The sequence below is a fragment of the Chiloscyllium punctatum genome, chromosome 4 (assembly GCF_047496795.1).
Source record: "Chiloscyllium punctatum isolate Juve2018m chromosome 4, sChiPun1.3, whole genome shotgun sequence".
Classification (NCBI taxonomy): Eukaryota; Metazoa; Chordata; class Chondrichthyes; order Orectolobiformes; family Hemiscylliidae; genus Chiloscyllium; species Chiloscyllium punctatum.
In genome coordinates, this window is record NC_092742.1 from 118,613,759 (window position 1) to 118,685,847 (window position 72,089).

A 72,089-nucleotide genomic window follows, 5' to 3' on the forward strand; every position below is an offset into this window, starting at 1 on the left:
ATGGAATTTGAAGACCATGGCGGCCTATCCTTGTTGTGGTAGGAAGGGTGTGCTTCAAGTACAGAGGCTTGGGAGGTTGAGGAGGATCGGTGGAGCTCCTTTCTGCAAGCTCTCCATCTTTTCGATGCTTCCTGACCCTCTTCATATCTTTGTTTTGTCTGTACATCAGGCTGAGGGTGGCACGGTGGCTTAGTGGTTAGTACAGTGCCTGCGACCCAGGTTCTATTCCCACTTCGGGTGACTGCCAGTTCGGAATTTGCACCTTCTCTCCATATCAGCATGGGTTCCCTGTGGGTGTTCTGGTTTCCTGCTGCAGCCCAAACATGTGCAGATTAGGTGAAATGGGTATGTTAAATTGCCCAGATATTACGTTATTAGTCAGCAGAAAATGGGTCTGCTTGGATTACTCTTTGGAGGGTTGATGTAGGACTTATTTTGCCAAAAGGCCTGTTTCCACACTCTAGTGATTCTAATACTAAAAATTAGCCAAAGTGCCCTCTGTTCCTTCATCTAGATCGTTAGCTGTATAATGTGAAATTTGGTGCTCGCAACACTGAGCCTTGTAGAACAATGCTTGTCACTGACTGCCATCATGAGATGGCACATTTTACCCTTACTCTCTGCTGGCTTTTATCGATGCTAGCACATTGCCTCTGACACCATGGGTCCCCTTTCTCAATAACCTCAAGTGTAGCAATTTGTCAAAGGACGTCTTGAGGTGCACGTAGATAATATCCATTGGCTCTCCTAATCTGCTCAGTACTTCCTGAAAACATTCTAGTATGTTTATCGGGCATGACCGCCCCTTGATGAAACCAGGCTAACTCTGCCCTATTTTACCATCTACACCCAAGTATTCAGAAATAACATCCTTCATGATGGATTACAGAATCTTACCCACAGCTGAGGTTAGGTTAATCAGTCTGTAATTTTCTGTCTTCTGCCTTACTCCCTTGTTAAACGGGGTGTCACGTTAGGGATTTTCCAGTCCACTTTGCCCTTTCCTGATTCTAGTCATTCCTGAAAGATCACAACTAATGCTTGCACTACACCTTCAGCTATCTCCCTTACAAGGCTTGGGTGTAGTCCATCTGGTTCAGATGATTTATCTGCATTCTGGTTATTCAGTTTTCTATCCCGTTCTCTTTGGTGATGACCACCATACTCTGTTCTTCCCCTCACTCTGTTGATTTGTTTGGGAAAGTAATCGTGTCTTTCACTGTGAAGACTGACGCAAAGTTCTTCAGCCAGTCCTTTGTTCCCCACCACGACCTCTCTGGCATCATTTCCAATATCTACTTTTGCCTCTCTTTTGCACTTTATATATCTAAGTGGCTAGCTTCCCTCCTTAGTAAATTTTCTCCCTCCTGGAACATTTTTGTTGCCCTCTGTTGGTCTTCATAAGCTTCCAAATACTTTGGTTTCACACTATCCCTGACTTCCCTCGTCAGCCATGGTTGCCTCATCCTCCCTGTACCATACCACTTTGTCCTTGCAATGTATCTCTGCTGTGTCTCCTAAATTACTCTTAGAGCCTCCTGCCATTGCTGTTCTACTGTCTTTTCTGCAAGGCTACTCTCCCAGTCAATTCTACCCAAGTTCTCCCTTCTGCCTCTGCAGTTGCCTTTATTCAGCTGAAGTACTGTTGCCTCTGATTCTATATTCTGCCTCTCAAATTGCAGTATAAATTCAACCATGTTATGATCGCTGCTTCCGACGGCTTGCTTCAATTTAAGATCCCTTATCTAGTCTGCCTCTTCGCACAACACTAAATCCATTATTGCCTGTTCCCTCGTGGATTGCACCACAAGCTACTAAAAAGAAATCTTGTAGACATTTCATGAATTTCTTTTCTTACAATCCACTACCAATCTGATTTTCCCATTCCCCCTGAATATTGACATCGCCCATGATCACTGTAACCTTGCTTTTCCTACACATCTTTTCTATCTCCTGATATATCTGATGGCCCACCGCCTCACTACTGTTTGGAGGCCTGTATAAGACACCAACTGTCGTTGCTTCCTCAATTTTACATATGCAGATGCTACACCATCTGACCCTATGTCATTTCTTGCTATTGATTTATTTTCATTTCTTACTGATAAGGCAACCCCACCTCGTCAGCCCACCAGCGTATCTTTTGGATAGGGTGCATATCCTTGAATATTTAGCTCCCAATCCTGATCCCCTTGCAGCCATGTCTCCGTGATGCCCATCACGTCAAGCCTGCCAATTTCGATCTGGATCACGAATTCATTTACCCTATTCCTCATACTGCCTGCATTCAGATATAACACTGTCAATCCTGTATTAACCATCCCTCCTCTCATTGTCATTCGTATTCCAGTGTGCCAGAACTTTGTTTGTTAATCATTTCTAGATATTCTATCCTATTTATGTCTATGATGGAGATTTTAATAATCTATCCTGAATTCTGCACTTTCACCTCCTCTTTTAATTCAGGTTTCTAATTACCCCTATAACTGATTCCCGTTCCCCCACTCCTATTCCATTTACATCTCTGTCTATCGCCCTAGTTCAGCGATTCATTCGGACTCTGGTCCCAACATGGATCTGATACAGGCTGTCCCATCAGAACAGGTCCTTTCTTCCCCAGAAATGATATGCGTTTATTCAACATAAAATACAGCGACAAAATGATTTTCTCGACAAACCAAAATATGAAATGTACAAAGAGATAAGATTGTTAAAATACCCTCATGATACCGAGCTATATGAAGTGAAATGTGGATTACTAAACCATGGAAGTGGGGTGCAAACCTTTTCAGTCATTACTTGACCCACAGCTGAGATGCTGATTTCCCCTCTGACAGTGATTCCCCTCACTGAGGTTCTCTGGCTCAGTCACTCACACAGTGTCTCAGGGGATTATAGGTCCTGCTATTATTGGCACAGTCTATTTAAATTAATCCACCTTCTCTCTGGAGCCAGTCAATTGATCTATTGGATTCTGTTTAGCTGTCAGTCACTCAACTCTGTGATATTATAGGAGATAAATGATCTGGGATCACAACCAGTATCCCCATGGTGCTCACAGGGGATGGCTCCCAAACAAAGAGCTTTTGGTACAGGAGAAATGTTTAAATAGAACTTCCATCTTCTGTCTATTTCTCCTCATGCTGTCTCCTGATCTATCTAATTTCATCCCCATTTCACACCCCTTCATTTCTCACTCACTCTGTTACTCCGTTTTCTCTCCTCTCTGTTTATCTCCCTTCACATTCTTTCTTTCTATTTCATTCTCTCTCTCTCTCTCTCTGTCTGTCTCCAATAACTCTCTCTGCTTTCTGATTGCGTAGTTGGAGAGCTCGTGGATGTACGAAGCATTGAATGGCTTCCGTCTGTGCTCTATTAATTCTGTGGTTCTCTGATCCACAATAAAAATGTTAGGTGCTTGTAGAGACAAACTGATTCAGCTTGTGACACAGGTCACAATCATCCATCATCTCTTTCTGTTCTCTGGTATACAGCTACTTCGAAATATCTGTTCAAATAAAATAGTTTCCCAACTCTACATATTCTATGATTCTAATTTTAACAGTGAACAAATCACTAACAAACTGAACATTCTCTCTGTAACTAATTACGTTTTCCGGAAAAAAAACACAAGATTTTCCTGATATGCGGTTTCACTAACGCGGATTCCACTCATAAATCCATTATTACTAAGAGTAAAATTAAAACTTAGTTTCTCAAAGTTCATCCAGAATAGAATCTCTTGAAATTTCTGTATCTTATTCCCTCGTCTTTCTCTGTCTGAAATGCCTTCTTAGTTGTTTTCTGGTTTCAAGAATATTTGCTCAGCGTGTTGTGTACCTTTATTGATGGATAGGGCTTTTTAGGCAGAGCATAGAGATTTTTTGTGAGACCCCAATATTTCTTTCACAGATGACACTTCCCTGTCATCGTTTTTTCAGCTAGCAGTGGACTCTCCCCCTCTGTCCAATTGCCTCTCTGCCATATATCTCTCCTTGACACAAGAAATTCTAAGTATATGATTGGTTTCATATTGTTAACGCTAAAATGGATCCTTAATCTCCAAGCGTCGTTGTAAGTTAATTGGCAGCATTTGAACTGTTGCCTGTATAAAAATGCAGCTTGGACCTGTTAACTGAACGGGTTTCATCCATTCTGTCAATTGGGAACCTGCAAACTGCTTACCCACAGACATTTGTTCTTCTGTTTAATCACCGAAAAGCACCTTACCTTTTCAAAGGTCATCATGGTATTGCCCAAAATTTGGCAAGTTCGCCGTTTTTACTCACCAATAGATTGATATGCACACTGATACCTCCACCTCTATAATAATAGTCCGATCAAAAAATCCTGATGAAGATTTTTTAAAAACTCTTATTTCAAAACCAGGCAGCTGTCGATTCTCTCCATATTCCTGTCTTCGTTTCTTATTCTTGGGGATTCTGCTTCCCAGGTCTTTGGTTGATAAAGGTCCCTGTCAGAGAGCAGATCTTTCTGCTGTCAGGTTGGACTTGTTAGCGGCTTGCTGCTCTTTGCCGCTCTGACCGACTGTTCAAAATGATTGATATTTATACCCCAAAAGATTGGATTGTTTCATTGGTTTTAATATCGTAAAAACACTAAATACAAACTTGATTAGCATTTGGCATCTTCGCACATTATTTAAACTGCTTGGCTGAAATTGAATTTGAATTTATCTCATAGCAACCCAGATCCTGTTTGACCAAATATTACATTTTTAATTTTTCCAGTACTCTGGCCAGCCTTTCAACTCTCTTGAAGGTATAGTACACTTAAAAATTCATAACACTGTCCACCCTATCTAACCCTCTGATTATCTAATGTAGATCAACTCAGACAGCTCTCATCCTTCTTCTCTCGAATGAAAACAGCGACAACTACCTCAGACCTTCCTTATAAGACGTTCGGTCAACATCAGGCAACATCCTTGTAAATCTCTTTTGAACCCTTTCCAAACGTTCCACGTACTTCCTGTAATGTAGCAAGCAGAAATATACAGTACTCCAAGTGTGGCCACATCGGAGTTTTGTGCACCTGCAGTATGATCATGTGGCTCCAAAATTCTATCCCTCTTCCAATAAAAGCTAACATACTCTACGCCTTCTTAACAAGCCTATTAAACAGATTGGCAACATTGATTGATCTACGTACCTTGACACCGAGATCTCTCTACTCGTGGACACTGCCAAGAATATTACCATTGGACCAGTACTCTTTATTCATTTTGCTACTTCCAAAATGAATCACCTCACACTCTTGCACATTAAACTGAAGTTGCCACCTCTCAGCCCAGCTCTGTAGCTTATCTATGTCCCTCTGTAACCTGCAACATCCTTCACCGCTATCCACACTTCACCAACCTTAGTATCATCATTAAATTTACTAACACATCATTTTATGCCCTCATCTAGGTAATTTATTAAAATGACAAACAGCAGTAATCCCAACAAGGTCCTCTGTAGGAACTACAGTTTTTAGTGTAGTCTGTGAAGACAGAAAACATTGCTTTTGTGCCTTTGCCATTTTGAGTTTTTCATCGTTATCTTGTCAGTTTCATCCTGCAAAGAGCCATCACTTAGTTTCACTCTGCGATTCTTTTTTATGTACTAGTGAAAGCTACTGGTATCAGTATTTATGTTTCCGTTCATTTCTTGTCATAGCTTCTTTTAATGTTATGTGTTAACCCTGTGCTGTTTTTTTTTTGTTTGTTTTCATCAATTCACAGGAAGTGGGCATTGCTGCATCGGCCAGCATTTATTGCCCATCCTTGATTTCCCAGAGGGCAGTTAGGAGTTATCCACATTCATGTGGGTCTGGAGTCACATATCGGTCAGACCAGGTAAAGATGGCAGTTTCCTTCCACATAGGACATTAGTGAAACTGCTGAGCTTCTCCTGACAATCTATTCATGTTCAACATCAGTTTCTTAATCCCAAATTTGAATTCAAATTCCACCATCTGCCATGGCAGGATTCGAACCCAGCTCCCCAGAACATTATCTGGGTCTCTCGATGAGCAGTTTAGCTGTATTGCACTAGGCCCCCGCCTTACCCAATCCCCGGAGCACGACTAACTTGTGCAGTATGATTTGCCCTAGTTTTTGCCCTCATGCTGTCATTGAGTTCCTTACCTAGACATGGATAAATTTTCTCTGTCATGCAATTCCTCTTCTCTCACAAATATACTTTAATTGAGAGGTATTTAGTATCCCCTTAAGTATTTGCCAAATTTCTTCATCTGTCCTGCCTTTGACTGTTCCCCCACCCCCCACCAACACCTTCCTTAGGACACTGTAAGTATCTTTCCCCAACACTAAGGCTCTCGCATATGACTCTGTTCTCACTCTTTCATTCTAAATTTGAAACTACAGTATGTTGTGGTCATTCTTTTCAAGAGGATCCTATCCTGCAAGATCGTTTTTCATTCCATGCTTATATCAAATCTAAAGTCGCCTGCTCTCTGGTTGGCTCAATGACATGTGTTCTTAGAAACAATCCTTCATGTACTCTACGATTTGTACTTGGAGCCTACTCTTTGCCAAGTTGATTAATTGATTCAGTATGCACGTTCATCCCACCGTTGTTACCTTGTCACGAACCCTCATCATTTCCGACCTCAGAAGTACTTTGGGGAGACGGTGGCTGAAAATTACTCTTCCAAAGAGGTTTCTTCAGTTGCTTTTTATTTGCTCCTGGACTGATTTTAATTTTGTTCCCTCATGCCAATATCATTTCTTAACATAGCCTTGATATCATCCTTAACCAATACACCAATTTCACCTCCTTTCCCTTCATGTCTATCCTTTCGGAATACCAAGTACCCATGGACAGTTCCCTGTCCAGTCCCGATCATCCTGTAACCATGTTACAATCATCCTTACCAGGCCATACCCATTTATCTCAGTACCTACTGCCAGCTCATCAATTTTATTCCAAATACTGTGTGCTTTTAGGCCTCAGAATTTTAAATAAGCTTTTTTCGATTTATTTTTCCCCTTTAATAGTTTCTTGAGTACGAGCTTCCTGATCTCACACACCTCACTCCTTCACGAACCCCATACATTCCATCTTCATTTGTTAATCGCTGACATACATCTCTATCATTTATTCCAATCTCCAACTCACATTTTGGACTGATTTGATTCCTTCTCGCAGCATGAGACTGGAAAAGAACTGAAGCTCGCACATTTAGTGAGAAATTAAACTGATCGATTATGTATAAATATGTAAGAACGCAATTTCTACATGACTGTTCAATCGTTTTCTCACTCGAAAAATACAATCATTCAGAAGCCAACGACTTTCCAAATGTTGGAGCAACATACTGACAATGAGTATGTAATTGCAGCGAGTTTTGAGAAGATTTGTAGCTCAGGTTGCAGTTTTGGATGTAGGCTTCTTCGCTGAGCTGGGAGGTTCATTTCGAGATGTTTTACCATCTTCATCTTCAGTGGGCCTCAGGGGAACCAACGCTGAAACTCCCTGCTTTCTATTGAAATGTTTGAGTTTCTTTGGGTTGGTGATGTCATTTCCTGTGGTGATGTTATTTCCTGTGGTGAAGTCACGTCCTGCTCCTTTTCTCAGGGGTGATAGTTGAGGTCTAACTCGGTGTTTTTGTTGACAGAGTTCAGGTTGAAATGCAATGTTTCTAGGAATTCTCGTGCGTGCCTCTATTTGGGTTGTCCTAGGATGGATGTGTTGTCTCAGTTGAAGTGGTGTCCTTCCTCATCCGTATGTGAGAATTCTCGAGAGAGGATGATGTATTTTTTGTGGTTACTTGATGTTCACGTATGCAAAAGCATGTAATTGTGGTCAGCACTATAGTCAGATAACATATTCTTTGTTCGGTATTAAATAAAACATACAATCTTTATTTTTGTATCATAAAATGTTGGCAGGAAAGTATATTTTAGTTCCATAAATATAACATCAACCTAATTGTTTTCAGAGGTGATGCAATTATTGTTTGGTTGAATAATGATATTTCACACTTCTGTGAATCACAATTCACGAACATAGCAAATATGATTTTTTCAGATCAGATTGCAATCATAACCTACATTGAAAAAAGACTTTAAAAGATTTGAATTCAGTCACAGCTGCCTGTGATACTGGGTAAGACCTTTGTCTGCTCTTAAATGAATCCAGAGAGCTTCCACCTGGGTCACGGCAGTCATTTGAACATTATTTCACAACAAATTATTTTGACTCCATCTTCGGTCTGAGCCTTGACTGGGGGCAGATGAATGGACATGGAGTGTCAGAATCACATCGCACAAGTTAATTATGGTGATGATATCTGGCCTGCCTCCCAGACTCCAAGCATCTGCTATCTGGACCAGACACTGGGTAAAGATGTTAACAAGGTGGCTGTATTCTGCAGCACATTGTGTATCTCAAAGAAAGCTCCAAAACCGTGTCCAATAAATGTCACCTTCACATTCACCAGTATACAAATAAAATTGTACATCTCTGTTGATGGACAAAAATTAATACATGGGTCAACCAACAAAATCTATCTGAAGAACACAGCAGCAAATGACAAGTCCAGAATCACCTTAATAACAGAACTTGACGGATTCTGTCTGGTGTAGGTCATCACACACATATTGTACTGGTACTCAGGTGACTGTAAGAATGCACCCCAGAAGTGGACGTCTTGGCCCAAGGCCCCTACAGAGCTTCCTGATCTCACACACATCACTCCCTCACACATTCAACAATTGAAAAGAATCCACATGCTGAGTGAAACATAGAACAGTACAGTGCAGTGCAGACCCTTTGGCCTTGACGTCCTGCCGACCAGTACATTCCAACCATCCACCATTCTCTGTGAAAGGAACCTACCTCTGACATCTCCATTCAACCTTCCTCCACTTACCTTTAGGTTTTTCTCCCTCATGATAGATATTTGCACCATGGGAAAAAGTATCTGGCTATTCACTCTATATTTGCCTCTCGTCATCTTATACACCTCTATCAAGTCATCTCTCATCCTCCTTTGAATTCATCAAATGCAACTTTCCAGAACTAAGTAATGGAGAAAGTGAGAACTGCAGATCCTGATGAACTGCTGATGCCCAAAGCTTTGACTCTCCTGTTCCTCAGATGCTGCCCTAATGGCTGTGCTTTGCCAGCACCACACATTTTGACTCTGATCCCCAGTACCTGCAGTTCTCACTTTCTCCATTACTTAGAGCTCTCTCTCCCCTCTGCACACTGCACAGGGAATTAATCAGCAGAAACCCATTGCATGTGAAGCTGACTGTTTAGTTCTGGAAAGCTGCATTTGATGAATACAGTTATTAAAAGAGAAATTACAATTCAACAAATATTCATTCATTCCCTGAGTTACAGTTTTGGTTCATGAATTGGGCAGCTTCAGAACAAACAATGAATGACGAAATAACTCCCCGTTATAGAGTATTCCAGGTGTTATATTCCAGGCTGGATGTCATTTACCTTAATGCTGGGAATATTATCGGATAAACAGATGTGATAACGGAATGAGGTGAAATGGGGAAGTGTGACATTTTTGCCATCACAGAGATGTGTTTGAGGGAGGTCAGGGCTGACAACTCAATATCCTGTGGTACAAGATCTATAGGCACGACAGGAGAGGTGGTAAAAGAGGAAGTGGGGTTGCATTATTAATTATGGAGTCAGTTACTGCAGTAAGAAGGATCTAATGAGGCTTGGTGGTTAGAGCTCAGGATCAAAACCATGAAGACACACCGCTGGGGATATATTATAGACTCCCAAACAAAAGAAAGTACAGGAGCTGATACAGAACCAATTACTGAGGTGTGCTAATGCAACAATAGGATCATTATATTCAGGCATTTCAATTCCAAACATTCATTCGGGCAGTGATAACATTTTTAAGAGGGGACAGATGCCTTGAAATTTATTCCTGGGAGCTTGTTATATCAATGTGTAGCAGATACAACAATGGGCGGGGCTGTGCTGGGCCTCACTGTGGGGAACGAAGCCAGTCAGATGTTGCAGGCAGGATTGGGGTGAGCATGAAAGGACCAGTGACCGTGACTCCTATGTCTTGAGTTTGCTAAGGAAAAGACCCAGAAATGTTTGAAAAATAAAAGCTTCTTGGATTTGGGAGACCGATTTTATGAAAAAATATGACAGGATCTGGCCAAAGTGCAGATGCTTCTGGGTGCAACTGTAGCAGAACAGCGTGGGGCGCGAGTTAGGGGGTCACTTGAGCAAAATATAATTGATGACAGTGTCGGCCCAGCATGTTACACCGAAGATGAATTTTAGGAATACAAGCCCAGAGAACCTCGGGTATTGACACATTTCCGAACAGAATTAAAAAGGAAAAAGAAGCTGAAAGCAGTCACAAAGTGAGCAGGTCAACGGAGGTCCGAAAAGAATATAGAAAGTGTCGGGCTAAACTTAAAAAGTCAGTAGAAAAGCAGAAGTGGTGGCGTGGAGTTAAAACATTCGAGGGTAGAGATTAGCAAGAATTCAAAGACATTCTTTGGGGTTATTAAGGGGAAGAGGATAACGCGGGAGAGAATGGGGAGTTTTAGGGACCAAGGGGGAAGCCTCTGCACGGAGCCAGAGAATATGTTAAACCCTGACTTTTTTTCGGTCTTCAGTTTGAAGAAGGAGTTCCTGGATTCAATGAGAGTGACCATGTGATCCTTGAGTGAATTGATACAGAAGTTGACAAAGAATTGTAAGTTTTTGCGGGATAGAGAGTAGGCAACTGCACAGACCAGGATGAGCTGTATCTTAGGCTGACATGAGGAGATTACAGTCTCTTAACTTTTCATTTTTGTTTTGCCTCTGGCCACAGAGAACGTGTGATAGGACAGGATAATATCTAATATTGATACAACTTTCAAACATAGTGCTAGAAATACCGCATGGGGTTAAAGACCACCAAGTCTCACATCAGTGAGAGGGAAATCATTTTCGAAAATTCTTCGGGCTTTTGAGGCTGGCTCATTAAATATCTTTAAGATGGAGGCAGACTGATTTTCATACAAGGTTTATGGGGAAAATATAGACAAGTGGAATGGGGGATTATCAAAATCGATCTCACCTAATTGAGTGGAAAAGCAGACTCAGTGAGCGAATCGACATACTGCTGTCCCTATGTCGAATTGTACCATTTTTACAATAGCCTTGTATTCACTGGAACATTAACCTCTCTCGCTGTGGAGTGAGACACAGTTTGGGATGCAGTCGATGGATTCAAGGAATTAATAAATGCAGTACTCTTAGACAGAAAGGACCAAGGGACTGTGACAACGCAGATTGGCTGTCGGGGTGAAGATTAGCAGCAGTGCAGTTAGCATTACCAGAAGGAAAATCTCAGTAAGACATCTTCCAAGGCCAATCAGTGATCTTGGATGGAGAGCAGGTCGTCAGTGGATAGGTGTCAAGGAGTGCTTAATGCCCAAGTGCTACATCACTGCAGTGTCTCCCTCCTTCCCCAACCAAAACTCAACGTGAAGGGGTAGAGAGACATGCGGTTGGTAGCAGAGTCAGTAGTAATGTTTGGCTCAAGAGGTTTTGGACAGCAGCAGCTCAGCGAAAACTACAGGCAAGCTCAAATAAAGTCCTTTCAACTTTAGTCTTGCAGCAATGGAGATGGCAGTTAGGACTGTTGAACGTTCCTCCTACGGGAGGTGAGAGCTCAGGGAAATTCCCACAGTCCCTGGTAACTATACGTGTGGAAAATGCACCCAGCTGCAACTCCTGGGAGACCGTGTTCGGGAGCTGGAGCTGGATGCCCTCAGGATCATCTGAGATATTGAGAACTTCATAGATAAGAGCTTTCGTGTTGTGGTCACACCCAAGACTCACCCCAATCATGTTTCTGTAATGAGTATAATATCCCAGTCCCGCGTTAAGATCCATGCTATGAGTACATCAGGCTTACCTATCTGTCCTGTTGCATTTAAATTAGGGCAATTTAATCCAACAGGAGTCCTTGCTCCCTGATGTGTTCAAGACAGAGAGGAAGTTGGCGACCACCTGGAATGGCGAACGGAGTAGGCAGAGAATGCAGGAATCCCCTGTGGCAATTCCCCGCGAAAACAAGTACACCGCTTTGGACATTGTTCAGGGGAAATACATTCCAGGGGAAAGCAGCAGTAGCCAGGTTGGTGGCACTACCATTGACTCTGGGTCACAGTGGGAAAGGGTAACAGTTAACAGGACCTTAGAGATAGGAGAGTCGATTGTTAGAGGGACAAATCGGAGATTCTCTGGCCTCAAATGGGAATCCAGAATGTTGAGTTACTGCCCAGGTGCCAGGGTCCAGGATGTCTCCGAGCGGCTGCAGAACATTCTCAAGGGGGAGGGGGAGCAGCCAGAAATCATTATGCACGTTGGCACAAATGACACGGGTAGATGTAGGAATGAGGTCGTACAGAGTGATTAGTGAGAGCTGGGAGAAAAGTTAAAAACCAGGACCTTGATGGTGTAATCTCCTGATTACTTCCATTGTAATGAGCTAATGAAAGTAAGAACAGGAGGATATGGCAGATAAATAAGTAACTAAAGAATTGGTGCGGGGGTGGGGGGCAGAGAGATTCAGATTTTTACATTGTTGTCTTTTCAGTGACAGAGTTGACCTGATCAGGAGGGACAGGTGGCGCATGCACTGGGAAGGGGACCAGTATCTTGTTGGCGAATTTTGTTCATGCTACAAGGGAGGATTTAAACTATATTGGTGAGGAGCAATACCCTCATGATCAGGGAGGCAAGAACGAGGCTGGTAGGAGATACAGTAATCAGAAACAATAAAGTGAAGAGACAGGTCAGGCTGGAACATGATAAGGAGTAAGGAATGCCTGTTGGATGAAACTACATTTATTTCGGTGCAAGAGGGTTGGCAGGTAAGACCAATAAACTAATGGCGTGGATAGGAACATGGGATTGGGATAATATAGCCTTTATAGAAACATGGCTCAGCGAGGGTCAGGACTGGCAGCTTCACGCATCAGGGTACAGGTGCTTTAGGCGGGACAGGGATGGTGGAAGGAGGGGAGGAGGAGTTGAATTTCTGATTAAGGGGATTATCACAGCAGTAATCAGAGATTAAATAACTGACCAATCATCCAGTGAGGCTTCGCGGGTGGAGCTAAGAAGTAGGAAGTGGATGATGATGTCACCATGGTTGTACTATAGGCCTTCAAATAGTCAACGTGAATTTGAGTAACAAATATACAGGGAGAAGGGAGACATGCAGGAGCAATATGGTTGTCATAAGAGTGGATTTTAATTTTTGTAACAGACTGAGACTGCCAGAGCGTGAAGGGATTTGATGGAGTGGAATCCGATAAGTGAATTCAGGAAAGATTCCTCCAGCAATACGTAGAGGGTCCTACTTGGGAAGGGGCAAAACTCGAACAACTCTTGGGAAACAGAGCAGGACAGGTGACTGAGGTGACAATGGGGGAGCACTTTTGGACCAGTGACCATCGTCCTATTAATTTTCAAATAGCTATGGAGAGGGACAAATCTGGTCCACAGGCTCAAGTTCTAAATTGGGACAAGGGGAATGTTGATGGGATTGGACAGGATCTTGCAGGGGTCGACTGGAGTAATTTGTTTTCAGGTAAATGGCCCGCTGGCTAGTGGGAAGCCTTTAAACGTGAGACAGCTAGAGTTCAAGGTCTATATGTTTCTGTGACGGTGAAGGGCAAGGTTGGCAGGAATGGGGAACCCAGGATGACAAGAGATATTTAGGCATTGACTGGAAAAAGAGGGATGCGTGGCTCAGGCACAGGCAACTGGGATCAAGGGAGTACCTGGCGCACAATGAGGGATATAGGAGTTTACCTTTGATGGAAATCAGGAGGGCGACAACGTGGATATGAAAGAACCATGGCTGAGAAGATTAGGATGAATCCAAAGAGGCACTTTAAGAATATGTGAGAAGTCTGGTTGAATTTATAACACAGATGGCAAGCTGGAAGATTAAGTCCAATCCCAAGATCCTGTGCTTAAACAAAGTAGACTACAACAGGATGAGGCAGTAATTTTTCAAAGTGCACGGCAAAATTATATATATCAGTGAAAAGGAAGGACTGTAGGAAAAGGAGGAATCTGCCATTTGTGTCTAAGGAAATAAGGGAGTCTATCAAATTGAAATAGAAGGCATACAAATTGGCAAAGACCAAGGAGAAACTAGGAGAATAGAAAAACTTTAAAGATCAACAAAAAGCTTGATGTGATTTTGACTGGGTATACAAATGAGTAGCTATCCCCAGGGCAAGAATAGCAGTTTACACTGCTCGAGGAAACCTATTGCGTGGGGAACATATGGCCTATTTAATTGTTGAAGTACTTATCTGAAGAAGTCTGTCAGCATAGAGATGAACCTGATAAAGTTAAAAATTACATTGTGCTTGGAAAGCTAGTGCTTCCAAATAAACCTGTTGGAGTATAACCTAATGTTGTGTGATTTTTAACTTTGTCCACCCCATTCCAACACCGGTTCCTCCACATGAGAATCCTGACAGACAAACCCACCGAAACTGAAGCACCTGTCAAGTACTTGACTGAGCCACGGAGGTGTTGGGGAGGGGTGTGTTGTTTAAACACAAAGTGCTGAATTGAACTAGACTTTTTAAACTGCCGTTTCCACGGAGATAATCCTGATAACCAGCCTCCATTCAAAGCCACAAAGCACTCTAACATGGACTTCACTTTCTCAGTACTTTTCCCAGTCACACTGACATTTGAAATATTCGCCCACGGACAGAATGCACACCTTTCCCTCCAGATGAAAAGGCCAATGATATTCAGATCGGCACGGATCAAGTAACTATCAGATCTGAACATGAAGTTCAATTTAAATTTCTCATCTGCAAATCCACACTTTCTGTACCCTACAACAGAAAAAAAAAACAAGTCACCATTGTTAATACAGGATGGAACTTTATAAGACAATGATAGTATTAAATTGTAGTTTCCTTGTTCCCCCAAAGCTTTAAATCTCAGTCTCACAATTTCTCTCTCTTGTTAACTGAAATCCAAACCAATCTCATTCCTCCTTTCCTCCACACCCAGTTCTCACAATCTCTCTCCTCGCCTTGAATTCAGTTTCCGAGCTGCTGTCTGCAGACTAAGAACCAAATCAATGAGTTTGACTTGGAGCCTCCAGGGTGTTGGTGAATCCTCCCCCCATCTCCCAGAACCCCCATTCTCTGATGAGAACCATTCTGCACACACTGGCCAAATCATATCTGGTTGAACTAAAATTAACCAAATTAGAACTCTAATTAAAGATCCATTCTTGTCATTTTCCATAACAATCCTGACTATTCATAAGAATTCTGACAACTTGCTGCAAAATGCTCCGCCATCGATACTTTGACCACTCGTCAGGACACCAGGCAAAGAGCTATTCCCCTGGGTCGTGTCCTCAGAGGAAAGGAGGAAGGGAGCTGCTAATGACAGATTAATCCCACACAACCACAGCCTCCCTCCCTGGCACTGAACCACCCTGCACATACGCCAACAACTGGCCAGCACTGCGCCCGTGCACTGATCTCCCTTCCTACGGAACATGCTCTAGATCACACAGGATCCTGGAGGATTGATATCAGCTGCTGCCCAATAGAGTGGAGGGGGCTGGGCGGGAGGACTGGAAATAATGGGATTATAAACAATGAATGAATGTGGAGGACACTGGGGGATGGACAGGTCAGTGAGGGACAGGATCAGTGCAGTAGCAGGAGGGAATACTGGACAAACTGAGTAATGGGAGAGTCTGACAGGAGAGAAACTACAGGAAGGTTCTCAGGAGACTCAGGCAGGGACAGCTGGGAGACAGTATGGCCTGGTGGCTTGGGCATGTTTTCTAATCATCCTCTTCAAAGCCGCTGTTACCAAACTCTGAACCCGAACCTCTTGGTCCAGAGGAAAGGACACTACCACCATTTCATAGTGGGGTGGTCGAAAGAAAGTAAGATTTGCTCAACCTCACTCACATGGAAACTCCATGAGCTCCTCGTACTTACTGTCTACGGTGGGGATGGAGGAGACAGAGCAGGTGGGAGGGGGTAGGGATATAGGGACTGCCTTTCAAAAGGAACTCACCTGTGTTGGTGTTATTAACAAGACTCAATACGCAGTCACTAACACAAAGCTGTTGTACGTGAACGTTATCCAGAATATTAACTCCTATAACTGGGCAACGCAGACCCCAATGTACAGAGTTAAGTCCTGAATATCAATAACAGCCTTGTGCGTGGGAAATCATGTCTCATGAACTGGACTGAGTTTACTGAAGAAGTAACAAAGCGGATTGATGAGGGCAGAGCAGTGAACATGATCTTCATGGACTTCAGTAAGGCGTTCGACAAGGTTCCTCATGGGAGATTGGTTCGCAAGGTTAGATCTCATGGAATACTGGGAGAACAAGCCATTTGAATATAGAACTGGTTCAAAGGTCGAAGACAGAGAGTGGTGGTGGAGTGATGCTTTTCAGGCTGGAGGCCTGTGACCAATGGAATGTCACAAAGATCGGTGCTGAATCCACTACTGTTTGCCATTTAGATCAATGTGAACATAAGAGGTTTTGTTAGCATGTTTGCAGATGACACCAAAATTGGCAGTATAGTGGACAGTGAAAAAGATTACCTCAGAGTACAATGGGATCTCGATCAATGGGCGAATGGGCTGAGGCATTCAATTTACAAAAATGTGAGATGCTGCATTTTAGGAAAGCAAACCTTAGCAGGACTTTTGCAGTTAATAGTAAGTTCCTGGGGAGTGTTGCGAAACAGAGACCTTGGAGTGCAGGTTCATAGTTCCTTGAAAGTCGAGTCACAGGTGGATAGGATAGTGAAGAAGGCAGTTGGTTTGCTTTCTTTTATTGGTCAGAGAATGTAGTATAGGTATTGGGATGTCATATTGTGGCTGTACAGGACATTGATTAGGCAACTTTTGAAATATTCCAGAAATTCTGGTCTCCTTCTTATCGGAAGGATGTTCTCAAACTTGAAAGGGATCAGAAAAGAATTACAAGGATGTTGCCACCGTTGGATAGGGTGTTTTCCCTGCAGCGTCGGAGGCTGAGGGGTGAACTCATAGAGATTTATAAAATCAGCCGGTCATGGGTAGGGCAAATAGACAAGATCCTTTCCCTGTAGTTGGGGTATACAGAACTAGGTGAGAGGGAGGGGAGAGTAAGCAGAGAGTGTGGGGGGAAAGCGGGAATGTGGGGATTGAGAGTGGTCGCACAGGTGAGGACAGAGATGGGGGCAGGGGAGGACAGGCAGAGGCAGGGGAGAATCAGAGAACGGGGAGTGGAACAGAGAGGGAGGAAAACAGAGAGGGGGGAACAGAGAGTAATTTTATGGATCTACAACTCAACCCTGTTCCTGTTTTCTCCTCCTCACTTTCAATTCCTCTGAAGAGCTCAGAACTGCATAGTTCCTGGAAAGTCGAGTTTCAGGGAGACTGGGTGCTGAAGACTGCATTTGGCATGCTGACCTTTATTGGTCTGTGCACTCATCAATAAAGGGACCTGGGTTCGATTCCACTCTTGTGTCATGTTTGCACATTCTCCCTCTGTGTGTTTGCACGGGCATCCTCTGGGCGCTCTGGTTTCCCCAAAAAATCCAAAGACGTGCAGGTTAGGTGGATTAACTGTGGGTAATGCTGGGTCACATGGTTCAGGTGGGATGGTATTCCGATGGTTGGTAAGGTCTCATGGGCTGAATGGGCTGCTTCCACACTGTATGGATTCTGTCACTGAGTATAAGAGTTAGGAGGTCACGTTGTGGCTGTACAGGGCATTGGTGAGGCCGGTTTTCGAATACTACATTCAATTCTAGTCTCTCTGATTTCAGGAAGATAGGAAACAGCGCCATAATAACAAGTTCCTGGGAAGTGTTGACGAACAAATACACTGTGCAGAGTGGTTTGATAGTGCCTTGAAAATGGGGCTGAAGGTAGACAGGTCGGTGAAAGTGGTGTTTGCTATGCTAGCTGTTATTGGGCAGTGCATTGAGTTTAGGAGTTGGGAGATCATGGTTTGGTTGTACAGTTTATTGGCTCAGCCACTTTTGGAATGCCCAGACTGCTTTACATTCTAGTCTCCCTGCTATAGGAAAGATGTTGGGAAACCTGAAAAAGTCCAGAAAAGATTTATAAGGGTGCTGCCATTATTGAAACATGTGACCCATAAGGATGGGCTGAGGACATTTTGCCTGGAGTAGTGGACGTTGTGGGATGGCATTATACAACGTCTTCAAAACTGCAATGTTTCCTGCAACTGTCACCGTTTCAGATGCTGCCAGACCTGCTGAGGATCTCCAGCAATTTTTTTTGTTTGTTTTTATTTCAGATTTCCACGATTTTGCTGAGGCACTTCGAGTCAGAGACATTTAAAAGGCTTCATATTTTGTTGACTCTCACCCCTGGGATGGCAGGACTGATGGATGAAGAGGACTCAATCCTCGTTTAATTCTCCTTTCCTTTGTCTTTCTGAGCTGTTGCCTGCATCACGAATACTCTATCTCCTATCCCCTGACCTGAATCTGGCCCATCTAAGCCACTCTTTAGCTCCCAACCCCCTGCCAGACTATTTACAATCTCACCAATGGAACTAGCAATCACCCCACCAAGAGATTTCTCCCAGCCCTGCCCAGGGGTAACCAGTCAAGCTGGTCCAAGTCTCACCTAGCCCAGAAACGGTCGCAGTGCCTGGAAAATGTAAACCCTTCTCTTGTACACCATTTCTCCAGCCACACATCCAGCTGATCTATCCTCTTGTTCCTCGTCTCACGAGCACATGTCACTGGGTGTAAGCCTGACATTATTACTTTTCATTTTAATACATCTCTGATTTTCCTTTATACATATTTCAGACCCTCATCCCTTTGTTTCACGATGTCGTTGGTATCTGTGTGTTCCACAACCATTGGTTATTTACCCTCCAGCTACAGAACTCACTGTAGCCACTCCATGCTATTAGAGATCATAGCACCAGGGAGGTAACATAACATCCTTGATTCATGTCTGTGGCCACAGAAGTACCTGCCCTTACTCTGACCATTGATCCCATGTCACTATAGCCCTGTAACTGTCTTTCCTCCTGTTCTGTGCAGCAGAGCGATCTGTGGTGTCATGACCTTGGCTGTTGCTGATTTCCCCGAGAGGCCACCCCACCCATTCACCCTCAACAGAATTCCAACTGGTATACAGTATCTGTTTGAGAAGAGGATGATCACTGGGGACTCCTGCACTCCCTTGCTGAGCCTTTAACTTGATGTGATGGTCACCCATTCCCTTAGTGCCTGTGTAACCCTCACCTGCAGTGTGACGAACTCACTAAACGTGCTATCCATAATATTCTCAGTGTCAAAGATGGTCCACAGTGAGTCCACTCACATCTCCAGGTCTGAAAAGCAGTTTCCCAGTAGCGCAGATGGACACACTTCCTACACACATAGCCGTCAGGGACACTAGAAGTGTCCATTATTTCCCACATTGTACAAGAGGAGCCCACCACGGGTCTGAGGGTTCTTGTCTCAATGTCTCTCTAGATTCAGCTAGTTACTCCCATGAAGAGAATTTACAAGTGCTTTCAACCTTCCTTCACTTCAAACATGGCCATTATAATCAATATCCCCAATCTTTACTTCAGCTGATATATTATACTTTAAAAACTGTTTACAAATACTCCGCAGTATCGCTTACAAATTGACTGTTCCCATTGGGACCATGCGAAATTCTGAATGGCCTGAACTAAAACTGAGGTTCAGCTTCACCTTCTCCCTGTCTCATCTCCCTCTGTTTTCACCCAACTCCAAAACATTCTCATTGAGCCAAGCAGCACTCAGCGTCAACATCGCCTTCAGCAATTTCTGGATGAGCAGATAATTGTCAGAATCTGTAAAATTCCACCTGAAAAGTTACTGGAATTTGAGTCCATAAGAAATTTCAATGGGAAATTTACAGGGAAATGAAAATAAGGAGTTCACAGGTTAAAGTCATGAAGTGGTTTACAGGGTCTAAACATGACAGTTCCTGCAGAGAGTCGAGGTATAGTTTGGATAAATCTATGTTCCCTCTCAGACCAATATCTCCTTCCCGGGCTGCACGGCCCAGAACAGAGCACATACCCCAAGGGTGATCCAACCATGAATTTGTACATCTTTCTGCTATTTGCTTGACAAAAATATGAGAGTCTGGAATAGGGTGCTTCTGGAAAAGCACAGCAGTTCAGGCAGCATCTGAGGAGCAGTAAAATCGACGTTTCGGGCAAAAGCCCTTCATCAGGAATAGAGACAGGGTGCCTGCAGGGTGGAGAGATAAATGAGAGGAGGGTGGGGGTGGGGAGAACGTAGGAAAGAGTACAACAGGTGAGTGGAGTGATGATGAAGGTGATGGGTCAGAGACGAGGGTGGAGTGGATAGGTGGAAAGGAAGATAGGCAGGTAGGACAAGTCATGGGGACAGTGATGAGCTGGAAGTTTGGAACTGGGGTGAGGTGGGGGAAGCGGAAATGAGGAAACTGGTGAAGTCTACATTGATGCCCTGGGGTTGAAGTGTTCAAAGACAGAAGATGAGGCGTTCTTCCTCCAGGCGTCGGGTGGTGAGGGAGCGGCGGTGAAGGAGGCCAAGGACCTCCATGTCCTTGCTGAGTGGGAGGGGAGTTGAAATGTTGGGCCACAGGACATTGTTTTTACCTAAAAATATGAGCTACTTTTCGACAGACAGAACAGACAAACCTTTCTCGTTCCACAGTTAACTGCCATTGATATTCAGATCCTGATGACTCCGCTGACTGTAGAAACATGCTTTTGAGATCCCGGTCTCAATTATTCTCAATTAATATCTGATAAAAAAAATTCACAAGACAAAGCTCACAGTCAGTGCAAGATGAATATTAAAGACAATTATTTCCCTGGTGTGTGTCTGATGTGTAAATGTTCCTCTTCAAATCGCCCCGCCCCTACCCAGGAAGAGGACATGTCCATGCGCCTCATTGTACCTTGCCCCCAATAAAGATGGTGGCTAGAACGCAGGACCCATCATTGCCTGAGGGCCACAGACATTTTCCCATATGCTGCAAACGTGGGAGCAGGAGTTTCTAATGCAGAATTAGCGACCTGTACAGAGTGTAATTAAACCCCTTCCAGTCTAAACTGATACATTTCATTCGGTTTCCGAAAACTTCCCCTTTCCTGTTTCGACCTCCTTCACACACCAAGGGTCATTCTGGTACCTATGACCCTTCCTTAGATCCGATTGTAGGAATTCTAAATTTTCCCAGCGACCGTGTGGAAACAGGGCCCTCGGCCCAACAAGCTCACACCCACCCTCCGATGATTATCCCACCCAAACCCATTCCCCGACCCTATTACTCTACATTTCCCCTGACTAATGCACCTAATCTATGCATCCCAGAACACTACGGGAAATGTAGCTTGGCCAATTTACTGAACCTGCATATCTTTGGACTGCAGGAGATAGGGGATAAAGAGTAAATAATAGGTTGAGATGGAGCGCAAAGAGAGACAGGAACATTTGGAAAGACAAAGGAGTGTATTACGATCTGGCTGGGAGGGTGCATAGCTGTTAATGGAGGGGACAGGAACCTGTGTCTGGCAGCATCTCAGTGGCGGTAGTGGAAATGGTGGCTGATGATCTACGTTCTGCTGAAAAAAGGACCCTGAGCTTCCAGTTGCCTGCCACTTTAACACACGAGCCTGTTCCCTGGCCAACATCTCTGTCTCAAGCTTACTGCAGTGTTCCAGTGAAACTTGATGAAAACTGGCATAACACTCCAGAACATGCCAAATTGCCTCCTCTTTCAAGGATTCACAATTTCCCCTCCCATGTGGTCAACCATGCCCTCCAGTGTATCTCCTCCACTTCCTGCACCTATACTCTTGAACCCCACACCTCCAACGCAACAAGGATAGAACCTCCCAGTCCTCACCTTCCACCCAGATACAACACATCATCCTCTGCCAGTTCCACCCCTTCGATCAGACCGCACCATCAGAGATATATTTCCCTTCCCACCCCTTTCAGCATTCCACAAAGACCATTTCCTCTGCGACTCCCTCATTAGATCCATGCTCCCAACCAACCCACCCTCCACTCCCAGCACCTTTGCTTGCCAGTTCAAGAGGTGTAAAACCTGTGCCCACACCTTCACTTCACGTCAATCCACGGCACCAAAGGATCCTCCCACATCCAGCAGAGATTTCCCTGCACGTCCAGATACCTCACCTATTTTATCCTTTGCTCACGATGTGGTCTCCTCTACATTGGGGAGTCAGGACGCCAACTTGATTCAGAAGAACATTTCTGGAACACATGCACCAACTCCACCACCGTGTGGCCGACCACTTCAACGCCCTCTCCCACTCCACCAAGGACATGCAGGTTCTGGGCTGCCTCCATCGCCAAATCCCAGCCACCCGACGTCTGGAGGAATAACACCTTATCTTCCACCTTGGGACCCTTCAACCACACGGCATCAAGGTTTGCTCATCTCCCCTCCCCCCCTCCCCCCCCCACCCACCTTATCTCAGATTCAACCCTCCAACTCGACACTGGCCGCTTGAACTGTCCCACCTGTCATCTTCCTTCCCAATTATCCACTCCAACCTCTCCCCATTACCTCCCATCTACATCTACCTATTGCCTTCCGAGTTCCCATCCCACAAACCCCACACACCCCTCTTATTTACCTCTCAGCCCTCTTACCTTTGGAGAGCTGATGAGTTAACCAGCCTCCTTTCAGCATTAACAATTCTGTGAACATTTTATTCTGAGCCCTCTAAGGGAATATCAGGGCAGGGTTTGTAAAGAGGTCAGATTGAATGAGGGTCTCAGTGAACAAAAGTGAACAGAGAGGTTTTGGGATGGATTGAATCAAATGTTATCAATTTGCACGGCTGCCAACATTACAGCAGTTACAAATGGGAGTGATCAAGAGAGTGGAATTAGAGCAGCAAATAGATCTTAAACATTTATGCAGCTAAAGGGCATGCTGGGTAAAGATACCACAGTTAGTGCTTATTTCATTCCAGACACACCAGCCAGGGCACACACCCTTGCTGTGTCTACCATATTGATCTCTAAGATTTTTGTTCATTTGAAGTGTTCCATGTTTAGATAGTCCAAAGACAGCTTCATTCTCCTCAATCTCTTCTGCCAAGGCAATGCTGCTGTTAGAATTCATGTCACTATGGCGTGTTACTGGCTGCTTCAAGGACTGGAACCGGCAATTGAGACTGAAAGGTTACTGTATAAAATATCTTCACTTGTATTGCCAGATTGCCAGACACATGAGGGGCTTTAAGAAAAAGTACTTAAATGATGGGCACTGAGTGTCAGAGTGCCTACTGTTGTGGGGACATTCTGTTTAGATACAATCTATTGGTAATTGTTAAAATTGACTTATCCTGGCTCCAGAGAAGTGTGCAGAGCATTATAACGGTCATCGAAGATGGTAACAAACTTCCCAGAGGTTACAAATCGTAAATGACAGAGTCGGCATGAGTTCTGCTGGTAAAGTGTATAAATTTATTCAAAATGGCTCCAATTTACTTTCAGAAACAAGTGAGAGAAAAGCACATTCCTGAGGTCTTTGCCTTAGTCCAAATTTAGACATTCAGGAGAGCTGAATGGAGAGTTGGTGTTGGCAGTTGTCGTAATGATAGGCAAAACTTGTTTCACAGAGAGAGAGAGTTCACAGATGGAAAACTCAGCTTTGACATCACATCAACTGCAGGTCCTGATCCTTATCAGTAATATAAAAGGGGAAAGCAGCATTCCTAGCTCAGAGAAATCATTCCCATGTTAGGCATCTGGTCGAATATTTAACCGGTCATGTGATCTGGGAAGACACCAATGTAACGGGACCAGGGCGAAGCTGTGTAAATGTGAAGAAATTTACTTACCCCTCTCAGTGGGACACTCACTGACACATTCACACTGGGGAGAGGCTGTTCACCTGCCTCACGTATGGGAAGGGATTTACTCGATCTTACAATCTGCTGAGGCACCAGAGGGGTCACAATGGATTTAGATCCTTCACCTGCTCCATGTGTGGGAAAGGATTCACTCAGTCCTCTGATCTGATGAAACACCAGCGAGCTCACTCTGGAGAATGACCATTCACTTGCACCCAATGTGGGGAGAGATTCACTCAAATGCACCACCTGCTGAGACCCCAGTGAGCCCACACAGGGGAGAGGCCAATCAGATGGTCAGGGTGGGAGAGGGGATTCAGTGATTCATCCTGACCCCCCGAGACCCCAGTGAGCCCACACAGGGGAGAGGCCATTCAGATGGTCAGTGTGGGAGAGGGGATTCAGTGATTCATCCTGACCCCCCGAGACCCCAGTGAGCCCACACAGGGGAGAGGACATTCAGATGGTCAGTGTGGGAGAGGGGATTCAGTGATTCATCCTGACTCCCTGAGACCCCAGTGAGCCCACACAGGGGAGAGGCCAATCAGATGGTCAGTGTGGGAGAGGGGATTCAGTGAGTCATCCTGCCCCCCCCTGAGACACCAGCGGGTTCACACTGGGTAGGAGCTGTTTCCCTCTCTGTGTGGCAAGGGATTTGCTGAGACTCAACACGACTGAGAGCCCAGTGAGTGCACACAGGGAAGTGGTCATCCCCCTGCTCTGTGTGGTGTAGAGTTCTCACATCACTGCAGGACTCTGATTCTGCAGTTACTGTCCATCAGAGTCAGGAGTGGACCTTGTACATGATGACACTGTTGGAGTATTGATGTTGCTGTTGTTAACCACATTAACTGGGCTGGAGTTGACTGAATTTATATTGCCACTTTCTGAACCTCAGGATGCCTCTCTGGGCAGTAGGTCACCACAAACAGCAATGTGACAAGGAACAGGGTTCATCTGTATTGATTTAAATTGTGATCATAGCACTGCTGTCTCACAGCACCAGGTAAAAGGTTAGAGTCCAGCCTTGGTCAACGGCCTATTTGGGGTATCCACATTCTGCCCATAATAGTGGGGGTCCCCTCCATGTGAGCTGGCTTTCTCCCACAATTCAAAGATATGCAGGTTAGGTGGATCGGTCGTCATAAATTGTCCACAGTGTTCAGAATTTACAGACTAAGTGAATCAGCCATGGGAAATGCAGTGTTACAGGAATGGAGTGCTCTGGGCGGGATGTTCTTCAGATGGTTGGTGGGATTTGATGGACCAATGCTCTCCTTCCACACTGTAGGGATTATATTCTATGATTGAGGATAAAGAATATTCTCAGGGTCGTCTTGGAGGAGGAGTATGTGGTGTGTATCAATGCTCTCTATGCCATTAGATAGAGGTGGGCACCGCAGGGGATACAGTACTTTATCTCCACCGCCACCACCACCCCCTCAACCCCAACTCTACTTTGATTTAGCCCCTTCCCACCCTGTCACTTGTAATGGTTTGCATTGCCCATAATGGGCTTTGTTTGTAAATATTCAACTGACGACACTGGTGTGCTACTGCTGGCGATTATACGTTAACAAAAAGCAAAATAATGGAATAATGATGTTGATGGTGGGAAGGTTGCTCAGCTGTGTGAGATAACACTTCTGGGTAGGAGAAATGGGAGAAAAATGCTTCACAGCTCACAGAACAAGAACTGAAAGTAGTTAAATCAAACCAAAAGGTTCAAAGAGGGAAGGAATATTTCCCTGGAGTTTGAGTAACTGAAAAGTGATGGGGTCCGGGAGTAGACAGGATTTTTTTTAAAGGGCATTTGAAATTTTAAAAACTGTCATATGCAGATAGTTTCGATTCTTTAAGTTTTATTTATTGTGGAATAAACTTGTACTTTTCAAAAAAAATAACAAATTCACAAATCTTGCGTTAAAGACAAATGTTAAATAAAATCCATCAAACCATCCCTCACTGAAAACTGAGGTAGAAGTGCAATCTCCTGCAGAATCCCTGCCCTGACTACTTCTTCCTACCCAGGCTCCATGGCTATATACATACCTGGGAGATAGCAGCAGGAGAAGGCCATTCGACCTTTGAATCTGGCTCCACCATTCAATGGGAAACAGCTGACCATCCAGCTCAATCTCCTGTTCCTGCTCTGTTCCAATCCGCTCTCATGACTTCACCTTGAAGAAATATATTCCGGTCCTCCTTGGGCTTCACTGCCTTTTATACCAGTGATGTTGCTGTGTTATTGCTGGGTGTAGGCAGGGGTAATATGATGGTTCTCTTCCTGGAGGACACACTCAGCGTCCCTCATCATCCTGCAGTAACATCAACTGGGTTTCAGCAACGAGAGATAGAACCCATTTCCAGGGTATGGTCATCACGGTCTCAGCCAGCATTTATTCCCCATCACTAGGTACCATTGAGAAGATGGTCGTGAGCTGCTGTCTTGTACCATTCACAGCCCATTTGGCGCAGATAGACCGACAGTGCTGGGAGGGAGAGTGTTGCAGGATTTTGGCCGAGTGATTCTCCATCTTTGGTTCTTCAAATGCTGGTTAACATAATCACAATCTGCACATGATTTTGAGATTTCAGTCTGCAAATCTTCATCATCTAGCACCCTGTGTAAAGGAATATGTACAGATTAGAAATTCAGAACAGACAATTCTAGTTTCTCTGGAATATCGTTTACCCTTTTCTTCCCCCAAAGCTGTAACCCTCCAGCCCACTTACTCTCTCCCACCATTCTGACTCTACTGCCCCCTAATGTACACCCTCCCCATTCTCATGGAGTTACTGATAAACAGCTCCATGCCATCACTTCCCATCCTGGTTAGACTCTGCACCCTTTCTGGGTTTACTTGCTTTCCCTTCAGTTGCTGCAAGTCAATAATGTAAGAGCAGAATGAAACAGACGGAAACAGAAAGGGAGGTGGCAGATCCTAGACAGAAGAGGAACCTTCAGTCTGGGAAAATGGGTCAGATTCTTCCTTGTTTCCCATTAGTTTATTCCCAGCATTACAATGAACTGGGGATGGAGAGTGGTCCCATGAGGGTGTAGTGACACTTTGACCCCCCCAACTGATCAATACTACAAGCAGATACGTTCCTCCTCTAGCCAATCACAGTGTGAAATACTTTCCCCTAATTATCCCAAAACATGTGCTCCAAAACCCGCCCACATTCTGTACATATACAGTGCCGGGTTTCCCAATACACCTATGGTCCCTGCCTCAAGAATTATGGGAGTTGCAGTCCCCATGAAGTCACTGGAGCCCTGTCTCTAAAAAGTGAATGAAACGTGTGGGGTGGAGGGTGTTGTGTATAGGATCCCCATTCAGACAGGCAGGACATATGGTTTGTCACTGGGTTTTACTGAGACATCTAGTTAGACATCCCAATTTCTAACGTACGGAATATAGATTCAGTCAATTGCGGGGTGGAGGGGTCAATAAGGGGAAGCAGTTTTAGGCAGAGGTGGCTCAGTGGTTAGCACCTCTGCCTCACATCTTCAGAGACCCTGGTTTGATTCAAGCCTTAGGTGACTGTGGAGTTTACACGTTCTCCCAGTGGCTGCATGGTTTTGTTCGGTGTTCCAGTTTCTTCCCAAAGTCCAAAGATATGTAGGTTAGGTGGATTCGCCATGCTAAACCACAGTGTCCATGCATGTGCAGGTTTAGCTGTTAACCATGGGAAATACTGGGAATGGGTGAGTCTGAATTATAGGATTGGTGTGGACTCAATGGATGAATACCCTGCTTCTGCACTGTAGGGATTCTATTCTATTCTCATGAAGAAGAATGTACCAATCTCAATGTGTTATGAATCTGTGGAATTCCCTATTCAAAACACAGTGGATGCCAAGACAATGAACAAATTTAATGGACAGATACAGATTTTTAATTTGCAATGAGCTGAAGGGTGAGAGAGAGAGAGAGAGAGAGAGAGAGAGAGAGAGAGAGAGAAGGCGGGAAAATCCAGCTGAGACCGAGGTGAGCTCAATCATCATGGTATTAAATGGTGGAGTTGATTCGAAGGGCTGCATTGCCTCTCCTGTGCCCAGGGCTTATCTTCTTACAGTAATACCTGGAAAGCGGAATCCAAAACTCACCACCTTCACCAAAGGAGATTTTTGGAAAATGCAGGATAGTCAACTGGAATAGCATTCAAAACTGAGATAGTGAGGAAGTGTGTAGAAGATAATGATTTTGCAATTTTAAACTGAGGGGTAACAGTGATTTATGGTTATAGATTGTGTCGTACATTCACACTGTCCAGAATACTCTGTTGTGAATATCTATTCTGTAATTTATTACAAAGCCAAGGTTACCGATAATGAAAACCAAAACACCCAGGAAACATCGTCTCACCTCGTAATCTGACAAAAGCCGCGTGATAAATCTGGTTGAATTTAGAACACAGATGGAAAGCGGGGAGATTAAATCCAGTCCCAAGATCCTGTGCTAAAACAAAGAAGACTACAATAGGATGAGACAGGAGTTGGTAATGTAGACTGGGAGCAAAGACTTTACGGTGGGACAGTTGACAGACAGTGGAGGAATATCAAAGCAATTTTTCAAAGTGCTCAGCAAAAATATATATCAGTGAAAATGAAGGACTGTCAGAAAAGGAGTAATCTGCCGTGGGTGTCTAAGGAAATAAGGGAGTCTATCAAATTGAAATAGAAGGCATACAAATTGGCAATGACCAAGGAGAAAGTAGGAGATTAGAAAAACTTCAAAGGTCAACTGAAAGCTTGATGGGATTGGGTATAAATAGTGATGAGTAGCAATGCCCAGGGCCAGAATAGCAGTTTACACTGTTAGAGGGAAACCTATTGTGTGGGGAACATGTGGCCTCTGTAATTGTTGAAGCATTTAACAGTTACCAGAGAGATAATCCTGATCAAGTTAAAAATCACAGCACACTCCAAAAGCTTGTACTTCCAAATAAACCTGTTGGACTATAACCTGGTGTTGTGTGGTTTTTAAACTTTGTCCACCCCACCCCAACTCCGGCTCCTCCACATCAGAATCCTGATAGAGAGCCCCACGGAAACTGAAGTGCCTGTCAGGTACTTGAGGGAGCCACGGGGGTGTGGGGGAGGGGTGTGTGGTTGAACCACAGAGTTGAACTGAACTAGACATTTTAACTGTTGTTGCCAGGGAGATAATCCTGAGAGACAGTCTCTATGCAAAGTCACAAATTACAAAGGTAGAAGAATGGGAGCCGTACATCGGACCTGATGCTGCCTAAAGGCATTTTGCACATAAAATACCCAGGTAACTACCATGTCTCATCAATAAATACTCAAAGAAGACCTCTCGGAGTTCTGTGCCTTGTAATTCCTATCCAGCAGGGTTCAGGAAGATGAGGACACAGCAGTCAGTCTTCACAGTGGAGAACACGAAGAACATGCCAGTAATTGATAAGGAGACTGAGGAAGGTGAGGATCTAGAAACGACCATTATCATGAAAGAGTTAGAGCTGGGCAAGCTAATGGCACTAAAGGTAGACAAGTCTCCTTCCCCTGATGGAATACATCCCAGGATACCAACAGAGTTCGTGGGAGAAATAGCAAATGCACTTAGTTACCGCATCCTACAGCAGAGACAGGCCCTTTGGCCCAAAATGGCCCATGCCGATCAGAATGTCCATCCACGCTGACCCTATTTCCCTGCACTCGGCTCATCTTTCTCTGACCCTTTCCGATCCATGTATTTGTCCAAATGCCTTTTACATGTTGATCGCGTACCCGCCTCAACCACTTCCACTGGCAGCTCATTCCATATACATACCACCCTCGGTGTAAAACAGTTGCCCCTCAGCTTCCCTTTTATTCTTTCTCCTCTAATTATAAACTGATGTCCTCCAGTCCTTGATTACCTGGGAAAAAGACTGAGTGCATTCACCTTACCCATGCCTCTCATGATCTTATACACTTCTATAAAATATTCCCCCTCAGTTTCCTCTGCTCTAAACAAAAAAGCCCTCACTTGTCCAACCTCTCCCTGTAACTCAGATCCCTGAGCCCTGGCATCATCCTTGTAAATTTCTTCGGCACCTTTTCCAGTTTAATAACTGAAACCTACACTGCATTCATCACATTTCCAGTGTTTCCCCACGGCGTTGGAACAGGCATGACAACGCCAATGGATTACAATCAATGATCGATAATTTACCCCGTAACAACAATCCCATTTTCATAGCTTTTTCCATGATGCAGGAATCCTTTTGTCTTTCTGGTTTCATGGTTAATTGTCCTCATACAAAACCAGTGGCTTAACTGTTCCTGGGAAATGTGTCATGATTTCTTAGACTTTCAAAACCCAATGAAATCTCTCTCCACAGTCCCCACACTAACATGGACTTCACTGTCTCAGTACTTTGTCCCCAGTCACACTAACATTTGAAATATTCGTCCACGGGCAGAATGCACACCTTTCCATCCAGATAAGGTCAATGATATTCAGATCTGCACGGATCAAGTAACTATCAAAACTGAACATGAAGTTCAATTTGAAATTCTCAACTGCAAATCCCCCCTTTCAGTACTGCACAACAGAGAAAACAGAAAGTGCTGGAAATCCTTAGCAGGTCGGGCAGCGTCTGAAACGCTGACAGATGCAGGAAACATTGCAGCCTTGAAGAAGTGGTTAGATTATCATACCAGGCACGTGCGCTTGATGGCCAGTATGTAGAAGATGGGGGCATTGTGTTCAACAGTTTTATACCAGAGACTCTGACCTCATTTGATTCCATGTTTCTCTGTGATTCCCTCTTTTCGGAAGCAGGCAGGAGTGGGAAGCAGTGGAGAATGTAAATGATGGGTGATCTTCCTAGTGCGAGGATTCGTGTACAGGAGCAGGAATCCCTTTCTGGAAGGGCCTTGGTGAGACCACACCTGAAATACTGTGTATATCTTTGTTCCCCTTTCCGAAGGAGAGCTACCCTGGTTATTGAGGGAGTAAAGGAGGGTCACCAGCCTGAGTCCTGGGATGTGGAGACAGTTATGGGCTGCAGCTACTAGAAATCAGAGTTTATACAATGTAAATCTGGGGAAGTGCAGCAGGTCAGGCTGCATCACAGGAGCAGGAAGGTTGATGTTTTGGGTCAGAACCCTTTGTCAGCCCTGATGAATAGTCCTGACCCGAAATGTCACCTTTCCAGCCCCATCGTATTCATGCTGGTCATCAAGCACCTATTAATTCTAGTCCCACTTTCTGGCACTCAGCATGTAACCGATATTGTAGTACCTGGTGTGATCATCTCAACACTTCTTCAAGGCTGCAATGTTTCCTGCATCTGTCAGCATTTCGGATGCTGCCCGAACTGCTGAGGATCTCCAGCACTTTTTGTTTTTATTGTGGATTTCCCCCATTTTGCTCAAGCACTTAGAGTCAGAGAGCTGTACAGCTCCATATTTTGCTGACTATAATTCCTGGGATGGCAGGACTGATGGATGAAGAGGGACTCAATCCTCATTTCATCCTCCTTTCCTTTGGCTTTCTGAGCCGCTAACTACATCACTAATATTCTACCTCCCATTCCCTGTCCTGAATCTGACCCATCTAAGCCTACACTTTAGTTCCCATCCCCCTATTAGACTAGTTAAAACCGCACCAATGGGACTGGCAAAAGCCTTCACCAGGAGATTTCTCCCAGCTCTGCCCAGGGGTAACCAGTCAGGCTGGTACAGGACCCACCCAGAAACGGTCCCAGTGCCTGAAGAATCTAAACCCTTCTCTGGTTCACCATTTCGCCAGTCACACGTCCAGCTGATCTATCCTCTTATTCCTGCTCTCACTAGCACATGGCACTGTGAGTAAGTCTGACATTATTTTATTTCAGGAGCTACATTTTACTGTATCCCAGATCTCCCTATATCCAGCTTTCAGGACCTCATCCCTTTGTTTAGTGATGTCATTGGTATCGGTGTGTTCCACAACCACTGGCTTTCCCCTCCAGCTCCAGAATGTCCTGTAGCTGCTCCATGATAATCGCGGATCCTGGCACGAGGGAGGTAACATACCATCCTGGATTCATGTCTGTGGCCACAGAAGTGCCTGCCTATACCCCTGATTATTGAATCCCCTGTCACTATAGCCCTGCCACTGTCTTTCCTCCGGTTCTGTGCAGCAGAGCTATCTGTGGTATCATGAACCTGGTTGTTGCTGATTTCCCGAGAAGCAACTCCACGCATTCACCCCCAACAGAATCCCAAGCAGGATTCAGTATCTTTTTGAGAAGTGGATGATCACTGGGGATTCCTGCACTGCCTTCCTGAGCCTTTTATTTGGTTTGATGGTCACCCATTCCCTTTTCTGCCTGTGTAACCCTCACCTTGCAGTGTGACGAACTCACTAAATGTTCTGTCCAATACATTCTCAGATGCTCCACAGTGAGTCCACTCATAACTCCAGGTCTGAAAAGCAGTTTCCCAGCAGCTGCAGGTGGGCCCACTTCCTGCACACAGAGCCGTCAGGGACACTGAAAGTATCCCTTATTTCCCACATTGTACAAGAGGAGCACACCACGGGTCTGAGGGCTCCTGTCACAACGTCTCTCTAAATTCAGCTAATTACTCCCATTAAGAGAATTTAAAAGAGCTTTCAACCTTCCTTCACTTCAAACATTTCCATTATATATCAAAAGCCCCAATCTTTACTTAAGCTGATACATTATATTTTAAAAACTTAACAAATACTCTGCAGGTATCACTTACAAATTGGCTGTTCCCATTGGGACCATGTGAATTTCTCAATGGCCTGAACTAAACCAGAGTTTCACCTTCAACTTCTTCCTGTCTCATCTCCCTCTGTTTTCACCCAACTCCAAAACACACTCATTGAGTCAAACAACAATCAGTGCAGCCCTGTCATTTTCATTGTCTGCTCACACCTACACTGCCCTCAGCCTCCTGTCCTGTTCCAATGCATCTCAATGGGAGCTCAGGAACTGCATCTCATCTTTCAGCTCAGCCCTTTGTAACCCCAGAGTCAACATGGACCTCAGCAGTTTCTGGATGAACAGACAGTTGTCAGAACCTGGAACATTCCACCTGAAAATGTGCTGGAATTTGAGTTCACAAAGAATTTTAATGAGAATTTTGCAGGGTGTTCAAAATTAGGAGTTTACAGGTTAACATTATGAAGTGAGTGACTGGGACTAAATCTGACAGTTCCTGCAAAGAGACTAGGTATAATCTGGATAGATCTGTTTCCACTCAGGCCAAATCGCCCATGGGGGATTCAACCACAAATGTGAACATCTTACTGCATTTTGCTTTACAAAAGTATTGAAGATATTTTCCCAGAGACAGAACAGACAACCCTTTCTCCTTCCACAGTAAAATGCTAATGATATTCAGATCCTGATAACTCCGCTGTTTGCAGAAATCTGCTTTTTTGAGATCCCGTCCTCAATTATTCTCATTTAATATCCCATAAAGAGAATTCACAAAACAAATCTCAGCCAGTGCAGGATGAATTGGAAAGACAAATATTTATCTGGTATGTGTCTGATGTGTAAATGCTCCTCTTTCAAATCACCCCTCCCCCACCCAGGAAGAGGACATGTCCATGCACCTTGCTGTACCGTGCACCCAATAAAAATGGCGGCCATAACCCAGGACCTATCACTGACTGAGGCCCACAGCCGTTTTCCCATTTGCTGTAAACATGGGACCAAGAGTTTCTAATTCAGGACTAACACCATGTACAGACGTGTAAATAAAACCTCCCAGTCTAAACTAAATCATTTTCTCCCGGTTTCCGCTGCCGCTCCCCCTTCCCAGTTTCCGGCTCCTGCACACACCAAGGACCATTCCGGCTCCAGTGACCCTTCCTCAGAACCGATGGCAGCTGGGAAAATTAGACTCCCTAGTGTGGAAACAGGCCATTCGGTCCAACAAATCCACACTGACCCTCCGAAGAGTATCCCACCCAGACCCATTCCGCTACTCTATTATTCTAAATTTCTCCTGAACAACGCACCTCACCTACACATCCCTGAACACGACGGGAAATATAGCTTGGCTAATTCACCTAACCTACACATCTTTGGACTGCAGGAGATAGGGTAAAAGAGTAAATAATAGGTGGGATGGAGCGATCCTTCAACAACACGGCAACATTTACTCATCTCCTCTCCCCTGACCTTATCTCAGATCCAACCCTCCAACTCAGCACCGCCCTCAAACTGTCCCATCTGTCCATCTTCCTTCCCAATTATTCACTCCACCCTCTCACCATTACCCCCACCTGCATTTTCCTATCGCCTTCCCAACTACCTTCCCACCAGCCCTACACACCCATCCTATTATCTGTCCTCTTCCCCACCCTCACATTCCTGAAGAAGTGCTTAGGCCCAATATGTCAATTCGCCTGCTCCTTGCATACTGCCTGATCTGCTGTGCACATCCACTGCCACACTTTAACACAAGCTGGAAGAACACCACCTCATCTTGTACCTGGGGTCCCTTCAGCACTCTGGTCTCAACATTGGATTCCATAATTTTAAGTCCTAAGTCTCCTACGTACTAGTATCCTAGCCCCCATCCCATAGACCAGGCCCTGTTATCACATCGCCTGCAATTACACACTACCTATGGTTAGTCACTAACAATCTCCATAAACAGCTATTTCACCCTCCCCCAGCCAGATCGTTATCCACTCCTTTGTCCAACTGCTCCCATCGCATTCTTTGGAATCTATCCCCACCTATCATTTACACCTTAACCCCTACCTTCTGCATATAAACCGACATTGTTTCTCAGGAACATCAGTTCTGACGGAGGGTCATTGGATCAGAAATGTTAACTTTGACTTCTCTTCACAGATGTTGCCAGACCTGCTGCGCATTTTCAGGATGTTCTGGTTGTTGGTTCTGATTTACAGCATCCGCAATTCCTTTGGTTTTCATTTACTGGGAGTTGGTAATTCAGGTCCAGCAGCCTACATCGTGTGTTTATCAACCCACCCAGTCCACAAACTCAATTTCTCTCCCAGTCTCTGCTGTCTCTCCCACTCCCTTCACACTCACTGGGTCCCCCCTCACAGTGACATTGCACCTGCACAGCTCATGGTCACGTGTTGGCCTGCTGGCCACACCCCTCATTCACTCCCATTGGCGGGAGGATTACACCAACTCCCCTATTGGTCTGAAGCTGCCATCAATCAGCCAGGTCCCATTGTGACTTCAGTGGTAGGAGGCTGAGGGGTGACCTCAGAGGTTTATAAAATCGTGAGGGGCGTGGATGGGATACAGTGACAAGGCCTTTTCCCTGGGGTTAGGAAGTCCAGAACAAGGGGGCATAGGTTTAAGGTGAGAGGAGAATGATATAAAAGAGACCCAAGGGGCAACTATTTTCATGTGCGTGTATGGAATCTACTGTCAGGGAAGTTGTGTAACTATACAAGCTGTCACCATTTGAAAGGCAGCTGGATGGGTATATGAATAGGAAGGGCGTAGAGTGATATGGGCCAACTGCTGCCATATAGGACTAGATTAGGTTGGGACATCTGGTCGGTGTGGACGAGTTTGACTAAGGGGTCTGTTTCCTTGCTGTACATGACTGTGGCTCTGCCCTGGGATGAGCTTCATCATTCTTTGAGTGGGGCAGTATCACAGAGCACAGAGGCTGGCGGCTATTCAGCCCATTGGGGCTGTACTCTCTCCATCTGGAGATGCTGCCAATCTGCCCTTACTCCACTCCTATTTACCAGTAGCCCTCCACATTTATCCTCAAATAGTTAAATTGCAAACCTGTTTTGACAATAACAAAAGCTGCATCCAGCTGTGATTCAAACTGTTCCAGATGCTCAGAACCTACTGAGTAAAATAACCTTCACATTTTTAACCTGCATTATTTGCCAATTACCTGAAAGTAGTTACTAAAATTTGTGACAATAATTTCTCTCCGTGTTTCAGTAAATTAAATATCCTGGAAACAAATCTGTTTCTGGTTGAAGTCACTGCTTAACCTTCTCAGCTCCAAGAAGAATTGTCAGGCCTTTTGCTAACTCTCCATAAAAGAGAAATCTATCTTAATTTGAATTTAATTTGAATTTATTAGTGTCATAGAGAAGCACAGCACAGAAACAGACACTTCGGTCCAACTCGTCAATGCCGCCCAGATATCCTAAGTTAATCTTGTCCCATTTGCCAACACTTTGCCCATATCCTTCTAAGTTTCCTAAACACATACCCAATCAGATGCCTTTTAAATGTAAATTGTACCAGCCTCCACACTTCCTCTGGCAGCTCATTCCATACACGTACCATATTCAGCTTGAAAACATTGCTCTTTAGATCGCATTTAAATCTTTTCCCTCACACCTCACGTCTGTGCTCTCTGGTTTTGGACTCCCCTAACCTGGGAATAAGACCCTGGCTGTTCACCCTAACCATGACCTTCACGATTTATCAACCTCGAAGGTCACCTCTCAGCATCTGATGCTCCAGTGAAAACAGCCCGAGCCTATTCAGCCTCTCTCTGTATGGGTCAAACCCTCAACCCTGGAAACATCTTTGCACACCTTTTCTGAATCCTTTCATGTTTTATAATATCATTCCGATAGCAGGGAGTCCAGGACCGAAAGCAGAATTCCAGAAATGGCTGAATCAATGTCCTGTACAGCTGCAAAATAATGTCGCAACTCCTATACTCAATGCATAGGCCAATAAAGGCAAGTATACCAAACGCTTTCTTCATCACCCTGCCTATTCCACTTTCAAAGAACTATGAACCTGCACCTCAACGTCTCTTTGTTCAGCAACACTCCCCAGGCCCTTCCCATTAAATGTATAAGTCCTGCCCTGATTTGTTTTTCCAAAATGCAGCACCTCACATTTATCTGAATTCCACTCCATCTGCCACTCCTCAGCCCAGTTGATTGAAGTCTCATTGTACTCGGAGGTAACTTTCTTCCCTGTCCACTGCATCTCCAATTTTGGTGTCTATGTAAAGTCACTAATCATAGCTCCTATATTCACATAGAAATCATTTATATAAATGATGAAAAGCAGTGGACCCAACACCAATCCTTACACCATATTGCTCATCACAGGCCTCCAGTCCGAAAAGCAATCCTTCACCACTATCCTCTGTCTCCAATCTTCCAGCCAATTTTGTATAATTTGTTAACCAGTCTGTTATGTTGAACCTGTTGAACATCTTTCTGAAGACCAGGTTAGTGATTTCCATGCACAAAGCCATGCTGACTATCCCTAATTATTTCTTGCCTTTCCAATTCCATCCAAATCTTGTCCCTGAGAAGCCCTTCCAACGACTTGCCTGACTTCAGGCTCACCGGTGTATTGTTCCCTGGACTTTCTTCACCACCTTTCTCAAATAATGGCGCCCGTCTTACAGCACCTCACCTGTGGCTATTGGTGATACAAATATCTCAGCGAGGGGCCTGGCAATCACTTCGCTAACTTCCCACAAAGTTCGGGGACACACCTGATCAGGTCCCAGGGATTTATTCAGCTTTATGTATTATCAGATATCCAGTACCTCATTCTCTGTAATATGGACACTTGTCAAGTTATCACTATTTATTTTTCCAAACTGTCTCACATCCACATCCTCTTTAAGTAAAAGCTGACATAAAATCCTCCCACCTCCGATGGTTCCACAGACAGCCTTGCTGATCTTGGAGGGTCCCTAATCTCTGCCTGGTTACTCTTTTGTCCGAGGTGTATTTGTCGAATCTCTTTGGGTTCTCCCTTAAACCTATTTCCCAAAGCTATCTCATGTCCCCTTTTAGCCCTCATGGTTTCCCCCGACTGTACTCCTACTGCCCTTTTACTCCTGGAGGGATTCACGCAAACCCAGCTGTCTGTACCTGCCATATCCCTCCTCCATTTTCTTGACCAGGCCCTCAATTTCTCTCGACAGGCAGCATTCCCTACAACTCCCAGCCTTGGCCTTAACAGGAACATACTGTCTGTGTACTCTCATTGTCGCAGGCCTATGGATGCAATGGCAGATGAGGACAGAGAAGCAATCATTCTCAGTAAAGAGGTGGTGTTGGGAAAGATAACAGCCTAAAGGTAGATGGGTCGTCTGGCTGTGATGGAGTGCATCCCAGGGGACTACAACAGAAGGCAGAGGCTAAATAGCAAACGCACTCGTGATAATTCACTAAAATGTGCTGGACTCTGGGACGGTTCTGTCAGATTAGATAGCTGCAAATGTGATGCCAATATTTTAAAATGGACCTGTTAGCATAACTTCTGTAGTGGGGGAAATGCTCGATCTCTCAAGGAAGAAATAGTGAGCTATCTGGATAGAAATTGTCTCAGAGCAGACACAGCATCGATTCATGAAAGGTAGACAACACTAAGCTGAGTGGTAGAGCAATGTGTGTAGAGGCCAATGTAAGTCTGCAGAGGGATACGGATAGGTCAAGTGAGTGGGTAAGGGTCGAACAGATGGAGGACAATGTTGGGAAATGTGAGGTCATCCATTTTGGTCGGACTAACAGCTAACTGATGAAATGGTGAAAACTTGCAGCACGCTGCTGTACAGAGGGAGCTGGGTTTCCTTGTGCATGAATCACAGGAAGTTGGTTTGCAGGTGCAGCAGGTAAATAAGACAGTGAAGGGAATATTGTCCTTCATTGCTAGAGGAATGGTTATGCTGCAGCTGTACAGGGTGCTGGAGAGGCCACACCTGGAGTACTGTGTACAGGTTTGGTCTCCATACTTCAGGAAGGATGTACTGGCACTGGAGAGGGTGCAGTGGAGGATCACTAGTTTGAGTCAGGATTTCAGAGGGTTGACGTATGCGGAGAGATTGAGAAAACTAGTTCTATACTCATTGGAATTTCGAAGTGTGGGGGGTTGGATAGGAAAAAAGTTGAAATTATGAAGGGATGTGAATTCCACTGGGGACGGAGCAAACTAGGGAGCAGAGAGTCAAAATAATGGGATATCAGATTTAGGACTGAGTTCAGGATGGACTTCTTCAGATAAATCTGTGAATCTGTGGAATTTGCTGCTGAGTGCAGCAGTTGACGTTATCAACTTGACTATCGTTAGGTCAAAAGGTAGATTTGTGAACAGGAAAGGAATTAAGGGTTATGGTGAGAGAACAGGAAAGTGGAGCTGAGGCCATGAAAAGATCAGCCCTGATCTTATTGAAAGGCAGAGCAGGCTTGAGGGGCCAGGAAGCCTACTTCTGCTCCTCTTCCTTATGTTCTTATGTTCCCACTTTCCAGCTGTCCCTTTACCTGGGAATAGCAAAGAAATATTGAAAGTTCTCGCCTTGTACCGTCAAAATTCGCCTTTGTCCAATTTAGAACACCGTTTAGATCTGGTTTAGTATTTTCTGTAACTATTTTAAAACTCGTAGAATTATCAGATAATCCTGAGAGTGCGGAAGCAGGCCATTCGGCCCAACACATCCACACTGACCCTCAAAGCCTCCTACCTTAAACCTGTAACGCTGCATTTCCCATGGCTAATCCACCTCGCCTGCACATCCCTGAACAATATGGGCAATTCAGCCTGGAATATCCACCCAACCTGCATATCTTTAGATAGTGGGAGGAAACCACAGCAAACAGACGAAACCCACGCAGGTAATAACAACAAGGTGATCATCCCTTTCTTATTTCCCAGGTCAACCTAAATAACTTTGCTGGACGTAATCTCAGAATATCCTCCCTCAGCACAACTGTAATGCTACCCCTAATCAAAAAGGACACTCCACCTCCTCTCATGTCCCCCTTTCTATCCTTCCTCTTGCATCGATACCCTGGAACATTACGCTGCCAGTCCTACCCATCTCTGAGCAACGTTTCAGTAATACCCATGATATCCCAGTGCCACATTCAAAACCATACCCTGAGCCCATCTGCCTTCCCTGTCAGGCCTCTTGCATTGAAGTAAATGCAGTGTAACTTGTCAGTTCTACATGGTTCTGTGCCTTGCCCTTGACTGTCTGACTTCTGAACTGTACCAGCCTCAGACTTACCTCTTTTCTCACTATCTCTTTGAGTTTACCCACACTCCCTCACTGGTTTAATGACTCCTGAGTATCACGAGCAAATCTCCCTGCCTGGATATCAGACACCTTCCAATTCAGGTACAATCCATCCTTCTCATGCACATCAACTCTACTCAAGAGGAGATTACAATGATCAAAAGATGTGAATCCTTCTGCCCTACACCAGCTCCTTAGCCAATCATTCATCTCCTCCATCCTGCTATTCCTAGTCTCACGAGCATGGAGCACCTGGAGTAATCCACATATTATGACCGAGGACCTGCTTTATTATATTCCAGGCTAATTTGCTATATTCTCTCATCAGGACTTTATCTTTTCCCCTTCTTATGTCATTGGTACCAATGTACAATGACCTCCCACTGGTCATTCTTTCCTTTGATAATATTCTGCTACCTGTCTGAAACATCCTTGACCCTGGCACCAGGGAGGTTCCACCCCAATCTGATGTCTGACTATCAGCTGCAGAAACAGCAGTCTGTGCCCAACTAGAAAGTCCCTTATCATCCTTGAGCGTTTGGAATCTGATATACCTCTCATTATAGTGGAGTCAATCTCAGTACCAGTAACTTGGCTGTCAGTGCAACATTCCCTGAAAGTCTATGACCACTTACATTATCCAAAACAGTAAACTTGTTTGAGATGGGGATATCCACAGGAGACTCATGGCTGAAAAGTTGTGTTGCTGGAAAAGCGCAGCAGGTCAGGCAGCATGAAAGGAGCAGGACGTTTCGGGCATAAGCCCTTTTCTAGCAAAACATTTTTCAGCTCTGATCTCCAGAATCTGCAGTCCTCACTTTCTCCACAGGAGACTCCTGCTCTACCTTCCTCCCTCTCCTACCTTTCCGATAGGTAACCCATCTACCTGACTGTATCGGCAGTTTTTCGGCCTGAAACTGCTACCTATCACACATCCCGACTCTTGTAAATTCATCATTACCATTAAGCACCGCTCCATCTGATCCATGTAATCCAAGAGGATTTGCATCACTTCCTGCAGGCTATCATCAGGATCATTCAAACTCCCCCTACTCTCCTCCAGGAAGTGCACATCACTGTACGAATGGCCATCTCTGCACCTTAATCTGTAGACCCAGAAAAAGGGCAGAGTCTTACAGCTTTACAGAAGACTACTCTCGAATACATTAGAACCTGTATTTTATATTTAAAACATTCAACCAAAAGATCATAACAGAGGCACTTAAACTAGTAAACACTCACCCTACTGAATGTTGCGGATTTTAAAAAGTAAAGCAGAGTAAGATTTACCTTTTAAGAGACTGAAACCCACTGAGCTGATCCCCGGCTGCGAGTCACAGACATACAGCACGGAAACAGACACTTCAGTCAAACTCGTCCATACCGACCAGATATCCGAACCTAATCTCGTCCCATTTGCCAGCACTTGGTCGATATCCCTCTAAACCCTTCCTATTCATATACCCATCCAGATGCCTATAAAAATGTTGCAATTGTACCAGCCTTCATAACTCCCTCTGGCAGCTCATTCCATAAACGCAACACCGTCGCATGAAAAAGTTGCCCCTTAGGTCCCTTTTATATCTTTCCCCTCTCACGCTAAATCTATACCCTCTAGTTCTAGATTCCCCCACTCCAGTGAAAATACCTTGTCTATCTATCTGATCCATGCTCATGATTTTAGAAACCTCTGAGATCACTCCTTAGCCTCTGACGCTCCAGGGAAAACAGCCCCAGCCTATACAGCCTCTCCCTATATCTCAAACCCTCCAACCCTGGCAAAATCCTGATAAATCTTTCGTGAACCTTTCAAGTTACACAACATCCGTGTGATAGGTGGAGAACAGAATTGTGCACAATATTGTAAGAGTGGCCAAACCAATGTCCTGAACAGCTGCAACATGACCTCCCAACTCTCTTCCTCAATACTCTGACCAATAAAGGAAATCATACCATATACCTTCACTATCCTATCTAACTGCGCCTCTACTTTCAAGGAGCTGTGAACCTGCACAACAAGGTCTCTTTGTTCAGCAACACTCCCCAGGACCTGACCATGATGTGTATCAGTCCTGCTAAGCTTTGCTTTTCCAAAATGCAGCACCTCGCACTTATCTGAATTGAACTCCATCTGCCACTCCTCAGCCCATTTGCCCATCTGATCAAAATCCCATTGAAATCTGAGGTAACCTTCTTCACTGTCCACTACACCTCCAATTTTGGTGCCACCTACAAACTTACTAACTATACCTCCCGTGTTCACATCCAATTCATTTATATAAATGATGAGAAGTAGTGGACCCAGCACCAATCCTTGTGGCATTCCACTCGTCACAGGCCTCCAGTCTGAAAAATAATCATCCATCACCACCACCCTCTGTCTTCTGCCTTTGAGCCAGTTCTATATCCAAATGGCTACTTCCGTGAGATCGAACCTTGCTAACCAGTCTCCCATGGGGAACCTTGTCGAACGCCTTACTGAAGTCCATATAGATCACATCTACTGCTCTGCCCTCCTCAATCCTCTTTGTTACTTCTTAAAAACCAGATCGAGTCTGTGACACATGATTTCCCATGCAGAACGTTATGTTGACTATCCCTAATCAGTCTGTGCTTTTCCAAATTCACGCAAATCCTGTCGCTTCGGGCTCCCTCCAACACCTCGTCTAGCACAGCATCTGTAGTTCCCAGGTTTGTCCAAACCGCCCTATTCACCAAAGCCATGTCCTGTCCCCTTTTTGCCTTACTGATTTTATTCTGAAGTATGCTCCTGTTGCCTTTATACTCGAAGGATGTTTGTGATTTTTGGACTGGAATAAATGCAAAATATTACATCTTGGTGAAACTAACGAGGGCAGGAATTACACTGATTAAAAGTTTGGCCTCGGATAGTGATTTGAAACAAAGAGACCGAGGGGTTCAGATCTTTGAACTATGTGTCACATGCAGACAGGGTGGTTCAGAAGGGCTTTAGCACATTTGCCTTCATTGCTCAGATCTTTGAATATAGGAGTTAGGACGTTATGATGAGGTTGTACAAGATGTTGGGGAGGCCTCTTCTGGAATACTGTGCCCAGTTCTGGTTGTGCTGTTATAGGAAGGATATTATTAAATCGGAGCAGGTTCAGAAGAGATTTACCAGGATGGTAATGGGAACGGAGGGATTGAATTATAAGCAGTCTGGATAGGCTGGGTCCTTTTTCACAAAAGCACAGGAGGCTGAGGGGTGACCTTATTAGAGGTTTATAAAATCCTGAAGAGTTTTGGTAATGTCAACAGCAGGTGCCCTTTCCAGGAGGGGGCGCGATTCAAGATTGGGGACATACTTTTTAAAGTGAGAAAAGGAAGGTTTTAAAAAGAAGTTCTGGATTTTATTTTTTGTTTCTGGACAGAGAGTGGTTTACACGTGGAATAAACTTGCAGAGGACATGGTAGCTGTGAATACAATTACAATTTCAGGGTGGCACAGTGGCTCAACGGTTAGCACTGCTACCTCTCAGCGCCAGGGACACAGGCTCAATTCCTGTATTGGGTGACTGTCCATGTGGAGTTTGCATATTCTTCCCCATGACAGCGTGGGTTCCTCCAGGTGCTGCCGTTTCCTCCCACAATCCACAGATGTACAGGGGAGGTGAACTGGCCGTGCTCAATTGCCCATAGTGTTCAGGAATGATTGGGTTGAGTGAATTAGTCAGGGGTAATTGTAGAGCAAAAGGGTAGGGGAATGGGATTCTAATAGGAAAAAAACATTTGGACCTGTATATTTGGAGCCATAGAGAATGCTCGGATGGACTTAGACCAAGTGGAGGCAGATGAGATTAGTTCAGTTCAAATTTATGGTCGACACGGACTGGTTGGACCACAGGGTCTGTGTCGATGCTGTGTAACTTTATGACTCGTTATCTCTGTAAATTCCTCTATGTTTGGAACTCTCCCTATCAGTGCCACCTCATCCAGCCTTACAAATCTTCCTCATCTCTATAATTCCTCTCCAGCCTCAAAATCCAAAAATCTCTATCACAAATATCTCTATCTCTGTAACATCCTCCATCCTCACAATCCTTTCCAACTTGCATCTCCTCCAGCTTCATTATCCTCCCCATGTCTAATCCCCTCCAGTCTCTCAAAGCTCTGCTATATGTGCCTTTCGTTATTTCCAGCTTTCAGGATGCCCAATGTTTATTTCTCACTTGATAATAGCCCTTTACAATTCCTGCGCTGAGCTTCTGAATTTCCTCTTAAACCTTTGCGTCTCACTTTCCTCCCAAGAAAATCGACCAATCACATGTCATCTATTCTAGAATCACCTTTTCTGACCTGATGTCCAATGGAGCCTGTCATATTCTTATAATAAACATCTCAGCGGTCTACAGAACAGGAAAACGCTCTGGTGGTCCATCGAGTCTGTGAGAAAGAAAACTACCACCGAACTATCCTCATCTATTTTCCAGTACTTGTGGAAAAGTGTCATCTATCATGGCATAGCAAGTGCACACTAAATACATCTCAAGTGTTTTGGGGATTTATGTCTCCCACCCTCACAGACAGTGAGGTTTAGTGCAACTGGTGCTCGATGATGACATCACCCACAGGAACACAGAGCAGCTGGGTCTGTGCAAACCAGAGATCGCCCACAAATTGGGAAGGTTGGCAGGGTCCCTGAGAGGGGGCACAGGAGAGTTACCAGGATGGTTCAAGGAATGGGGGATTTTAGTTGCAGGGACATGGGTGTTGTTAATACATATCAAGAATATCCATCTATAATAGATGGACTCTCATTCTCAACCTCTCCCCTTGCCTGGGCTGTGGTAACCTTCAGGTTAAACCACCACCAGACATCTCTCCCTAATAAGAGAGCAGCCCTATGGTCTGGTAGGACAATACTGACTTTACCTTTTACACAGTGATGCCACTGTGCACCGGGGGTGGAGAGAGGGAATGCTGAAGGTGGTGGATGGGACACCACTCAGGCACAGTGCTTTGTCCTGGAGGATGTTCGCTTTCTTTAATACTGTTGAGGGCTGCACTGATGCAGGCAAGTGGAGAATGTTCCAACACGATCCTGATGTGTGCCTTATAGAGAGCAAACAGACATTGGGGAATCAGGTGTTTGGGAAAACAGATTGTTCTCCTTGTAGCAAAGGAAATTGAGGGAAGCTGAGAGACAAGTGCTTACAAAACATATACATCAGGATGTTAAACCTTACACTCATCAACTCATCATAAAAGGATTACTGGACACATATTGAAGATTTCGGGGAAATTTATTGACAGGACGGTTTGATTCAAAGGAGAATTTTTATGCAGAAAATGGAATTGAGCTGGAAAAAAATACTCACACACAGTGCAAATATCCAGGTCCTGATGAATGGAGTAATTCAATCAGAGTTTGGTGTTACAATTACTGAGATTGCCATCTGAATATCCACCTGTAGTATCCTGTAATACAAGTTTATAAAATCTGTCACTGTCAGGTCAGGTTAGAAACTCGCACCATCCCCTCCTCCTGGCCCAGGATGACTGTACACATTACCCCTTGTGGAGGTCAGCAGTCAGTTCAGGGGGAAATCTATGTGGGTTTCTATGAGTTTCCACCTTGGGACTTCATGTGACTGAACAGGACAGATCTTTGACACATGGGACAGAATGTTGCAAGAGTCAGTGAGATGCGGACAGCAGGATTTTCTTCCTTTTCTATCCTTCCGTGCTGCCGCTGTGCCTCATCAATAAGACATGGGGGGGGCGGGGGGGTGAAAGGCTCATGCAGCTTGATGGGCAAGTTGTCTCCATTCTGACCAATGGGCAGCAAGATCCTCCCAGTCACTCCAAAGAGTCTCTCTGAAGACAGCAACTCAGCATGCTTCCCACTGTCCGGTGCTCCCTGGAAAGATTCAGAAGAATGAGGGGGGTATCTCCTGGAAAATGTAGAACAGTAAACTTCTAAAAAGATTATAAACAATTTAAAGAGAGGGATTCGGAGAAGTGGACAAGTTGGTAAATGGAGCATAACTTGGGATACTGTGAGGTTGTTCATTTTGGAGGAGGTAATAAAAGAACAGAGGACTATTTAAATGATGGAAACTGTAGAAAGCTGCAACACAAAAGGGACCGGGGGGTAACTGTACAGGAAACACAGAAAGCTAGCACACAGTTACAACAGGTCATCAGGAAGGGGAATGGAATATTGTTCCTGATTTCAGGGGATTTGCAGTAGAAGAGTTTCGAATATATTCCTGAGAGCCACTTTATATAGTGCGAGTGAGACCACATCTGGAGTAATGAGAGAAGGTTTGGTCCTTTATTTAAGGAAATACATCACTTCATCGGAAGCATTTAGAGAAGATTGACTGGGATGATACCTGGTTTGCAGGGACTATCTTTTAAGAAAAGGCTGAAGAAATTGGGACTTGACTCATTGGATTTGGGGGAGAATGAGAGGGGATCTTATTGAAACATATAGGCTTATTAAGGGGTATTACAGGGTAAATACTGAGAGGATGTGTCCCATCATGAGGGAACCTAGAACCAGACTCTGGGTCAGTTGCAGAATCAAGGACTGGATTAGTGGTGCTGGAAGAGCACAGCAGTTCAGGCAGCATCCAACGAGCAGCGAAATCGACGTTTCGGGCAAAAGCGTTTTTACCTGCAGAATCAAGGGTTCTGTTTTAGATTTGTCAACTTTAATGCAACACAGACATGGGTAAGGGGTTTCAGTAGCAATGGAGCTGGGGTGAGGTGGAGAAAAATACCATTTTAAGAGATTGGAATTCCTGGTGTTTGCGATTGTGTAGATGTCTGATCAGAAGGTCACCTTGGGGTCAGAATATGAGAGCAATATTGTGAAGTTCTGCCTCAGGCATTTCCCAGTGAGAGGGAGGGGCTCAGCAGTAAGGGAAAGGAATTTGTAATAGCAACTGAAGGCATTGGGTTTAACCATTGCAGTGTTTCATTGGAGGAAATTGCAGCCAATTGAGTGGTAAGCAGTTTGATGAATGAGTAACAGTGGAGCAATGGAGAGGGATGATAGGGAGAGAGAGCTGGGCATTGTCAGTGTACATGGGAAACCAATACGATGTCACCTCCTGGCAGTATGTAGGTGAGATACAGGAGGGGACAAAGATAGATCCTGGATGGACACCACATATGAGGAATTCAGAAAGGAAAGGGAGAGTGGAGATGGAGCAGGATTTTCCAACAACCTTGAGGTCAAATATTCGTTCTTAGCAGAATTGGAGAGAAGGACATAACCAGAAAAGACAGACAGAACAACGAACAATATTTGTGATTTGGTGAGGGGGAGTGATGAGGAGAAACCAGACTCCAAAACTGCTATTTCTACATCAGTGACATCACCAACTCCACCCTAGTCTCAGCCCATTTACTGAAATACTCGTCCATCCCTGTGTTATCTCCAGACTTCGTTATCCAAACACACTCCTGGCCAGCCTCCCACATTCAACTTACATATAAGCTCAAGAATATCTAAAACCCTACTGCCCAAGAGCTCACTTGTACCAAAGCTTGTTGATCCATCAAAAGGCTCCTATTAACAAGCAACAATTTAATATTCTCTCCCGTGATGTAATTCCTGGCTGTGAACATCCCTGTCTCCCTGCACCACACAACCTGAGAGACCCCGATAACTCATTTTCTTTCAGACTCCCAAAGATGCATTTATTCATTGCTTCACCTGTCTGGCTGTTTCGACACGGTCAAGGGAACACAGTCTGGAATTCACTCCCTGACCCTCTCAGACCTGCTTTCCTCCTTTAAGGTATTCCTGAAAACCTGCTTATTTGGCAATACTTTTGATCACCTGACCCAATATCTCCATCAGAATGGGGATATGTCAGAAATTCTCAATTTCTGTGAAATTATAAAAACGATAAAAATACAAACCGTTGTTGATTTGCACACACATTGTCAACTCTTCACTGTCGCAGAGTGAATAATCTGTAACATCTCTTACCCAAGAACATTGTGGGAGCACCTTCACCACACGAACTGCAGCTGGACAAGGAAGTCAAACATCACCCTCTCCACAGGCAATGGGACTCTGGCATTAATCACTGGTGTCTCTGGAGAGAGAAACACATAGTTGATATTTCAGGGAGTGCTAAATGCATTACAGGAAGTGAGAATGTTACAGAATTTGATGGTCAGAAATGGAAGGAAAATGCACTCTTTTGTTGAAAAAAAGAATTATTCACTGGCAAAGATACTGTGGAAAATTTAGTCCGTTTAGAGAGCAGCACATTGTCAGGGGTTGGGCAGCAGAGGAAAATTAACTTACAAAAGGTCTGTGAAGGTAACAGTAAAACACTAAACAAGCCAAACAGCCAGTGACCAAAGACTTGAACTCCCCTTCCCGCTCCACCAAAGATATGCAGGTCCTGGGCCACCTCCACCGCCAAATCCCAGGCATCTGATGCTTGGACGAAGAATGCCTCATCATCGATGTTCAGATCCTCCAACCACATGGGATCAATGTGGATTTCACCAGTTTCCTCATTTCCACTCCCCCCACCTTGTCCCAGATCCAGCCTTCCAACTCGGCACTACCCTTTTGACCTGTCCTACGTTTCCATATTCCTTCCCACCAATCGGCTGCTGCCTGACCTGCTGTGCTTTTCTAGCATCACACTCTTTGACATTGAAAACATCCTGACTCTGACACTGTGTAAATCCTGCCCTATCACTCCCTGCCAAGGAAGGCTGTGCATGTGTCCCCCTACAGCTTGCCCCTCTCAAAGTTGGCAGCCACACACGTGTCCCGTGGATCACTGCCCCCAGTAAAGATGGCGGTGATCACTCACGCCTTTCACCATTTGAAGCATTTTCCCGTTTGCCACAAACACGGGCCTGGGATTTTCAAATTTGTGTTTTCCGATGTGCACTAAGTTCTGTAAAACCTCTCAGACCGCTCCATTAAAATTTCCTTCTCTTCCTGGTCAATATGTCTTTCCTTAACCATGCCCTGCACCTTCACACATTTCCAATGGCTTGGTCACAACATCACAGTGCTGCCAGTGAAGCTTATCACGTGGTATCATTTTATTCCTGATGACGGGCTTTTGCCCGAAATGTCAATTTCGCTGCTCATTGGATGCTGCCTGAACTGCTGTGCTCTTCCAGCACCACTAATCCAGAAGCTTATCACGTGGTTGAGTGTAGCCACGCCCCTCATTCACTCAGACCAACCGGCACTACCTTGTCTTCCAGCCCCGTCCCCATCCTCTTATCGGTCCTGCACTGAGATCAATCACCAGAGGCCCTTTGTGGGCTGGAGCATGCTCAGTGCTTCCTGCTTTTGCTGCTGTTCATCAGGTATAAGAGAGAGTGTTCATTCCTGTTTCTCCTAATGTCAGACATTAACAACAATGACCTGCATTGTATGGAGTCTTTCACACTGACAATTCTCCTAAAGTGCTTCACGAATGCTGGAAACATTGATTAAAGAGAACAACTTTAAGATACATCTTTGAGGAGTACAGAGGAGGTTGGGAAGGATATTGAAGAGGTTTTTAGATCAGACAAACCATCTAAAGAGCAACCCACCCAGACCCATTCCCCTACATCTAACACGACGGGCAATTTAGCATGGCCAATTCACCTAACCTGTACATTTTTGGACTGTGGGAGGAAACCAGAGCACCCGGAGGAAACCCACGCAGACACTGGGAGAATGTGCAAACTCCACACAGACAGTTGCCTGAGGTGGGAATAAAACCCGGGTCTCTGGCGCTGAGAGGCAGCAGTGCTAACCACTATGCCACCATGCCGCCCATCTGCAACTGTTCTCTGCAGCTCCAATCATGGAGTGATGTCTGTGGAGAACAGCTTACAATGGAGACAGTTAGTGGCTAACCATAGTTTAGCAACCCCATGCCCTAGCCTCCTACCCCACACCCCAGTCCTTGTTCTCACAGCCTGTCATTACACACTACCTATGGTTAGCCACTAACAGTTTCCATTAACAGCTAGTCACCCTCCCCAGCCAGATCGTTGTCCACTCCTTTATCTAACCCTTCTTCTCGCTCTATCCCCACCTATCCTTTACTCCTTACATCCTCCCCTAAACCCTACCTTCTGCATATAAACCAACATTTTTTCTCTCAGTATCAGTTCTGAGGAAGGGACACTGGGTCTGAAACTTTAACTCTGATTTCTCTTCACAGAAACTGCCAGACCTGCTGAGCGTTTCCAGAACCTCCTGGTTGTTGTTTCTGATTTACATCTTCCGCAGTTCTTTTGGTTCTAATTTCCCGGGAGTTTGTAATTCAGGTCCCACAGCCTCTGTCCCAGTCTCTGCTGTCTCTCCCAACCCCAAACAATGACACTGCACCTGCACAGTTCATGGACAGGTGTCATCTTGCTGGCCACACCCCTCATTCACTCCTATTGGCTGCAGGACCACACAGACTTTCCTCCCATTGGTCTGGAGCTGCCGTCAATCAGCCGGGCCCCATTGTGATGAGAGTGGAGGGCTAATCCCTCTCTCTGCCCTGGGATGAGCTTCATCATTCACAGTGAATGGGGCAGTATCACAGAGCACAGGGCCTGGGGGCTATTCAGCCCATTGGGGCTGTACTCTCTCCCTCTGGAGATGCTGCAAATCTGTCCCATTTCCCCTCCTATTTGCCCACAGCCCCCCAAATATTTCCTTAAAAATTAAAATTCCAAGTCTCTTTCAGAATACCTGCTGAATCTGTGTCGTTCAGAATGTTCCAGATGCTCAGAGCTTACTGAGTACAATAATGTTCACATTTTCACTTTGTATTATTTGCCAATTACTTGAAAGTAGTTACTAAAAGTTGTGACAGTGTTATCAATTCCTCTCTCTCCACAAATTCAAGACCTTGGAACCAAATCTGCACCAGGTCGAAATCACTGCTTCAGCTTCTCAGCTCCAAGGACAATTATCTGTGCTGCAGCTTGCTCTCCACAAAAGAGGAACGCATCTTAGTTTATTAACACCATAAACATGTGCAGCACAGAAACAGAACTTCGGTCCAATTCATCCATGCCAACTAGGAATCCTAAACTACTGGAATCCCATTTTCCAACTGTTGGCCTGTATCCATCAAAATCCTTACAGTTCACGTACCCATTCAGATGCCTTTTAAATGTTGTGATTTTATCAGCCTCCACTACTTCATCTGGCAGCTCATTCCATACATACACCACACTCAGCTTGGAAACGTTGCCCTTAGATTCCTTTTAAATCGTTGCCCTCTCAACCATGTGCTCTAGTTTTGGACCCACCTAACCTCAGGAAAAAGAACCCCGGCTGCTCACCTTATCCATGCCTCTCGTGATTTTATAAATCTCCATGAATCACCTCTCAGTCTTGGACTCTGCAGGGAAATTAACCCCAGCCTATTCAGCCTCTCCCTGTAGCCCAAATCCTCCAAATCTGGCAACGTTTTTGTAAATCCTGTCCGAACCTTTTCACGTTTCACAACATCCTTCCCAGAACAGGGAAATTCAAACTGAAAACAGAATTCGAGAAGTGGCTTAATCAATGTCTTTTAAATGTTGTAATTGTACTCGCCTCCACCCCTTCCCTTGGCAGCTCACTCCAAACATGCACTGCCCTCAAACTGTCCAACTCTGGCAAAGTCCTTGCAAACATTTTCTGAAAAGTTTCAAGCTTCACAACATCATTCCTGGAACAGGGAGATTGGAACTGAAAACAGAATTCCAGAAGAGCCTTAATCAATGTCCTGTACAGCCATAACATGAGGAAGAGCATAACAAACGCTGCATTCACTCCCTTACCTACCTGTGACTCTACTTTCAAGGAACTATGAACCTGCACTCCATGGTCTCTTTGTTCAGCAACACTTCCCAGGACCTTACCAGCAAGTGTATAAGTCCTACCCTGATTTGCCTTTCCAAATTCCAACAACTAACATTTATCTAAATTGAACTCTATCTGCCATTCCTTGCTCCACTGGCCCATCTGATCAAGATCCTGTTGTATTCTGAACTAACCTTCTTCGCTGTCCACTACACCTCCAATTTTGGTGTCTTGTGTAAAGCTACTAACCATGCCTCATATATTCACATCCAAGTCATTTATCTAAGGACCCAATAATCGATCCTTGTAACACACTGCTGCTTACAGTCCTCCAGTCCACAAAGCAAACCTCCATCATCACCCTCTGTCTCCTACCATCAAGCCAGTTTTGTACCCAAATGGCTTGTTCTCCTTCATTCCATGTTATGTAACCCTGCTAACCAGTCTGCTTTGTGGAACCTTGTTGAATGTCCATATAAACAACGTTCACAGCCTGGTTTAATCAACTTTCTTTGTCACTTCAAAACATTCAGTCAAGTTAGTGAGACACGATTGTGCACGTACAAAGATACATTGACAACAGTCAGTGATTATTCCTTACTTTTCCAAATAGATGGATATCCTGTCCCTAAGAATCCCTTCCAACAACTTGCCTGCCACTGACTTCAGGCTCACTATTCTCTTGTTCCATGGCCTCTCCTTATCACCTTTTTAAAATAATGGCACCTCACCTGTCACGATCAATGATACAAATACCTCAGGAGAGGCCCAACAATCACTTCCCTAGATTTCCAGAAAGTTCCAGGATACATCTGATCAGGTCCCAGGGCTTTATCCACCTTGATGCGATTCAAGACATCCAGTAACACCTCCACTGTAACATGGATACTTTTCAAGTTCTCTCTGTTTATTTCCCCAAACTCTCGAGCTTCCAGATCTTTCTCCAGTAAAAATGACGTGAAATATTTGCATATCTTTCCCACCCCCGGTGGTTCCATAGACAGCCTTGTTAATCTTTAAGGGGTCCTATTCTATGGTCCAGTTCATCTTTTGTCTGTGATATATTTGCTTAATCTCTGATTTCTACTTAAACCATTTCCTGAAGCTATTTCATGTCAAACACCATCAGCAGCAAGCAACTGAGCGAAACGATCCCACAACCAAAAGATCAGATCGGAGCTCTGCAGCTCTGCCACACCCAGTTGTGAACAGTGATGGATAATTAAACAACTCACTGTAGGAAGTATCACAGATATCCCCACCCTTACTGATGGAGGGGCCTCACACAACCCTAACCCTATCGCACCAGATAAGACAACAGCATTTGCAGCAATCTGCAGCCAGAAGTGCAAAGTGGGATGATCCATCTCAGCCTTCTCCAGTGGTTTCCAACATCACAGATGTGAGTTTTAAGCCAGTTTGATTCAGTTTGAATAACATCAAGAAATGGTTAAGTAGTGCAAAGGCTACAGGCCCTACCAATATTCTGGCAATAATACTGATGGTTTGTGCTCCAGAACTTGCCACCCACCAATCCACGTCCCGCTCCAGCACTGGCATCTACCGACAATGTGGAACATTGCCCAGGGATGTTCAACACAAAAACACAGGGCAATCCAACCCAGGCAAGTTCCATCTATCAGTCCACACTCGATCAGCAGTAAAGTGATGGAAGGTGTTATGAACAGGGCTACCAAGCAGCAGCTGCTCAGCAACAGTCAGCTGAGCGACACTCATTTTAGGCTCCACCAGGGCCACTTAGCTCCCGATTGTGTTACCGCCCTGATTCACAATCTAACAACTAACTGAATCCCAGAGGTGAGGTGAGGGTGACAGCCCAGTCCCACTACAAGACCACTATTTCTAGCTGTGTCCACCCTTGTCTCAGCTCATATACTCTCATCCACCTTGTGTTATCTCCAGACTTCAGTATCCAAACATACTCCTGGCCAGCTTCCCACATTCAATACCCCAGTAATCTTAAGAAAAACGAAATCTCTGCTGCCCAAGTACTCCCTCGTACAAAATATTGTCAATCCATCAAAAGGCTCCTATTCGTAATCTACAACATACAGCCACAGAGATGTACAGCATGGAAACAGACCCTTCAATCCAACCCATCCATGCCGACCAGATATTCCAACCCAATCTAGTCTCACCTGCCAGCATCCGGCCCACATCCCTCAATTTAAAATTCTCACCCTTGATTTAATTCCTGATTATGATCATCCCTAACTCACTGCATCACACATCCTTGAAGACTTCGACAACCCATTCTGTTCGAGACTCCCAATGATCTGTTAATTCATTACTTCACCTGTGTGGCTGCTTTTACAGTTGTCAAAGCAACATTTTCTGAAATTCGCAGCCAAACCCTCACAGGTTTGCTTTCCTCCTTTAAGACATTCCTCAAAGTCTGCTTATTTGGCAATGCTTTTGGTCACCTGACCTAATATCATCAGTCTCTGACCTTATGTCTAAAGTTCCCAATAATATTTTTGTGAAATTATAAGGATAATAAAACTACAAACTGTTCTTGATTTGGAAATTACCTTCAAATCATCACTGTTGCTGTAATGAATACTCTGTCATGTCTCTTACCCAACCACACTGTGGGAGCACCTTCACCACATAAACTGCAGCTGTACAAGAAAGTCAAACATCACCCTCTCCATAGGCAACAGGGCTTTGACATTCATCACTGGTTTCTGTGGAAGGAGAAACACAGTTGATGTTTCAGGGAGTGCAAAACAGATTACAGGGAATGAAAATGATGCAGAATTTGAGTGTCAGAAATGGAAGGAAAATACACTTGCTTATTGGAAAAAAAGAATTCTTGACTGTCAAATATTTTCCAGAAAAAATTAATAAGCAGCACATGGTCAGGGGCTGGGCAGCAGAGAAAAATTAACTTACAAAAATGTCTGTAAAAGTAATCGTGAAATACTAAACAGACCAAAAATACACCCATTGTTCGATACTGAGCAAGCTAGATATTGACAAAGTGGTCATAAGGGAGCCCAGAGATGAAGCAGAGCTGTATAAGCTGTTATGATCCCACAGTCATAGAGATGTATAGCACCGACAAAGACCTTTCGGTTTAACTCATCCATGCCAACCCGGTATCCGAACCTCATCTATTCCCATTTCCCAGCACTTGGCCCATATCCCTGTAAACGCTTCCTAATCATATCATGTGTCTATTTAGATGCCTTCAACAAGTTTTAATTGTACTAGCCTCCACCACTTCCTCTGGCAGCTCATTCCACCCACCGCATGAAAGAGTTGCTCTTTAGCCCCCTTTGAATTTTTGCCCGTTCACCCTAAAGCAATGTCCTCTACTTTTGGACACCACTACTCCAGGGAAAACACCTTATTCATTTACCCTGTTCATGCTCCTCATGATTGTATAAACCTCCATAACATCACCACTCAGCCTATGGCACTCCAGGGAAAACAGCCCCAGCCTTTTATGCCTCATCCTGTAGCTCAAATCCTCCAACCCCAACAACATCCTTGTCAGTCTTTTTTGAAACCTTTCAAGTTTCACAGCACCCTTCTGATAGGAGGCAGGCCAGAACTGCACACAATATTCCAAAAGTGGCCTAACGAATGTCCTGTACAGCAACATGACCTCCCACATCCTATACTCAATGCTCTAACCAATAAAGGAAAATACACTGAACACCTTCTTCATCATCCTATCTACCTGCAACTTGACTTGCAAGGACTATGATCCTGCAGTCCAAGGTCTCTTTGTTCTGCAAGCGTCTCCAGGGCCTTGCCATTCAGTGTATAAGTCCTGGGCTGAAAAACGTGTTGCTGGAAAAGCACAGCAGATTAGGCAGCATCCAAAGATCGGGATAATCGACATTTCAGCCATGAGCCCTTCTTCAGGAATCCTCATGCCCGAAATGTCGATTCTCCTGATCTTTGGATGCTGCTTGACCTGCTGCGATTTTCTAGCAACACATTTTTCAGCTCTGATCTCCTGCATCTGCAGTCTTCACTTTCCCCTAGTGTATAAGTCCTGCCGTGACTTGCTTTTCCAAAATGCAGCACCTCACATTTATCTAAATTAATCCGTATCTGATCAATATCTCACTGGAACCTGAGGTGACCTTCTTCACTATGCACAATACCTCCAATTTTGAATGACCTGCAAACTCAGTTACGACAGCAAGCCATTTAAATGAATGACGAAACAAATCCAGAAATAAACATCCACTTCTCTGAGTTTGAATGTGCTCTGTGTAAATCCTGCCCAATGACTCTGTACCAGAGAAAGGCTGCACATGCGCCTGGCTGCACCTTGCCCCCTACAAAGATGGCGGCCGCGCACGTGTCCAATGAATCGTTGCCCTGAATAAAGATGGCGGCGCTCACTCAGGCCTGCAGCCGCGCTGAGGCAATTTCCCGTTTACTACAAACACGGGACTGGGACGTTCAAATTTGTGTTTTCCAACGTACACAACATGTTTGTAAAACCTCTCCCCTCGTAGCAACAGTTTTTCTCCCGTTTCCCTCTGTTTATTTGTTTCTTTCCTTACCGTATCCTTTCGCTCCATAACTTCCTGAGAATTCATTACAGCGACTCGCCGCTGTGCGCGAGGGTGATCACGTGGTTTAGTCTAGTTCTGCCCCTAGTTCGCTTTGATTGGTTGGAGGAGCAACCACCCGCCAGGTCCTCCAGTTCCGCCCACCGTCCTTTCATTGGTCCGGTGCTGACATCAATCAACCGAGGTCCCTTTGTTGGCTAAAGCATGCGCAGTGCGTCCTGCTTTTGCTAATGTGTTGGGTAATGTGATGGAGAGTTTACTGAGGGGTTGGATCCCTTTGTGTGAGCTCTGCAGTAGATTTCCTTTATTCATGGAGGGAATTCCCTTCCTACTCATGACTGTATAACTGTGATTGATGAACCAATGCCATCTGAACCAGTACATAAACACACCATTTTCACAACATCTGAGATCTTCAGCACATTGTATCGCACTCTTCTTTGGAGATAAAAAAAAAGCATGAAATGGAGCCTCAAGGAATCAGAGCAGGAGTAGGGCATTCATTCCCTTCGGCTTGTTCCCCCATTCTATCAGATCATGGCTGGGCCAACCCAGACCTCAACACCTCTTTAATGCTTGATCCGCACAGCCCTCAACTGCTCAATATTTCAAAAATCTATCTGCCCTCTTTTTGAATAATTTGAGATAGAATCATAAATTCCCTACTGTGTGGAAACAGGCCCTTCGGCCCAACAAGCCACACAACCCTCTGAAGAGTAACCCAACCAGATCTATTCCCCTACCACATTTAACTTTCACAATTGTTTGGGCTAGAAAATTCTAGCCATTCACTGAGAGAAAAAAATTCTTTACATTTTTTACAAAATGAATGTTCCCTGATGTAATGTCCCCTGGTTTGACACTTCACTTGTTTCCATAAGATCACCCCTTATATTACGTGGGTGGCACAGTGGTTAGCACTGATGTCTCACAGTGCCAGAGACCTGGGTTTTATTCCTGCCTCACGTGACTCTCTGTGTGGAGTTTGCACGTTGTCTGCGTGGCTTTCTTCCGGGTGCTCCGGTATCCTCCCACAATCCAAAAAAAAAGTGCAGGTTAGGTGAATTGGCAATGCTAAATTGCCTGTAGTTTTAGGTGAAGGGGTAAATGTAGGGGAATGGGTCTGGGTGGGTTGTGCTTCGGCGGATCGGTGTGGACTTGTTGGGCCAAGCGCCTGTTTCCACACAGTATGTAATCTGTTTGTTGAGATTCTATTGTATAATGACCTAACCTGTTTAGCTATTCTTGATAGGTCAACCTTTTTGTCCTCGAAGCAGCTAGCTGAATCTTTTTTTGAATGGTCTCCAATACTGGTTTATCCCTTATTAAATATGGGAGCTAACATTGCATACAGTACTCCAAGTGAGGTCTCAGCAACAGCCAGTGTGGTTAACCAATCCTCACTCCATGCAAATACGTCACCCCTGAAACAGTGAGCTCCTGTATTATGGAATTAACTTTTCTGTAGCACCTTATCATTTGCATTTCTAAAATCCAAATACGGAACATCATTGGATTGCCCTTTCTCAGCCCTGCTTGTTATCTCCTCAATGAACTGTCGCAAATTTGTCATAGTGTCTCTTTCACAAAACCCAGTCTACCATGTTTAATTATAAGCTTTTCTAAATGCCCTGCTATTTATTACTTTAATATTCGACTCTGCCGTATTACAAAAACAGATATTAAACTAACTAGTCTGTAGTTTCCTGATTTCTGTCTCCCTTCCCTTCTTAAACAGGTGCATCAATCCACTGGATGCTTCCTGTATCCCCTGATTCTGGAATATTCCAATCGATGCCTTGAATATCTCTGCAGTCAGTTGCGTTAAAAATGTTTGATCCAAGCCATGAGGTCCTGTCTGCCTTTAGTCCTATTAGTTGGTCAATACGTTGTCCCTTGTAACAAAGACTGTTATAACATTTCAAAAGCCTCTGATTTCAAAAGCATAATGTGATCCAAGTTGTCTTCTAATCTGTGCTGTACTAATTCTTTCTGATTGAGATGACTGGGTTGGCATGTGCGCAGGTTGTCGCAGGATCTCTGACTGCCACAAACCAATTTGGGGGAACAGCTCCTGTGTCAGTGACAGTGTTGTTGGACGAATAGAGGCAACAACATTCAGACTTCACGAAGCAACTGCGAACCAGGGCTGCAAATCCACAATCCGAAGAACTGCAGGTTAGGTGAATTGGTCCTGCTAAATTGCCATAGTGTCCAGGGATGCACAGTTTTGGTGCATTAATCAGGGGTAAACATTGAGGAATAGGTTTGGTTGGTATACTCTATGGAGGGTTGGTGTGGATTTGTTGGGTTGAAGGGTCTGTTTCCACAACGTAAGGATTCCATGCTCTGAGTAATTTTGGGGATCTCATAGAATCCTGGTATTCAGAGGGTTCTCTGTTAGTTAAAATAGTATTGTGCACTCAGCTTACATTACCTTCTGAAGCAGTTTGAGGTCGACTGCTCTGTGCAATTTTACAGAACAGATGCTCTGGAACCAATCATGGAACAGCTATTTTAGACCTGATAATATGATTGATTAATGAGCTCAATGTAAAAGACCCTTTTGGTAAGATGCAATGCAGCATGATAGAATTTAGCTTTAGGGTGAGGAATTTGGTTCTTCAACTAGTATCTAAACTTGAAGGCAGTCACAAGGGGATAAGGGAGTAGTTCGCTAAACTGGAATGGGACTCTAGTTAGAATGTTAAAGCAGAAGAATATATTCAGTTATTTTATAATTCTCAACAATATATATTAACTTGGAAAAGAAATGCACGATGAACAGCAGTGCATAGCTGAGGGAATTATGAGTGACATCAAATTGAAAGAAAAGATGTACAAAACTGCAAAGATGATGTTCGACTAGAAAGTTTAAAAAATTCAAACTATCGAAGGATGAACAGATAGAAGATATTTTGTCCCTTGTCAGAGAGACTGTTGTAACATCTTTGCTCCCATTAATACCTTGCTTATTTCCCAGCATTAGGATGGTGACAGTATCTTCCGGATTAGTAAGATAATTGGGCAAATTAACCCACCAGCTACTCAGCCTAAAACACAGTACTCTTGTGATGCTGTGGTAGTGTCTCCAACTTTGAGCCAGAAGGCCTGGAACTGTGCCACCTGCTCCAGAGGTGTCACAATGCATTGAAATAGGTTGATTGGGAAAGCAATACTGAGACAAACTTCAGTAATTGAATGGACAATGTTGATGGTCTCTGGAAATTCCAAACATGACTGTTTGTATCCTCACCTGAGGCCTGATCTCAATTAATCTGCCTCATTTTAATGGAATTGCCTTTTCTTGTGTTGAATATAATTGAAGTTTGACCTGTCTGTATGCCCCCTTGTGCAAAACATGTTGCAATCTGTCAAAGAACAAGATTGAAAATTCAGATCAGCTGATAGCCTGTTCAGGGGCTTAAACCAGTGGCCTTGAACACTGGGACAGGAGGCGCGACAGAATTGATCCCATTTCCCATTAAACTGAGACAGGTGGTGGTGAGCTTGCTGAAATGTCTTTCACTGAAACATTTTTGATTTAAAATAAATTACTTTGGTTGCGGTGCAATTGAATTTAGAGATTTAGTGGGGAGTATCGACTGTTATCTCTTTGTTTGTTTCATCGCAGAAGGAATGAGACCAGCCCAACGCCAGCCGAAACTGCGGAGAAACTGCCAGGTATTAAAATGCATAAATCTGCTTCATTAGCCAATCTGACTGAGTCATCCAGACTCAAACATCATAACTGGAGGTGGGCTTTTTGTGTTCACTGTGAATGCTTTTACAGAGTTCAAAATTAATACATAACATATTTCTTGAGAACTGAATGCAACAAATACTGAAGCTCACAGGCGAGAGCCGATGGCTGAGTGGTATTACTGCTGGACTGTTTATCCAAAGATCCAGGTTGCATTCTGGAGAACCAGGTTCGAATTGTGTCACAGAAAATGGTGGCATTTGAATTCAGTGAATATCTGGAATTAGGAATCTCATGACCATGAATCCTTTGTCGGGTTACGGAAAACCCATCTGGTTCACTAACGTGCTTGAAGTAAGAAGCTACCATCCTTACCGAGTTTGTCCTACATGTGACTCCAGACACACAGCACTGAGATTGACTTTTAACTGCCCATTGGGCAATTAGGGATGAGCAATGAATGCTGCTGAGTCAATGACACCCTCATCCCATGAACTTCAATGGAGAGACCAAGCTAACATTTTGAGTCCAGATGACTCTACATCAGATCTCTGATCGAGTCATCGAGACACATCGTTAACTTGCTTGGTCTCCAGGGATGCTTTCTGACCTGCTGTCAGCTCCAGCATTTGCTGTTTTCAGGACAGGTTCCACCATCTGTAGTAATTTCCTTCTATACTTCTTCATTATGTTGTTTATTAAATGTCCACTAAATTGCAGCTACTACTCAACACTTTACCTGCAGAGTACTGTGGCCCTCGTGTCAAAAGCCTCCATTAACTTGTTCAATTACACCATAGTTTAGGACAATTGCAAAATGCCACTGTGGCTGAAAAGAATAGAATCATAGTCACCAACATGGAAATTAACCCTTTGGTCCAACTCATCCATGTCAACCAAATTTCCCAAACTATGCCAGTGCAGTTTGCCTGCATTTGGCTCATATTCCTCACCCTTTCCTATTCATGTCCCTCTCCAAATGTCTTTTAAATGTTGTAACTGTACTTGCATCTACCACTTCCTCTGGCCGGTCATCCCATGTAGCGACCAATCTCTTTGTGAAAACGTTGGCAACTGATAGTTTCACTGTTGACTACGGTGTGTGAATCACTGGGGATGATTGTTCAGTCAGGACCACCTCTGTCTGAGCATGGCTTGAATGTGGCTTGGGCCTCCTTGTGGGTTACCACATGCTGCTCAAGGCTTTGTGTTTGCGCAGCGCAGCTGTCTTTGGGTGGGGGTGTTGTGGAAGGAAGGAGGAGGCATGAAGGAATAAATGAATTTATGGAATATGGGTGTCACTGGCTGTGCGAACATTTATTCCCTCATTCTCATGCCCTTGAGAAGGTGGTTATGAGCTTCCTTTTTGATTCACTGCATTCGGTGTGGTTAAGAAACCTATTGGTAGTGCTGTTGGGAAGGAATTCCAGAATTTTGGCTCAATGACACTTCAGGACTGCTGAAAGATTTTCAACTCCAGATGGTAGTGGCTTGGAAGGGAACCTGCAGGAGGTGATGTTCCCATGAATCTGCTTCCCTTTTCCTTTTATTTGGTATTGGTCATAGGTTTGGAAGATGCTATTGAAGTGTTATGAATTGATGTAATGTATCTTGTAGATAGTACATAGTACTGCTCTGGGCATCAGTGGAGGAGGGAGTGAATGTGGTGCCAATCAAGCAGTCTGCTTTTCCCTGACACTGTCAAGCTTCTTGAGTGTTCTTGGAGCTGCACCCAAACCTAGCCAAGTCGTGAATATCCTATTGTACTCCTGAGTTGATTCTTGTAGATGGTGGACAGGCTTCAGAGATTTGGAGGGTGGTTTACTTACCGTAGTTATATGGGAAGTCCACTTCAATTTCTAAATAGTAAACCCCCCGAATGTTGATGGTGGGGGATTTGGTGATGGTGGGTTTGAAGAAAGAGGCTGCAAGGTTTTTGGTGAAGGAGCTTCAGGCTGAAAGCTAGGGAGGGGGGAATAAGGTAGAGGCTAGAAATGGATAGGAGGGGAACGATGCAAAGGATACATCACGGTCTTTTCTCTGTGCTGGGCTCAGCTGGTCTGCTGACACTACTGTAGAGATATTGTGCCTCACCTCACCAAATCAAACAGCCTCTCACCATAGTCTTTCCAATACCCCATTAAACACCTTGTATTTGTCCATTCCTCTTACTTCCACATTTTGAAATAAGAACATAAGAGCATCAGAATGAGGAGCAGGATTATTAATCCAGCCCCTTGTACCTGCTCTGCCATTTGATACAGACATGGTTAATCTCATCTTGGCCTGAACACCACTTTCCTGCCAGCTCTCCTTAACTCTTCAACCCATTACTAATTAAAAACCTGTGTGTCTCTTATTTAAATTTACTTCATGTCCCAGAATCCACATTGTTCTGAGGGAGTGAATTCCCAAGATTAACCATTCTCTGAAAGAACTATTTCCTCCAACTTTCCCTTTATTTTAAACTTATGACGACTCATTGTAGATTGAATCATCTTCTATGCATCTACTTGGTCAATCCCTTGACCATTTTATAGACCCTCAATGATACCACCTCTCATTCTTGGGCTCCAATGAATATGAATGAAAATAGTGGTTGTAGTTCAGCTTGTGCCATTTTAATAACTGTGGCAGAGGAGGTTTGTTCAAAACTGAGCTGGACAGTTAGTGCTTTTCAAATAAGAAATAGTCGATGAGATTAAGTACATTAATATATTGGAGTTTTGTTTTTAGGAAGACTTACTGTTGGGAAGATTTGGTTAAGGGAATATTGCAGTCAAAGCTGTGGAAGATTAACCTCCACCCATGTGTGAGGTAGTACACTCTGATCAAAAGACTAAAGAGACGACTTCCTCTTTGGAAATATGTCCTTAAATAGGGCAGAAGGATCTGGAGATAGGAATGAGTCACTGGCAGCAAGTGGCACCGGTTTGTGAGGTTAGATGGAGAAGTAGGTCATGGGTTTATTTCGGGGGCGACAGAATGGAAATGTGTTCGATATGTGTAGGACCATGGACAGGTCACCCTTGGAGCACTGCACACAGTTCGGATCGGGGAAGGTAAAGAATAGTTACTGGAATTATATCCAAACTGAGTTTGAATTCATCAAGTAAGATTGGGCAGTCTTGTCTCATTGAAAAAGAGTGACATGGTCCAGTTACGTTTGATCGAGTAGACATGGAAAAGATGTTTCTGCTTGTGAATGACAGAATCCACTGGATCTGGGGATATAATTGTAATCACTATTAAATCTAATGGGGAATTTGCAGAGGGCGACAAAGTCTTTAACAAAAAGGGGTTTGAATGTAGAACTTACTTCATCAGGAATAATTGAAGCAAATCACAGATGAATTCAAGGAGGAGCTTGGAATACAAGAAATCGAAGAAAACTATATTGATGGGTTTAGGTTGGGAAGGATGTCTGAGTAAATCACAAATACTGAGAACCTGTTTTGTGTCCTGAAACTATGCATCTGTGTTGTTCTGTGACATTTCTATAGGAGCAGCAGCGGCAGCAGTAAACAAGGCAGCTCACCCTTACCATTCTTGGAGAAAAGCAGAACCTCTGGCCACACAAAAGGGAAATAGCTCTATTGAGGAGGTGGGTCAAACAGTGGTCTAGGTCTCGATCCGCAGAGACAGTGTGCCTTCATTACCTGGTGAGAAATATGAATTCTTTAACCAGAAATGATGTTTTGTCCTTCCACTGATCTAATGACTTAAGCAGGGAAATGTGTCTCTTCAGTTAGATGATTTCAATCAATCAAATCTTTTGCTGCGTGAGCACCCCTTCCCTCCCCAAAGGATATGTGGGTCAAAGATTCCTTTATTCAGTCATGTGCTTCAGCTATTCAATCCACCTTCCTTGTGTTTCCCTTGGATCTGGGGTTGTGCATAAGGAAACTTAAACAATGTCTGATTCAATATCAAAGTTGTGTTGAATCAATAATTGTAACCCAACTCTGCTCCTTGAGCAGATAATTAACCCAAGGATTCTAGCTCAGCCCTTAACTTCAAGTTCAATTTATAAACCTTTCAGTGAGCAATGCAAAATAACATAGAACAATGTCAATCATTTATTGTCTCTCCAGACTCTACTTCTGTTCCCACTCAGTACTCCCTTAAATTCAACGAGTCAATGACTAAAGATCAGATTGAAGAGAAATCATTCCATTCCTTCTGCCATCAGAGAGCCATCACCACTTTAATATGGGGAACGAACGCAGCCAGCAGCATGATTCAGATGAGGACATAGTGTGGGACCAATCGGCTTCTCCAATGGATTAGGGTGAGTGGTGGTACCACTTACTGCGATCTCAGTGCTTGGAATAGTTGCTCCTCTCCATGTTCGAGGTACTTTGCCATAAGATTCAGATGGAGAGGACGAGGACCACATGGTGTAACGGGTGTGAGCCAACAGTTGGGCGGGGCCTGTGTTTTTGAAAAAAAAGCCAGTACCACTCGGTAACAATGTGCCCAGAGTTTATCAATCATGAAGGAGAATAAATATTTCACATTGTTAATCTTTGTGATCGAGTTACCATGTGGTGAAGACAAAGATTAATATTTAATGGTATTCACTGCTCTCCCAATCAAATAAACACAAGGCAAATTTGACTGCAAAGAATGTCCCTGAATTTACACCTTTCAACTGTCCATTAAAGGTAATAAGATGCAAAAGATGTCCTTGCAGATGAATTTGATTTGAACAAGAGACATTTGTGTAGATAATAAGACATATTATCATTGGAAGGATATGGTTAGTGATATCCTGCACGGATCAATGTTGGAGCCCTATTTATTCACTATTCATAATGAAAGGAAAACCACATTCAAAATTTGAGGCCACTCTGCAGATTAAAGAGATTCCAAGTGTAGGTAGATGGAAGCATAGCATTAGAAATCAATCTTGATAGATTCAGTAAATGAGAAAAACAACAACAGATGAGTTTGTGTCGGCAAGTGAGAGGTTGGATCAAAATAGGATATTTCTTGATTGTGGAATTAGAGAGAGAGTGATTGATCCAGCTGTATAGTTTATGAAAATGTCACAGACAGGTTCAGAAAAGTGATCAAGGGGCCGGTGGAATGTTGAAATTGATCTCTGCAGAAGACGAGAAACCAAAGGATTAGAAGTCATGCTTCAGCAAATCCGAACCTAGTTAGACCAAGCTGTCAGGGCTGGGCACTACGGCTTAAGGAGAGTATCCCTCTGAGTGGAAGTGCAGTGTAGATTTACTGAAGTGATATTTGGATTCCAAGGTTTAATTTAAGAAGAAAGATTAAACAGATAAAGTGTTATTGTCAGCACATTGAGTTGTGATAACGGGGAACACTTTTATACACAGAAATGGATAAAGTTCCACAAACAGCGATTGATTGGAAATCATTTGCAAATTTTAAATCTGAGATTGGTAGATTTGGAATGAAAATGATGAAGGATTATGGGACAAAGACAGAGATTTGTCAGGATGATGAAGATTACTGTAATTTGGGTGAATGGTGGAATAGGCTCATGGAGCGAAATAGCTTCCTTGTGCTCTGATGTTGATGAAACCATGGCTCCCTTTTTCTCTGCAAGTGCAATTCCTGTTGTGTTTTTGGTTATTTATCAGAACCTGGCAGCAAGTTAGTGACTGGAGTCCTGACCAGAAAATCATCAGGATGAGGGACTTCGCCGGTCTGAATGTGTTTCACAGATGATGAAATGACACAGCCAGCACTCTCCTTCCCTCTCTCCCCTACTCTCTTCCCCCTCTCTCCACCCCTCCCACCCCCCTCCCCCACCCTCTTGCATGCTCCCGGCATCCCCCTCTTAAGACCCCACCTCTCTCCCCACCCCTCTCTTCCCCCCTCGCCCCCTCTTCGCCCTGTATTGCCACCTCGCCCCCTCGCCCCCCTCGCCCCCCTCGCCCCCCTCACCCCCCTCGCCCCCCACTCGCCCCCCACTCACCCCCCTCTCGCCTCCTCTCGCCCCCCTCTTGCCACCCTCTCGCCCCCCTTGCCCCCCCTCACCCCCCTCTCCTCCCCTCACCCCCCAGCACCCCCTCTCTAACCCCCCTCTTGCATCCCCTCTCGCCCCCCTCTCACTCCGCCCTCGCCCCCCCTCGCCCCCCCTCGCCGCCCCCTCTCGCCCCCCCTTGCCCCCCTCTCGCACCACCTCCGGACAACCGGGCCATCCATTCGCCCCCCCACCCCCCTTCTCACTCCTTCTCCCCCCTTCCCCACTCCCTCCCACCCCATCGCCCCCCTTTCATCGTCCCCCTCTTGTCACCCCCCTCTTGCTGCCACCCTCTCACCCCCCCGCACCCCCTCGCACCAATTCTCCCACCTCCCTCTACCCCCTCCCTCTACCCCCCTCCCTCTACCCCACTACCTGCCCTCCCTCTACCCCCCACGCTCTCACCCTCCCTCTCTGCCCCCCACCCCCCTCTACCCCCCTCTTCCTCTACTCCCTCTCCCTCGACCCCCTCCTTCTATCCCCTCCCTCTAACTCCCCTCCCTCTATCCACCCTCCCCATCTCTCTCACTTTCTTTCTTGCCGCTCCCTCACAGCCACTCTGCCACTCTCGCTCCCTCACTCCCTCACTCCCTCGTTCCCACGCTCCCACGCTTCGATGCTCCCACTCTGCCAATCTCGCTCTCTCCTTTCTCTCTCTCTCTCTCTCGTTTCTGCCCTCTCTCTCTCTCTCTTGCTCTTTCTTGCATCTCTATCTTTCGCTCTCTCTTGCTCGTGCTCTCTGTCTCAGCCCTCCCTCCCTCTCTCACACCACTCTGTCTCTCATCCCTCTCTCTCTCACTCAACCCCTGTTTCTCTCGCCCTCTCGCTCTCCCCAACTCTCTCCCTCACTCCTCTCTCTCACTCCTTCTCTCTCTCGCTCTCCTTTCTCCCCTCTCTCACACCACCTTTCTCTCCTCTCTCTCCCCCAACACTATCGCCCTCTCTTGCCTCTCTCTCTTTTGCACGTGACCCTCTCTCTCTTTTACACACACTTTCGCCCCTCTCTCGATATATATCTCTCTCTTTGTTCCCCCTGTCACCATCACTCACCTCTCTCGCTCTCTCTCTCTATCCTTCTCTGTCACCTCTCCCTCTCGCTCCTCTCACTCTCTCTCGCTCTCTCTGTTGCCCTTCTCTAACCCCTCACTTGCTCTTTCTCAATCACTCTCTCCCTCACCTTCTCTCCCATACCCTCTCTCCCTCTCTCTTTCCCTCGCGCTCTCTCTCTCTCTCGTATTTGCCCCCTCCTTCCCTCTTTCTTGCAACTCTCTCCCTCTTTCTCTCGTTTTCTCTCGCTCGTTCTCTCTCTCACTCACTCTTGGTCACTCTCTCCCTCTCTCTATGAGGCCCCCCTCTCTCCATCTCGCTCCTCTCTCTCTCTCTCTCTCTCCCCACTCTATCCCACTCTCTCCCGTATCTCTCTCTCTTGCCCCACTCTTTCTTTGGCACATCTCTCTCTCACCACCTCTCTCTCTCATTCGCTCTTGCCCCATCGCTCTTGCATCCTCTCTTCCTCTCTCACCCCTCTGTCTCTGCCTCTCTGGGCCTTCCCTCTGTCTCTCGCCTCCTCTCTCTCGTTCACCCATCTCTCATTGCTTTACCTCTCGCTCGCCCTGTCTCTCCATCTCACTACCCCTTCTCTCTCGCTCCGACACTCTCTCTCTCGCAGCCTCTCTCTCACACTCTCACTTTCCCCCATTCTTTCTCTGTAGCCCTCTCTCTCTATCCTGCCCCCTCCTCTCTCTACCAATCCTCTCTCTCTCGACCATCTCTCTCTCTCGTGTCCACTCTCTCTCTGTCTCTTACTCTCTCTCTCTTGCCCCCTCTCTCTGTCTCTCTCGCACTCTCTCTCTCGCGGCCTCATTCTCTCGCTGTCTCTCTCACGCGCTCGCTTGCTCACTTGCTCGCCCAAATTGTTCATCTCTCTGTGTCTCCTGCTCTCGTTCTGGCTCCCTCTCGCACTCGCCCTCTTCTCACTCGCCCTCTTTTCACTCGCCCTCTTCTCACTCGCTCTCCACTCTCTCACCCCCTCTCTCTCTCTCTCTCTCGCCCCCCCTCAGACTCGCCCCCCCCTCTCTCTCGCCCCCGTCCCCATCAGACTCGCCCTCTCTCTCTTGCCCCCTCCCTCTCACTCTTGTACCCCTCCCTCTCTCTTGACCCCCGTTCCATTCTCTCTCTCTCTCTCTCTCTCTCGCCACCTCCCTCTCTCTCTCTCTCTCGCCACCTCCCTCTCTCTCTCTTGCCACCTCCCTCTCTCTCTCGCCCCCTCCCACCCTCTCTTGTACCCCTCCCTCTCTCTTGACCCCCGTTCCATTCTCTCTCTCTCTCTCTCTCTCTCTCTCTCGCCATCTCCCTCTCTCTCTCTCTCTCGCCACCTCCCTCTCTCTCTCGCCCCCCCTTCCTCCCACTCTCTCTCTCTCGCCACCTCTCTCTCTCTGGCACCCCCTTCCTCCCACTCTCTCGCCCTTACCACCTCCCTGTCTCTCTCGCCCTCTCTCTCTCTCGCCCCCTCCCTCTCTCTCTCTCTCGCGCCCCTCCCTCTCTCTCTCTCTTGCCCCCTCCCTCTCTCTCTCTCTCGCCCCCTCCCTCTCGCCACCTCCCTCTCTGTCTTGCCCATTTCCCTCTCGCTGCCACCCTCTCCTGCTCTCTCTTGCCCCCATCACTCCCTCTCTCTCTCTCTCTCTCGCCCCCTCCCTCTCTCTCTCTCGACCCCCTCCCACTCTCTCTCTCTCGACCCCCTACCACTCTCTCTCTCGACCCCCTACCACTCTCTTTCTACCCCCTCCCTCTCTCTGTCTCTGGCCCCCTCCCTCTCCCTGTTCCTCGATCGGCCCCTCCCTCTCTCTCTCGTCACTCTCTCTCTCGTCCTCTCTCCCTCTCTCTCTCGTCCCCCTCCCTCTCTCTCTCTGACCCCCTCCTTATCTCTCTCACCCTCTCCCTCTCTCTCTCTCGTCCCATCCCTTTTTCTCTCTCTCTCACACCATTCCTCTCTCTCTCTCTGTCACGCCCCTCCCTCTGTCTCTAGCCCAATCCCTCTCTCTCACCCCCTCCCTCTCTCTCTCGCCCGCTTCCTCTCCTCTCGCCCCCTCCCTCCCTCTATCTCGTCCCCTCCCCCTCTCTCTCGCCCCCTCCCTCTCTCTCTCTCCCGCTCCCCCTCTCTCTCTCTCTCTCTCTCGCCCTCCTCCACTCTCTATCGCCCCCTCCCTCTCTCGCCCTCACCTTTTCACTCTCTCTCTCTCACCCCATCCCTCTCATTCTCCCTCTCGCCCCCTCCCTCTCTCTCTCGCCCCTCCCCCTCTCTCTCTCACCACCTCCCTCTCTCTCTCTCTCTCTCACCCCCTCCCTCTCTCTCTTTCACACCCCCTCCCTCTCTCTCTCGCCCCCACCATCTCTCAATTGCCCTCCCTTTCGCTCTCTCTCTCTCTGTCTCACTCTCTTGCTCCCTTCACTATCTCTCTCACCCCCTCGAACACGCTCTCCCACCTCTCTCCCTAGCCCCCTCTCTCTCGCTCTCGCCCCCTCCCTCTCTCTCTCTCTCGCCCGCCCCTTCCGTCTCCGTCTCGCCCCGTCCCTCTCGCTCTCGCCCCCTCCCTCTCTCTATCGCCCCCCTTCCTCCCACTCTCTCGCCCTCACCACCTCCCTCTCTCTCTCTCCCCCCATCCCTCTCTCTCTCGTCCCCCTCCCCTCTCTCTCTCTCGCGCCCTTCCCTCTCTCTCTCTCTCTCGCCCCCTTCCCTCTCTCTCTCTCTCGCCCCCCTCCCTCTCTCGCCTCCTCCCTCTCTCTCTCACTCTCTCTCCCTCTCTCTCTCGCACCCCCTTCTCTCTCTCTCGCCCCCTCCCTCTCTCGCTCTCACCCTCTCCCTCTCTCTCTCTCACCCCATACCTTTCTCTCAGCCCCTCCCTTTCTCTCGCCCCGTCCCTCTCTCTCGCACCCCTCGCTCTCTCTCTCGCCTTCTCGCGCTCTCTCTCTCGCCCCACTCATGCTCTCTCGCCCCCTCCCTCTCTCTCGTCCCTCTCCCTCTCCCTCTCGCCCACTCCCTCTCTCTCTTGCCGCCTCCCTCTCTCTCTCTGTCTCTCTCGCCCCCTCCCTCTCTCTCTCTGTCGCCCCCCTCCCTCTCTCTGACCCCCTCCCTCTCTTTACCCCCTCCATTCTCTTGCCCCGTCCCTCTCTCTCTCACCCCTTCCCTCTCTCTCTCGCGCAAACTCCCTCTCCCTCACATCCCTCTCTCTGTCTCACCCCCTCCCTCTCTCTCTTTCTCGCCCCCTCCCTCTCTCTCTCACCCCCACCTCCCTCTCTCTCTCTCCCCCATCCCTCTCTCTCTCGTCCCCCTCCCCTCTCTCTCTCTCGCGCCCTTCCCTCTCTCTCTCTCTCTCGCCCCCTTCCCTCTCTCTCTCTCTCGCCCCCCTCCCTCTCTCGCCTCCTCCCTCTCTCTCTCACTCTCTCTCCCTCTCTCTCTCGCACCCCCTTCTCTCTCTCTCGCCCCCTCCCTCTCTCGCTCTCACCCTCTCCCTCTCTCTCTCTCACCCCATACCTTTCTCTCAGCCCCTCCCTTTCTCTCGCCCCGTCCCTCTCTCTCGCACCCCTCACTCTCTCTCTCGCCCCCTCACGCTCTTTCTGACCCGACCCCCTCTCTCTCTCGCCCCCTCCCTCTAAATCTCTCGCTCCACTTCTCTTGTCCCCCTCCCTCTCTCAATTGCTCCCTCCCTCTCTCTCTCTTGCCCCTTCTCTCTCTCTCGTACCCTCGCACTCTCTCTCGCCCCTCTCGCGCTCTCTCTCTCTCACCAGCTCCCCCCTCTCTCTCGCTCGACCCCCTCTGTATCTCGCTCCCCTCCCTCTCTCATGCCTCCTCCTCCTCTCTCTCACTCCCTCCCTCTCTCACTTGCCTCCTCCTTCTCTCTCTCGCGCCCACTCTCTCTCTCGACCCCTCCCTCTCTCTCTCGCCCCCTCCCTCTCTCTCTCCCCCTCCCTCGCTCTCTATCGCACCCCTCCCTCTCTCTCTCCCCTATTTCTTTCTCTCTCATTTCCTCCCATTTCTTTTGCCCCCTCCCTCTCTCGTCCCCCTCCATCTCCCTGTCACCACCCTTCCTCTCTCTCTCGCCCACTCCCTCTCTGTCTCGCCCCCTCTATCTCTCTCTCTCATCACTTCCTCTCTCTCGACCCCTCTCTCTCTCGCCCACTCCCTCTCTCTCCCGCACCCTCCATCTCTCTCCTGCCACCCTCCCCCTCCCTCTCTCGACCCCCTCTCTCTCACCCTCCTCCCTCTCTCTCTCTCTCTCTCTCTCTCTCTCTCTGTCTCTCACACCCCTTCCTCTATCACCCATCCCCCTCCCTCTACTTCTCGACCCCTCCGCTTTCTTTCACTTCCCTCCCTCTCTCTCGCTCCCCCACCTCTCTCTCTCTCTCGCCCCCAAGCACTCTCTCTCTCTCATCCCCAATCTCTCTCTCCCTGTCTCGCCCCCTCCCTCTCTCTTGCTCGCCCCAATCTCTCTCTCTCGCTCCAATCACTCGCTCTCGCCCCAATCTCTCTCTCTCCCTGTCTCACTCCCCTTCCTCTCTCTCTCGTCTCCCTCCCTATCTCTCGCCCACACCCTCACTCTTTCTCGCCCCCTCCCTCTCTCGTCCTCCTCCCAATCTCTCTCTCACTCCCTTCCTCTATCTCTTTCATACCCTTTTTCTCTGTCGCCCTTTCCCTCTTTCTCCTGCCCCCCTCCCTCTCTCATCCACCTCTCTCTTGCCCCCTCTCTCTCGCTCCCCTCCATCTCTCTCTCGGTAGCCTCCCTCTCTTCTTGCCCCCGCACCCCTCTCCCATACTCGAACTCTCACGATCTCTCTTACCATCTCCCTCTCTCTCTCACCCCTCCCTCTCTCTCGCCCCCTCCCTCTCTCTCTCTCTCTCCCTCCCTCTCTCTCTCCCCCATCCCTCTCTCTCGCCCCTCCCTTTCTCACTCGCCCCTCCCTCTCTCTTTCGCCTCTCTCCCTCTCTCTCTTGTCCCCCCACCTCTCTCCCGCTCTCGAACCCTCACTCTCTCTCTCAGCCCTTCCCACTCTCTCTCAGCCCCTCTCTCTCCCTCTCT

At 45.8% G+C, this 72,089-nt stretch overlaps 1 long non-coding RNA gene across 10 annotated transcripts; it reads right to left on the reverse strand.

Moving 5' to 3' along the window:
* Nucleotides 1-6,163: 6,163 nt before the first annotated feature.
* Nucleotides 6,164-56,381, reverse strand: LOC140476635 (uncharacterized). 10 transcript variants are annotated; one of them, XR_011960555.1, is made up of 9 exons: nucleotides 56,300-56,371; nucleotides 54,302-54,457; nucleotides 47,916-48,024; nucleotides 45,286-45,385; nucleotides 44,840-45,019; nucleotides 28,323-28,415; nucleotides 26,002-26,573; nucleotides 20,749-20,855; nucleotides 6,164-14,893 (listed from the first exon to the last, which is right to left on the reverse strand). It is a non-coding gene; the product is annotated as an uncharacterized lncRNA (long non-coding RNA). The 10 variants fall into 10 exon arrangements; XR_011960556.1 differs by lacking the exon at nucleotides 44,840-45,019; XR_011960558.1 differs by lacking the exon at nucleotides 28,323-28,415.
* Nucleotides 56,382-72,089: the final 15,708 nt, after the last annotated feature.